Genomic DNA, 60,948 nt, shown 5'->3' with positions numbered 1-60,948 from the left:
TTGCCCGCTTCTCTGCCCGCTCCAGAAGTAGCGAAGCTCAGCGTAGGCGCAGCCATGGGGCTGTGGGGAGCGGCGGACCCACCTGGGGCTTTCCTCTCCCCTGCTCTTTCCCAGCCTCTGCCGAAGGAGGGGCGGTTGCTAGTCACGGGGCGGCCACTGCTCCTAACCCCCGTCCGTCCGTCCGTCCCCACCTTCAAAATAAAAGCAGCCGCGTCAAGCCCCTCCACCCCAGTCCTTCCTTCCAAGGAAAGGTGCTGTGTAAACACGCAGGCTGCAGCACTGACACGCCGCCCCCGCCCCCGCCCCCGCCCCCGCCCCGGGTGATGGTGTTCAGGAGCGCCTCCCGGGCCTTGGAGGAGGAAGGGGGCGAAACCCTCCTCCCAGCCGCGAGGAGGAGGGGGGCGGCGGCGGCGGCGGCGGCGGCGCGGGAGGGCGCAGGGCGCGCGCAGCCTCCACAAAGCGGAGGCGGAAACGGCGGCGGCGGCCCCGCGGGAGGCAGGAAGCGCTGCGATCTCTTTCGCTCCGCGGCCCCGGCGGGACGACTCGCAGGCGCGGCGGCTACGGCAACGCCCGGGCCCGGCTTGGGCCGTCCGCCAGGTGAGCGAGCGCCGCGACTGAGGCCAGGCCCCGCGCGAGCGAGCGAGTGAGCGAGTGAGTGGGGCTGGGGGCGCCTCCTCCTCCTCCTCCTCCTCGGGGGAGGCCCAGAGCGGTGGCTGCGGGAGCGAGGCGGCTGTTGAGCTCCTGGGCGGGAGCGGCACCTTCCCCTCAGACCGGGGAGAGGTCCGGGAACGCGGGCGAGGCCTCCTCCTCCTCCCTCCTCCGGCTTGGCGTAGGCAGCGCGGAAGCCGCGTCTCTCTGGGCTTCGCTGCCTTCGGAAGGCCGCGGAGGTGCGCTGGGCAGAACCGATGGGGGGGGGGAGGTGCCGGTCCAAGGCGGCGCCCTTCTCTTCCCCCCCCCCATCCTCCCTCCTTCCCTCCCCCCAAACGGGGGTCCAGGGCCTTCTTCAGTCTGATTTGGCGCTCTTTTGCTTCCCCTTTTGGTGCCCCGTTCAAGAGGGGGATGCGGTAAGTCTTTAGTAGCAAATACTCATGTTGCAACTGAAACACTGAGGGATGTATTATGGCAGAAAAGATTTTGTAGGTTGGTACCAACTTCTGAAGTACTGTCAGTGGCAGTTACGTTTATTTGTTGACTTTTGTATCGTGCGTTTTTCAAGGTAGCCTACAGTCTCTCCCTTCCCCCATCCCATCCCATTTGTATCCTTAGAACAATACTGTGAAGTAGGTTAAGCTTAGGGTTGTCTCCAAGGTTATCCAGAAAACTTCGTGGCTGAGTGGGGATTCGAACCTGGGTCTCCCCAATCCTGGCCTGATAGTCTAACCACTACACTAACTGGCCTTTGCGTACACACATATATAGATAGACGAGCCCAAAAGCCATGAAATCCCGGAGGTACAGAAGATATCTGACATTTCTTTGCAAAGCTCAGATGTGTACATAGAATGAGTAGAAATAGCAGAGACCTTCCGTATCAGTATTTCATGCCTTTTTGTTCTGTTGCCATGCTCCCCCACCCTTTATCTATGTATATTTGTATGTGCCTGCAATGAGGATGACACTTCATGAATTTGATGATGTCATCTCTGGCCCATGAAAGCTTCTGCCACAATAAATTTGTCAGGTTTCTAAATGCCTCAAGAGCTTGCTGACAAATCAACATCTAGGTTTACAACCGAATGGAAACTTCTTATAGACTTTTTGTAGGATCTAGAAAAAAATGATTTGTTTATTTGTGGATTCAACAAATAAGAAAACTTTAAGATATCAAAAAGAGTGAAATTTCTAATTTTTGTTTTGTTTTTTGGGATTAAAGAGTAAGAGAACATATTGTTACCTATTTTTTCTGTGGAGAAAATCGGAAGCTCGTTTTAAATGTATGTTTTGTTTTTGTGATGTTTCTTTACTTGTTTGTTTTTTGTTTCGAAATAACAATAAAAGAATATATAAAGACCTTACTGACAAATCAAAGTGGCCCTGAATGGTTCTTTCAGTCTTCTAAGTAAACTTATCCTGCGTGATAAGCATGGGGAAAGGCAGAAATAAGTCACACTAACAGCCCAATCCAACATGTTTGTTCAGGTGCAAGACTCACTGCGTTTAATGGAAAATACTCTCAGGTCAATGTGCATAAGATTGTAGCTTACGTTTTATGGGTCATACCTCTGAAGTTAAGATGGGAGTTCTACATTTTTTGAAGATGTGTGTGTTTGCATTTGCCAGAATTTATAATAATTCTTACTGAGTGTTTCTGAATTGACATCTCAAGGCTTCAGATTTTTTCGTGCTGATTCTTTTCTATAGCTGTTTTCTATCCATGAGAAGAGATAGGAGTTTGCAGTGCTCCGTGGACATGGTGTCTGTTCAGATGTGCATGGAGGGTGTGTGGGTAGGGAAACTACAGAGAGGGGAGGGGTAGCGGAACCACCATAAGTGGGCCTGCCAAACAATTGCGGAACTGTGCTGCACTTTGTAGTTGAGCTACCTGCCCTCCGTAGACTGATCACTTACCTCTACGCAGTTTAACTGCGCATCCCACCATCCTCCACACCCTGAATGGGCTTCCAGCAGCTGTTCTGTTGACGAAAATGAAAAAATGGCTGCCAAACATGGAGAAAGCCCACGGCAGCAAGAGTGTTGTCAGAAGTGGTGGTCATTCTTACCAACGGACTCTATGGTCTCCGCCACCTTCTCTCTCTCGCTGGAATGGCACAATCTACTTGTGGGGATCTTGTTAGATGACATAGGAACTACTGTTGAAGCCCCCTAGGCATCCTTCAAAGGTGGTTAGCAGGCATGGGTATTCTGCCCATTGTGGAAAGGGAAATCTCTTGCCACATTACATGCTAATCCACCGCGGATCGCGTTATTGAACGATCTGAGGTGGGTTAGTGTGTTGTCTGAACAGGCCCATGATGTAAATAGATGAAAGTTCATGCAGAATTTCCGAGAGTTGTGCTTTGTAACCCTTCCCCACCATGATTCGGCTGCTTGCCCCCAAACCCTCAGCAGGTGTGTTGAATGGCTTGGCTTTCCATTTTATTGTGTTTATTCATTAATCAGCCGTCACGTTTTCCACAGGTGTTCCATAGGGCCACTATGATTAAAAAACAAATCCACAAAATCACCTGTAATGAATAGTTTCACTCAATATTATTCATTCCCAAATAAGTAAGTTTAAATGTTTAGTATTTAGTAATTATATTTAGATGTGTAAAGTTTGCAGAATCTTAGTGTCTGAAGAGGTGCTCATTCTAGACCAGTTTCTAGAACCTTTGAACCTAATCTTATCTACTTGGCCTTCTACAGTCTGAAGGAAAATTATTTTCTTAAAAACATCAGAAGTAGGAAGTGAGCTAAAGAGATAGTAGGACTGTTAGGTGGAAAAGCTGTAAAATGACTACGAAAGGAAGATGGGGAAACTTCAGAGAAAGTTTTTTTGGGGGTTTTGCAAGTCTTCAGAAGATTTTGGAGGGTGATCCCAAGCAGTTTCTTGGAGTATAGCAACAGAACTGGCACGTGCAGAGGCAGTTAGTTAAAGGTTGTTGTTCATTTATTAGTTTATTAGTTTTATTATTTATTAGTTTATTTATTATTTATTAGTTTATTAGTTAAAGGTTATTGGCAGTGTACCTCCAAGTAGACAGTGCTGAGAAGCAAGGAAAGGCTATTTCCTTCATGGATTGCTTTTTACCTTTCAGATGTCCCTGGCTGTCTGCTGTTGGAAACAGAATACTGGGCCACAAAAACTTTGGTCTGATCTAACAAAGCAATTCTTTTTAGATCAGACCAAAGATTTTCAACTGATTTTTATATGCAGAAAAAATGGCGGAGATTTATTTTGTTATAAATTACTGTTTTATGGCATGGATGTGAGGTGTGGAAAGGCTTCTGGCTATATACAATAATGCTTTTAATGTGTATGATCCATCTTTCTGGAAGTAAGTCTTACTGATTTCAGGAAAAAGTAATTTCCAAGTAAGTATACTTCAGCTTTCATCTGAGACAGCAAAATAATTGTCTTCCCAATTCTATTTGTATACATGATACCATTGGCTACACCACAACTTATAATTGTATTCATTAAACAAAAATCCTACAGTTTACAAAACGTTAAGGCTCTACAGTTTTCAACCAAGCACCAAAAAGAGGGAAATTGGGAGTTAAGGCTCACAAGCCTTTAACGCCACATCCTCCCTAAGGAGGCAGGACGTGCCAGTGAAATTCTCATTCTCCCAAAGCAGATAAACCATGAGGACAGGATAAAGAATATAATATGCAGAGGTGACTGTGGAGCTGTGGAAAACTGATGACGAACAACTTAGAGCCACCTACTTTTTTTTTGTTTAGAGCAGCCCTTCCCCAACCTGGTACTCTCCAAAGGCGTTGGAGTACAACTCCCATCATTGCAAGTCAGTATGTCCCATGGTCAGGAATGCTGGGACTTGTAATCTCAAGTCCCATGCTGTCTTGCAATGATGGGAGTAGCAGTCCAACACCTTTGGAGGTTGGGGAAGGGCTGCTCTACCCCAAAAAAGAGGTAGGTGGCCCTAAGTTGTTTGTCATCAGTTTCCCACAACCCCACAGTCACCTCTGCATATCCTATTCTCCATCCTGTCCTCATGGTTTATCTGCTTTGGGAGAAGGAGAATTTCACTGGCACTTTCTGCCTCCTTAGGGAGGATGTGGTGTTGAGGCTGGTGAGCCTTAACTCCCAATTTCCCTGCTTTTTGTTGCTTGGTTGAAAATGGTAGAGCCTTAATATTGTTTTGTAAACCGTAGGTTTTTTGTTTAATGATACAATACAGTGGATCGCAATCTAGATTACATTGCACTGTGAACTATGTGCAAGTATCAAGATTAGACTGTCCCAGAGTAGGCATTTCACTTTTTTCACTTACATGAAAAAACATCTCCCTATTTATTGTGCTTTAATGACCCTCTTGAAATGTTGTCTATTTTTGTCCAAATTCTGAACATAAATGGCATCTCGGAGAGAACTGGGTAAAAGCCTCTAAGGCTGCAGGAAAGTGTAATCTGTGAACCATCCCCAAGATTGCAACTTGGCAGCCCCAGAGCTTTCAGGGAAAGGGAACTGCATACTCCCTGAATGTGTCTGACAAATTTTGAGGAAGCTGCCTGATCAGACCGAATTAAAGCCTAGACAGACTCCCTTGGATACTTTCCATAAGTCCTACCCCCACCCTGCCTCCTCACAGCTACCTGGAAACTAGTGAGTGGTAACCCGACTAGACTTAAAGCATGCTGCATTGCTGAGCCTTCTCTCTCATCCTAGTTTGAGATTGTTGTGGGGTTGTTTTTGTACTTTGCGAAGCAAGTGATGTTTCTTTTTACTAGTTCTAAGAAAGCCACCAAGACAGTGATTGCCACCCTGGGCTGCATTAACAGAAGCCTACTGGACAGAAGCCTACAGACCACAGAAAGTAATTAGTCCTGTTCAGGCATTCTGTATCTGAATAAGGTGAATTCATAAAAAAAGGGAGTGTTCCAGCCCTGCCCCTCTGCATTGTCACTTTTGTTGCCCTCTACTTGTGCAGGGTGAATGGCAAAAGAAGAGAGCCTCCTCTTAAGTGTTGAGTCTCTCCACACGAGCCAGAGCACTGAAATAATTTTGTTGTTGTTGTTGTTGTTGTTATTATTATTATTATAGCTTGGAGAGGAGAAGATTAAGGAGAGCCATGATAGTGGTCTTTAAAAATGGAAAAGGCTGTAATGCAGAAGGTGGAGCAGAGTTGGTCTCTGTTTCTCTGGAGGGCAGGACCAATGGGTGGAAATTGCAGGGAAGCGGATTTCGGCTAAATGTTAGGAGAAACCTGACAGAGGTGTTCAACAGTGGAATAGATTGCTTCAGGAAGTGGTGGTTTCTCTTTTGCTGGAGGTATTTAAGCAGAGGCTAGATGACCTGTCATGGATGATGTAGCTGCATTCTGCATTGCAGGGCTTGCAGTGAGCAGGGGATTGGACTAGATGTTCTCCAAGGTCCATTCCAATGCTGTTATTCTTGGATTGGAATCCAAACTTTATCCACACAACTAGAAATCTTGCACAGATTGTATTGCCTACCAAGCTACTTTACAGACATGGGAATAAGCAAGGTTGCTTCTCTAAATTTGTTGATGAGTAGAGATCCAATGAAGTTTGCCAGGCTTGGGCCTCAAAACAAGTTTGATCAGTGAGCATTAGCCCAAGAATTCTTCTTTAGTTCAGATTACATTCCAAACTGATGAAGACTTCCCAGCTTACCCTCAGCCAGTTCTGTAAAACTCCTGGGGATGGGAGAGAACAACTGACTTCTAAAGATCTTCTTGCTTGGACTGTGCCATGATTGTGAATGCTTCTAAGCTGAAACATTTGGCTGACTTTTGGGGCAAATATCTCACTTTATTTCTGAAGCAATCCAGCACGAACTGCAGGGGATTTGCCCATCTCTACAACAGTTGCATAGTTTGAGGGTGCTCATTGGTTTAGCATTATTGCTGAAGGCACAGGTGTGGCTAGGAGCGTCTTTTACCAGTTCCTCTGAGTAAGACAGTTACAGCCGTTTCCTGGATGGGGATAGCTTGACCACAGTGGTCCATGTAATTGAATTACTGCAATGAGTTATACAGGGGGCTGCTCTTATGTTGGTCCAGAAGCTTCAGTTGGAATAAAATATTGCAGCCAAGCTGGTAGCAGGAACAACTTACTGCCAGCATATTACATTTATATTGCAGGAACTGCACTGGCTGCCTATATGCTACCACACCAGGTTTAAGGTTGTACATGTTTAGGACCAACTGAGGACCAGGATGCTTAAGAAATTGCCTGATCTTCACATGGTTGTTCAGTTGTTGTTCAGCTGCTATTCAGCTGGAATACGGCCTTTAGTATCCTGATAGCTCCCCACTCCCAGAAACTCCCTGTCCCTACAGATTAGACAAGCAGCAACTCTGCTGGGTTTTTGCCACTAACTGAAAACATACTTTTTCCTAAAAGAATTCACAGGAAGGTTGTGTTGTCTTCTGTATATTGTAATAATGTGCAATATTTAATTATGATTTTTGTACATTCATTAGAATTCTTTAATATAGATGATTCATAAATATTGTTTATGTATACATATGAGAGAGAGAGAGAGACTGCTCTGTGGAAACAAAAATAGGAAAAGCTGCCCAAAGAGACATGGCACTTGGAAAGATAAACTGTTTTTCCCTCTTTGATTCCTGTTTTAATATGGTTGAGTCTCCATTATTTAGAGTTGGTGGGACATGGAGATATATGTTGGTAGCGTTCTCTACCTCTCGAAACACCCTCCCATTTCTGTAGCTGGGAGAAAATGCAGAAAGGGTATAATGTTTTCTTCTATGTGTTTGCAGGTTCATGTCTTTTAGATTAAGCTGTTCAACTAACGGCGTCATGAGCAGAAGCAAGCATGAAAATAACTTCTATAGCGTAGAGATTGGAGATTCTACCTTCACTGTACTCAAACGATACCAGAACTTAAAACCTATTGGTTCGGGTGCTCAGGGCATAGTATGGTAAGGCTTTCCTCCTTAAAAATAGCTCAGTTACGAAATTCCATTGTTTTAAAAAATGGGAATATAGACAAAACTGAAGTTGGAATGTGCCTTATATACGGCATGACTAGACTAGTATGTTTGGAAGTGAAGTTCTACCTTATACCTTTTCTTTGTATATATTAACCCATACTTGTAGGTTGAATTGCAAGGTAAAAAGGAAATGAAATTGTGAACTACCCAGATTTATTGCTATGAGGCGGTATATAAATGTAATTAATAATAATAATAATAATAATTGTAAATAAATACAATGTTGTATTAGAATTGGCTTTGCATAGGTCAGATGTCACCAGGAAGTTGGTGTACCAGGTACAGGATTGGGTGCACAGCAGTACCACCTGCAGTCCTGTCCATGAGAACAGGAGCAAATATCTGCCCTAAACCAATGAAATGCTGTCCCTTATAAAAGGTGAGGAATACATTTTTAAAAGGAGCATGAAGTGTTATGGTGCAAAGCGCAGAATACAGAATAGTTTGCATTGGTACAAGAATTCATGGTTCTTCCTTCAAGTATGGTCACATGACTGTGCTTGAGGATTATTCCTGAGTTGGGTTGGTAGTATTTCAGAAGTGGACTCTTCCCACTTACGTGACAGATGAAACAGAGGGCTAATCTAAAGTATGAGGGTTGGGCCAATTAGACATTATGCAGCACCTTATGCAGCCTTCCGATGACGAGTTCAGCTCAAAAGAAAACTGAAAAGCAGGCTGGGCTACTTAACCCTCCCTTCTGCCTTTTTCAACATGGGTGGGAAAGCAACGATGAGAGTGATTGTGAGTAGACAAACAACAGGAGGGAAAAGAGTGGAGCAACCCACTCCCAATTCCTTCATTATAACTAGCAGCCTCCGTCAGTTGCTTTTTAGTTAAGCAAATGAACTCATCAGGAGACTTAATTTTTTCTCCAGCAGAACAGATAGCTGGTCCAAAGACAGGGGAAAAAATCAGTAATGACAATTACTAAGTAATATAAAGCACCATGATGTTATTTATTTATTTATTTATTTAGAGTATTTTTATCCTGCACTTTAGCCAAAAAGGCTCCTGGAGCGGCTTACAGTTGATCAATAAAGAAGACAGTCCCTGTCGTCAGGCTTACATTCTAAAAAAGACATGACACACAAGGAAAAGGGGATGGGGAGGAAAGAGGGAGAAAATAAAAAGAAATTAAGGAGACTGTTCTGGCTGGTGGGAAGGCCGTGTTCCACCTTCTCATCTCCCAATGGAGGGGCAGACCAACAGTGCCTTCTTCTTCCCCACAGGGTCAAGATAACAGTCCGGGGTCGGGGGTGTCCAACTGAAGCAGGCTCTGATGGTCTCTGCCTGCTCCTGTCTTCAACAAGTAAAGGAAGAAAAAGGAATGAGATAAATACATTATCTCTCTGTAATGCTTACTCTACTGTAAAATAGGTTAGCAGTATTTTTGTAGCCAATCAGATGGCAGATGAGTTATCTAAAATGACCCAATGGTTTAACTTACAGCATAAATTCACACCCAGTGAGTTTATGACTGAGATGGGGACTGAGCACATAAATCATTCTAGCCAGTATACCAGTGATCAGTTGGAGGTTGGACCCAAGAATTTTTCTTTACTAAATTACTGTGAAGATGTTGGGTTTTATAGAGCTGTAGCCTATAGAAAAGATATTTTAACACTGTCTCAGAATCCGTAACCCCGGCCCTGCCTGCCTTCCCCCCCTTACTTTCTGTTTGACAATGACCACAGCTAGCATGGGCATAGGCCCCTCCTATGGGGCTGGGAAGGCAGTCTCCTGATCTTACTTCCAGGGGAGGATGGGCCTCTTGCCTCAACGGCAGTTAACTTCCTGCCTTCATTGTGGCCAGGCTTCTGTTTGCAAGAGCCCAGTGCTTTAAAAAAAAAAGGCTCTCCCAATGGTGACATTTCTCCTTTCTCCCTGGCACAAATCTAGAAGGAGAAGAGGGTCCATTACCTCATGATGCCATTTTCTTGGCCAATTGTTGCAGGTGGTTTAGTATGTTCCGGACCACCATCTCATAAACACCAGTCAACAGAACATCTCAGCTCCAGCACCTTCCTCTGCAGCCTTCTGCTATGGCAGGTTTCACAGGCTGCACCACAGAAAATATGGCCGCCCAGCCATTCCAGAGACATGATGCTAAAAGTGAGGATGTGGCAAGTACTGTTCCTTTGGGACAGAGAGGGAGGGCTTTCAGCCAGTGTGTTTCTATGTCTCCAAGCTGATCAGAGGGCATAAGGAATTTAAACTCTTTCCTTCCTCTATTCATTCTTTTACGGATAGAATAACCTCCCTTGTGGACTGTGGGAATGCTGTGGATGTCATATATCTTGACTTCAGCAAAGCTTTTGACAAAGTACCACATGACATTCTGATTAACAAACTAGCTAAAAGTGGGCTAGATGGAACAACTATTAGGTGGATTCACAGTTGGCTACAGAATCGGACTCAAAGAGTACTTATCAATGGAACCTTCTCAAACTGGGGAGAGGCAACGAGTGGGGTACTGCAGGGCTCAGTCCTGGGCCCAGTGCTCTTCAACATTTTTATTAATGATTTGGACGAGGAGGTGCAGGGAACGCTGATCAAATTTGCAGATGACACCAAATTGGGTGGGATAGCTAATACCCTGGAAGACAGAAACAAACTTCAAAGTGATCTTGATAGGCTGGAGTGCTGGGCGGAAAACAACAGAATGAAATTTAATAGGGATAAATGCCAAGTTCTACATTTAGGGAATAGAAACCAAATGCACAGTTACAAGATGGGGGACACTTGGCTCAGCAATACTACAAATGAGAAAGATCTTGGAATTGTAGATCACAAGCTGAATATGAGCCAACAGTGCGATATGGCTGCAAGAAAGGCAAATGCTATTTTGGGCTGCATTAATAGAAGTATAGCTTCCAAATCACGTGAGGTACTGGTTCCTCTCTATTCGGCCCTGGTTAGGCCTCATCTAGAGTATTGCGTCCAGTTCTGGGCTCCACAATTCAAGAAGGATGCAGACAAGCTGGAGCGTGTTCAGAAGAGGGCAACCAGGATGATCAGAGGTCTAGAAACAAAGCCCTATGAAGAGAGACTGAAGGAATTGGGCATGTTCAGCCTGGAGAAGAGAAGATTGAGGGGAGACATGATAGCACTCTTCAAATACTTAAAAGGTTGTCACACAGAGGAGGGCCAGGATCTCTTCTTGATCCTCCCAGAGTGCAGGACACGGAATAACGGGCTCAAGTTAAAGGAAGCCAGATTCCGGCTGGACATCAGGAAAAACTTCCTGACTGTTAGAGCAGTGCGACAATGGAATCAGCTACCTAGGGAGGTTGTGGGCTCTCCCACACTAGAGGCCTTCAAGAGGCAGCTGGACAACCATCTGTCAGGGATGCTTTAGGGTGGATTCCTGCATTGAGCAGGGGGTTGGACTCGATGGCCTTGTAGGCCCCTTCCAACTCTGCTGTTCTATGATTCTATGACTATCAAAAAATATTTACTTCTAGCAGATAACAGTTTTGCTTCAATAAAATATGGAACTCCTGAGATAAAATGAAGTGAATATAATAACGTAAGAAGAGCCATGCTGGATCAGACCAAGGTCTATTGAGTCCAGCATTGTGTTCACACAGTAGCCAACCAGCTGCCCGTGGGAAACCCACAAACAAGACGTGAGTGAAAAACGCCCACCAATCCATGTTCCCCAGCAACTGGTGCACATAGGCATACTGCTTCTGATACTGGAGATAGCATGTAGGCATCAGGACTAGTAGCCATTCATAGCCTTCCGCATGAAAAAGGCCTCTCTTTTACAGCTCATAAAGGAGCAGGTGCAGTTCTCTTCTTTCAGAGAAGCTGTGTGCTGACATTTTGTGATATTTTGTGATATATTGTGACATTTTCGCTTTTAATAAATATTCTGTGATGAGATGATTCTTGACTGACTGATTCTTGACTTACTGTGTGCTTGTAGCCTTTCTGACTCCAGTCTTTAGTTTTCTTGAAAATTGTTGCAAAAGTGTGGTTATAGCAGTTCACTTTTATTTACAGTGCAGCCTATGATGCTATCCTTGAAAGAAATGTTGCAATCAAGAAGCTAAGTCGGCCATTTCAGAACCAAACTCATGCGAAACGAGCGTACAGAGAGCTTGTTCTCATGAAATGTGTAAACCACAAAAATGTAAGTACATTTGTGCATCATTGAAAGGTCAACAGTAAGGGCCAAACTAAATATGATGGGAGCAGCTACATTTGTTCACATCTCTGCTCCATTGATGTATAAAGATTGGTGAGAGTCCAGTTTTTTATAACAAAAAGGGGGGGGGCATTGCCCCTTCGTATTTCACTTGGGCTCCTGTATGGGAAGTGAGCTGGGCTGCGAGAGAAAGTGCCTGAAACAGAACACGGCAAATAAGGGGAAGGATTCTGCTTTATCTCCTCAGCATGCACCTTTTGTGGTAAAAATAAGACATGCTTCCCACCCACCCCCATTTGAATAGTGTGGATATGTGAATGGACACACATGGTTTCCTTGTTAGGGCTTTGGCCCTAATTAGATCATGCAACACACATAGTATATAGACTAGTTCTTTCCTCACCCTATCTGGTAAACCTGGGGATCAAAATGGCGACCTGCATGCAAAGCATGAGCTCTATCACACTGACCTATGCACCCCCTCCCCAAATCTGGTGAACACAGGAAGCTGCCTTGTAATGAGTCAGACCCTTGGTTTGACCCTAGCCCAGTATTGTCAACACTGACTGGCAGCAGCTCTCAAGGGTTTCAGGCAGCATTCTTTCAAATTAAAACAATTAAAGATATGAGATAGAATATGAGTAAATATAGGATTACTGAAATTGAAAATGACTATCAACTTGTACAGAAGGAGTTGTAAGGCACCTATTAAAGGGGAAAGGGGCTCTACTGAAAGTCAGAGTTCAAATTCCTATGAACTTGTTTGCAAAGTTTCTTAGGATTCAGTCCCAAGGCTTATCATATTCAATTTCAGGACTGTTATGCAAAAAGTGTAGTATAAGCAGTATTGTTAGTACTAGTACTATTTTATAAAAGAACCCTTTTTCTAGATGCCCCAAGTGCTTTGCATATCCTAGTTAGTCTAGTCTGTTAGAGGTTAGAAAGCAAACCCTGTTAGAAAGGTTCATGTATGACAGCTGCGGAAAGGAAGCTGAGACTGTGGCTTGCTTAAGGCTGCCTGGCAAGTTTGTGAAGAAGCTAGATTTGAACTGGAAACCTCAGGTTACAGCTGTTACATTATACTAGTGGCCTTGTGATAGTCACATATGTTGTGAACTTTGTAGGTGACAATTTTCAGGGATATTTTAATACAAAGAAAGATCTGGGCATCATTCCTTTCAAATTGATTGAGCTTATGAATTGAAATGATGCAAATTTGATGAAATCAAATTTGATAGTTTTTTATTTGGGCATAGGTCACCTCAGGTTTCTAAAAAGGTGGTCTGCTTTGCTTTTAGAGGAGCAATTTTAAGGAGGAAAGTTTGTGATAAGTCGAACTGTCTTGACGAGTAAACCCTTACTGTTAGGTTTTATTATTATTATAAACTGACGTGTATTTTACTCTTGTTTTTGTGTGTGTTCTGTTTTATTTTAATGGCTTCTGCTACACAAATAAACTTTATTTTATTTATTTTTTAAGTCAGGCATCAGTGACACTCAAATCCCTAAACAACAAAGTCTTCTGGCACCTTAAAGACTAACACACTTATTTTGGCATAAGCTTTTATGGACTTTAATCTGCTTCATTAGATTTGTTGTTTATTTGTTCAGTCGTTTCCGACTCTTCGTGACTTCATGGACCAGCCCACGCCAGAGCTTTCGGTCGGCTGTCGCCACCCCCAGCTCCCCCAAGGTCAAGTCTGTCACCTCCAGAATATCATCCATCCATCTTGCCCTTGGTCAGCCCCTCTTCCTTTTGCCTTCCACTTTCCCTAGCATCAGCCTCTTCTCCAGGGTATCCTGTCTTCTCATTATGTGGCCAAAGTACTTCAGTTTTGCCTTTAATACCATTCCCTCAAGTGAACAGTCTGGCTTTATTTCCTGGAGTATGGACTGGTTTGATCTTCTTGCAGTCCAAGGCACTCTCAGAATTTTCCTCCAACACCACAGTTCAAAAGCATCTATCTTCCTTCGCTCAGCTTTCCTTATGGTCCAGCTCTCGCAGCCATAGATACATGAAGTATTATGGAGACTTTCAGGGTTTTTACACAGTACATATGGTGGGAGAGGAGGGGAGAATTGCAAACAGTGAAGCCAGAAGGAAATTCAGTGCGGAAAAGGACTGAGGGTAGTAATCACATTATTAACAGTGGTCATGTACACTGCAACTGTTGCTGGTAACAAATATACTGAGATTAGATGAGCCAATTATCACATGTAGTGTGATAAAAAAAGATCTGTAATCCTGATTCAAGCCTCTAGCTTCAGCACTTCCATAATAGGAAAAAAGGACTATCAATCAGTTCCTTTTTCAGAGTTCTAATTCCAATTATCATTGGGCGTGTGAAGAAAGATTTATAAAGAGAAAGAGAAAATGTTATGGCCGTGTTGAAATAGTTGCTTTGGAAGACAAATATAAGAAATCAGTACCCAACCATTCAAGCAAGCAAGAGAAAATCATTTACTGGAAACAAGGCACAGAAAGGTTTGCTTTACACCACATGTGGGCAATTCTCTCTCTGAAGTGGAAACAGTGATCAGGTTCATTGGTCAGGGGCCTCCCCCCCCCCCGGCGAGATCCTGATCAGGATTGCTCCGGGGGAGAGGTTTAACCTTGTCCCCACCCCAACAATTCTGATATTAGATGTATTTGTGTGTGTCTATGTCTGTCTGTCAGAGTGGCCCACCCACCACTGTCCCACTCATCACCAAACCCTCATACTCTTGCAGTCCATGAAAAGATTCCTTAGGGGCCAATGCACGCCCTGTCCCAAAAGGTTTGCCCACTCCTGCTTTACACTAAACAGCTTATGAGCAGTAGGCCAAGTCTAGTTAGGTTTCTTGTTGATTCATCAGATCAATGTAGAACGTTTGCAACATATTTTAAAACCTTTCACTAATCAGTCAATCCATCCTTGTCCTCTGTAAAAGATCATATAAATCAATTAGAAATCCCTAAATTAACAAAGAAGCAGAAACAGTGGCTGGGTAGTTTGATTGCTGAGATTAAGATAGAGCAGGTCATTAGTGGCCTTAGACTGGTCAAAACCCCTGGCATAGATGGCTTTACTGCTGAATTCTTACAAAAATGTTCAGCTGCCCTAATCCCTAAATAGTTACTTTTATTCAATAACGTAATGTTCCTCCCAACTTCCTAACTGTTAGAGCAGTACAACAATGGAATCAGTTACCTAGGGAGGTTGTGGGCTCTCCCACACTAGAGGCAGCTGGACAAGCATCTGTCAGGGATGGTTTAGGGTGGATTCCTGCATTGAGCAGGGGGTTGGACTCGATGGTCTTGTAGGCCCCTTCCAACTCTGCTATTCTATGATTAAGATTTGGCACTCCCTTGTACAGACTGATTAAGCAAGACTCCCAATATTTTTATTGCAATTACATCAAATACATTGAATGTTATAATCAGTGATTACGTCTCTTCTGATTAATCATGATTTATGCCAGGACAGAATTTCATGGATTAAATCAACAGGACAATTAATCTCACCCATGGTGCTAGAAGCACCCACTGGCAGTGCTGTTGGTGAATGCTTGGGAAGACGTTTGACTTAGAGGAATGGCAGTATCTGAGATGTGCTCTAGTAGAGATAGAATTTGGCTCAGGTTTTTCTAGACTAGTTGGTGTGAAATATGCTACACCCAGAGCTATGGTAACAGCCTACAATCAACATAATCCTATGGTTAGACTTCATAGAGGTGTCAAATGGGTGTCAAATATCCTTCACCCTGCTGTTTGACCTTTCTATTGTCTTGAGGAACAACCTTCAATTTAAAGTTTCAAAATATGAGTCACTAAATGTAAACTCCATCTTAAGTGAACAATATGCATATGTTACTGATCCAAGTACAGCCCTCCCAGCATTGATGACTGAATTTGATAGATTTAATCTTCAGTTTAAAAAAATAACTCCTAGTAGTTCAGCAATAATTAATCCACTGTTGATACCTGAGGTCAAATATAACCTGGCAGTGCTGAAAAAAAGAACACTTTCATGTACATCTTCCACAACTCCATCTTTCAGGTGTTCGTAAACTGCAGTGCCATATGTCTTCCTTGCCCCAGCTCTCAAAATTCAGTGGAAAAATACATATTATTCTAACTGCTGTTAGGGTCAATGCTACTCCATTTAGAAGGATTAGAAAACTGAAAAAATATACATATTAAGTGCTGAGGATTAAGTGAAAGATTGTTAAGTACATGTTGGTAAACTGTTGAAAGGAAACCTTTTAGGCATGAGGTGACAGAATTAAACATACTCAGGTGATGTTAGAATCTGGGTAGTCTTCACTTGACCCTGCAAAATGTGGTTATTTTTTAAAAAATGTACTCTCCATGTCTACAGATGCTCAAAATATTGACAAAACATTGTTTTTTCACTCTCTCGGCTCCTTTCTTACAAGAAATGGAAAAGAGCATAGAGTAGGGGTGGGTAGACTTTATGCATGCAGGATCTACTTTGTTTTATACTAGAACCCCAGGTCCACCAGCTGAAGCCAGGTACAAAATATTTTTTCCACTAGGCATACATAGAATTGCAAAACAAGATGCCTCTAAGCACATCCTTAGCGGAGGAATTGGTTTTCAGCACCAGAAATCGACTCCTATTTCCCAAACTTCCTTGATTTTAGCCATTCTGTCCTCTGTTTTTGGGATGGGTGACAGCAAAAGACCATTCTTTGTTTCTTACCCTTCACTTCTGTAGAATATTACCTTGAATTCCAACACTAATAATCCTTGGGATTTTTAGGTTACAGGTAGAATTCAGCAAATGCTTGATTCATACCCTTCAGTACCTTGCAACAAGAAGAGCAGCTAAAGTTTTTACCAGTATATTCAATTATTAGAACTACCTTTGATGCAGCTCCATATTAAAGTCCAGACTATCCAGATTCTAACACCACCTGAATGTATATTTAATTCTGCCACCTCATGCATAAAAGGTTTCCTTTCAACAGTTCACCAACGTGTACTTAACAGTCTTTCACTTGCTCTGCCTCCACATGCTCTTGTATGGGACCTGACTAGGAAGAGAGATTTGAAATTGAGCAATGGGAGCTTTGGGGCTCAGCATGTATTCATTTCATTTATTCAATTTATGAGTTGCCCTGTGACAAACCCCTGCCTCTGATATAAATCCTGACTACCCCATAGAGCATTTGGTTAGTTCCAAGCAGAAATGGCATGGGTAGGAACTTATGAGAAGAAGTGTTCCTTCAGATACTGTGACTTCAAGCTGGTTTGATGGGGCCTAAGTGAATCAGGACCCAGAATTAATGCATTGTCAAAGATAAAGGACTTCAGGGAAGTTCTAAACTGATTAAATTTTATTCTGTATTCCAGTTTGTTTTGCTTTTTGCAATTGCTGCCTGGTTTATTTAAAAGTAATCAGTATCAAATTGAGGGCTTTCATGACCTCCTTCTACCCCATAGATCATTGGCCTATTGAATGTCTTTACCCCACAGAAGTCACTGGAAGAATTTCAAGATGTGTAAGTATGATTTTTGCAAAGCATGTTTAGTTATTATGAGTGCACAATTAATCAAAGGTGCTGCTGTCATCTCATTTTACTTTCTGATCTCCCTCAAAGTTACATAGTGATGGAGCTCATGGATGCAAATCTCTGCCAAGTGATTCAAATGGAGCTTGACCATGAACGAATGTCCTATCTCCTCTATCAGATGTTGTGTGGTATAAAACATCTTCACTCAGCTGGAATTATACATAGGGTTAGTGAGATTATTGCAGTTGTTTTAACACTTTTGTTTGGGGGTGTTTTTCTTTCTACCCCTTGCATCAACCAGGTTGCTATTCACTTGAAGGAAAATCTGTACCATTGCCAAACTTTCCCACAAAGATTGTGCTAAATTAAAATTAGCATTTGCATAGCTTTTCAAAATTGATTTGAATTTAAACCATATGTTTGAGACTATTCTGAGAAAGAACTCAATCTGGACATAGTAAATTGACGACGGTATGAAATCAATAGATCATACATTTCTGCTCTCATCACAGCAGTGGTTTTGTAATCCTCGTTTTGTGCGATGGAACCTGTAGACCCCAGGTATTGTACCAGTAGCCCAACTGTTTCAAAAGCCTGCAAGTATAGGCCATTCTGACTGTTTGCTTTAATCATTCCTTCTGTTCCCATGAATATAGAATTTCTATGAAGTTGTTGGGTAGAGTCTCAGATGTTAAAGTCCATTATTGCTTCTGCAGTCTGAGCTCTGCCCCTTGTAATTATGCACTGTAATTAACATTAATTACCTACTATCTTACCTTATGCAAGTTCCTACTTTTCATTTGCATTGACTTCTGCAATGGGGCTACTATTGTACCTAGTTCGGAAACTTCAGTTATTTCAAAATATGGCAGCCAGGTTGGTCACTGGTACATCTAGGGGTGACCATATTACACCAACTTTAAAATCACTCCACTGGCAGCCAATTAGTTTCCGGGCGAAGTACAAAGTGTTACCTTTAAAGTCTCACATGCTTTGGGTCCAGGTTACCTGCGGGATCGTCTTCTCCTGTGCAATATGCCCTGCACATTCAGGTCCTCTGGGGAGAACTTACTTCACTCAGCCAAAACTAGGCTGACAACTGTTACCCAGAGGACCTTTTCTTCTGTTACCTGCAGACTGTGGAATGGCCTGCCGGAGGAGATTTGTCAACTTAAGACTCTCTCTGAGTTTAAGACAGCCATAAAGACTAATCTCTTCCAGCAGGTTTACCCAGATGAATTTTAAACCTAAGAATTTTAAGATGTCCTGATTGTTATTATAATATTGTATTGGTTTTATATGTTCTTTTAATTAATTTTATGTATTTGATTTATATTGTATTGTTGTACTAATGTTTATTTATTTATTCATTTAGAATATATATATACCGCTCCCCATTGAGAAATTTCGGAGCGGTGTACAAGGTAAAATGAAAATAAAAACAGAATAAAACAGTTAAAACAAAATTTAATCTAATGTTGTTCCCTGCCTCGATCCAAAGGGAGAGGCGGGTAAGAAATTATTATTAGTAATAATGCTGTGTAACCCAGTTCTGGCTGGTGTTAAAATGTTGGCATATTATTGGTTTTGTTTTTAGTTTTTTCTAATTTTGGCTGGGGTATGGAAGTGCACAGTGCCCTGTTTTATTTCATGGGCAGAACTAATTAATAAAGCCTTAAAAGTCCAATCCTTTTTCCAAGCAGTTTTACAACTAAGAATCCCGGTTTAAAGACTCTATTAATGTAATTTTTCTGCATCTTGTCTAATTCAGTGGTGAAAGCCTGTGTATCAGTAACAATCCTTACTCTAGGTTCTGGTGTTGTGACATCCCAGTATATGCCGCCTGGGAGCTAAAATGTAAAATTTTATTTATTTATTTTATTTATTTAAGGATTTTTATGCCGCCATTCAGCCAAAAAAGGCTCTCACGGCAGCTTACAAAAGTATTTCTTGACAGTCTCTGCCCACAGGCTTACAATCTAAAAGACATGACACAAAAGGAAAGGGGATTGGGAGGGAGGAGGAGGAGGAGGAGGGGGGAAAGGAAAGCAAATTCAGGCACTACAATCTTAGTTGGAAAGGTCAGCAGTTACAGTTGACAGCAGGAGGGAGGGGGCTCTCAGCTGGAGCTGGACCCAGGCACGGTGGAGAGGTGCCTGGCTGCTGCTTCCTCCCTCACTGGTGGCCTCTGCAGAGACAGTTGGTAGCAGGAGGGAGGGGGCTCTCAGCTGGAGCTGGACCCAGGCACGGTGGAGAGGTGCCTGGCTGCTGCTTCCTCCCTCACTGGTGGCCTCTGCAGAGACAGTTGGTAGCAGGAGGGAGGGGGCTCTCAGCTGGAGCTGGGCCCAGGCACGGTGGAGAGGTGCCTGGCTGCTGCTTCCTCCCTCACTGGTGGCCTCTGCAGAGACAGTTGGTAGCAGGAGGGAGGGGGCTCTCAGCTGGAGCTGGACCCAGGCACGGTGGAGAGGTGCCTGGCTGCTGCTTCCTCCTTCACTGGTGGCCTCTGCAGAGACAGTTGGTAGCAGGAGGGAGGGGGCTCTCAGCTGGAGCTGGACCCAGGCACGGTGGAGAGGTGCCTGGCTGCTGCTTCCTCCCTCACTGGTGGCCTCTGCAGAGACAGTTGGTAGCAGGAGGGAGGGGGCTCTCAGCTGGAGCTGGACCCAGGCACGGTGGAGAGGTGCCTGGCTGCTGCTTCCTCCCTCACTGGTGGCCTCTGCAGAGACAGTTGGTAGCAGGAGGGAGGGGGCTCTCAGCTGGAGCTGGACCCAGGCACGGTGGAGAGGTGCCTGGCTGCTGCTTCCTCCCTCACTGGTGGCCTCTGCAGAGACAGTTGGTAGCAGGAGGGAGGGGGCTCTCAGCTGGAGCTGGACCCAGGCACGGTAAATTCACTTTAAGTAAGTAAAAAAAATGCCTGTAAGAAATCTCATCACTCTGGTGCTTACAAGATTTTCTTTTTTCAAGAAGCAGAAAAAAAGAACATACAAATAGATAAAACACACACAAAACACTTAAAAAACATACAAAATTAAGATAGACTTCCGATTTTCTCCACAGAAAAACATATCTTCTCATATTCTATAACTGCAACCACATATCAAGTAACCATATAATTGCAACCATATAATATATAACTATATCTTCTCATATTCTAAAGTTGCAAAAATCAAATTTCCCCTTTTTTATCTAAAATTTTCTTCTTAATCACTGAATCCACAGATGTACAAGTCATTTTTTTCTACTCCCTGCAAAAAGTCTATAAGAAGTTTCCATTCAGTCAAAAACATAACTGTTGACTTTTCTCTAACTATTGATGCTCATTTTGCCATCCCCGCCAGTTCCACCATCTTCATCTTCATTAGCCATTCATCAATTGTGGGCAATATTGAACCTTTCCATTTTTGTGCATAGAATAGTCTATGCATAGAATATCATATATAAGAATAAAGTCCCATAGTTCCTTTTCATCTGCTCATCCGGCCGGACATCAAGATGGTGGCACAGTACGATGCACGTCTTAGTTGCTCTGCTCTGCTCTGCTTTGCTGATTTTATCTTTAAGTTAATACCTTGTTTGGATTCTGCCTTCCTTTCAGCTCTCTCATCTGCTTGTTGCCTTCCCTTTCATATTGGGCTTTTGTGCGAGAGTTGTTTTTGCTTGTTTGCCAAACAACCTAGGAGTGGCTGAGGGAATCCATGTTACGACCTTGAAGGCCGCGTTTAAGATACAGAAGACAAGTCGTTTGCCTCCCACTCCAGGATAAGCTATTGCTGTATTAATTACTTTGAAACAAGGCTAGAAAGAATGCAAGAAGTTTCAAGCCTGTAGCTAACAGCATACAGAGAGAGAGAGAGCGAGAGCTGACGACGAGAAAGACGCCGCCGAGGTCTGAGTGTAGTCTCCCTGCTAGGAGATTTTGCCATGTACCGTTTCAAGCTCTTAGAACCTGATTTTGTCCAAGGACTTGGGAGCCGGGAGGAGAGGAAAGTCTAAGAAGGAAAAGGAAAGAAGCTTCGAGGAAGGAAAACAAAAACGAAATTTTAACGAATTACAGCTGCTTTGATCTTTATTTTCAGAAAGCATACATCTCAACTCTCTGGGACTATAAGCAGAGTTGATTTGTACAAGTAGAGTCAATTTGTAACTTTTTAATTTTCTCATTTTTAGAGTCTGTTAGTCTGTATGTTGCTAGATTTGGGGGTGTGGGTGTAATTAAGTTGCTCGTTCTATTAGTCAGTGTATTTTAGTAATTTAATCTGATTTGTTATTTTATTATTGTCTGATTGACAAGGAACCGTTAACTTCAATGGGTCTGAGAAAGCGTGCTCGTAGTAACTCCAGTTCGAACTATCGAACTGGAGTTACTAAACAGCTTAGAATTTATGAGTTTTATAAATTAGATACTTACAAGCCTACTATCCCTACTTCTAACAGATTTAGTGTGTTGGAGGTGGAGAGTTTTGAGCCCCAACCTTTACGTGCTGGAAACAATGTCATAAATCAGAATAGTATAATAGAAAATATTAATATTAATTAATAAAATATTAATATTAATATTAAAATATTAATGATAATGCTGATGAAGCTAAGGGAAAGTCTGCTTCCTTTTGTAATGATAGGCTTCTTTTCGAACAGCATTATAACTTGGTGGCCCTAACAGTTGAAAATATATATAAGGAACTTAGAGATATCTCAAATAGAGTTGATAGTCTTGTAACAGTCATGAAGGGGCAAAATTCTGTTCCCTTATTTAAGTCACCTATTAAAAAGATAGATGATAGGATGGTACCTGATTACTCTTCTCAGTCATCTGCAGTCGTGAGTTCTCAGTTTGCTTCAATTCTTCTTCTGCAGCCTAACAGGATAGCTTTAACTGTATACCCTAACAGAAACCATATTATCCAATGGAACACCTTGTCTTCTATACAGACACATCTTAGTTATCTATTACAACTACCACTGAAGGAAATTGTTTTAGTGTCTATGGATAAGCTGTATGCCCCTCCACTAGTGCAAAAGCGTATTTTACTGTTTAGATCTGATAAAATACCAGTAATGATTATGAAGGAGAAGGCTCTTTTAGCTAGGTTTGATGTCATCTCTACCCGAGTTTTTTTAGATGCAGTAAGGCTACCTCTTCTACCCTTTTTGCGACTAGAAAATCCCCAGTCCTTAAGAGACTTCCCTGGCCCATCTTCTCTACCAGAAAAGGCTATTTTACATGCTTCTTCATCTAATGCCTCTAGGATTCCGGAAGAAGAGCAGTTAATTAGTTTTTACAAATGCCTACCTCTGAATGAAAAAAAGGCCATAATCAATAGATTAGATACATTAAGGTCAAGGTTACCATGAACCAATGTCCCAGGAGGATTTAATATCCTTTGTGACTCCTTCTAAAATCAGGAATGTTATCTCTGATCACGCACGCCAAACAACGACAAATTTGCTAGCTATGAGGAAACTGGAGCCACATGAAATGGAAGAACCCAAGATGGGGAAACAAGTCACATTTACTGCTGATGTGCATCAATTAAATGGCAGCCCTTTTCTGACAGAAAATCGATTAATAGCAGCGGAAGAAACTGTCACTGAAACACAGGTTCCAAACTATAATTGACTATTAATTCAACCTAAGACAGATTTTCTATGCCTTTCTTGGAACATAGGATGGAAAAATAAGCTAGAGGATGCTGATTTCCTATCCTATATTAATCAATTTCAAATTTTATTGTTCTAAGAAACTTGGTTAAATCAATATATTTGGCTGCCAGGTTATGTGTCATACTCAAGTTCTGCATCCCCTTCTCTAACAAAGGGTAGGTCTAGTGGTGGGCTTGCTATATTGATATCTATCTCCCTTTCAGTTTCTATTATCCATCTTAAAGGGCTGACCCCATTTGCTATGGCCATCTTTGTTAAAAATTCACAACAATCCTACATTATTGTTAACATTTATGTCCCCCCTAGGAGCTCACCTTATTTTGTTGAAGACTGTTGGTCCAAGTTTGAACATTATCTAGGTGGACTAGAACATGAATTTCCAACGGTCCCACTTGTAATTGTTGGCGACTTCAATGCGCGCATAGGCTCCTCAAATCAAGCTGTTGCTAGGGCCTCAGGCATTCCAACTGAATTGTGTGAAGCTACTGAACATCGGGAGTCCAAAGACAAAAAGATTAATGATTCCGGCCTTGTTCTCTTTGCTCTGGTCCTTAAATTAAGTTTAATGATAATCAATGGCTCACATCTGGACCAGTTAGATGGAGAATTTACTTTTATAAACAACGGTGGTGCGAGTATAGTGGACTATGTACTGATCTCCTATGCCTTCCAGTCACTGTGCTCTTTCTTCCTAGTTGATTCCATAGCTGGCAGTGACCATCAACCACTTAGATTCTCTCTTCGGGGACTAAATGAGGTTTCTTCCTCCGTCAGTTATCATTTAGATTCTGACCAAGTGAAATTGACATCAGATAAAAGGATTAAGTGGAGTCCTTTATTACAAGCAGATCTTCAGCAGAGGCTTTATTCATCTGAACTTCTGACCCTAAGATCTCCTCCAAGCGTCCTCTATTGAGCTAGTGATCCAGCTATTTGATAAAGTAATAAATTTTCTTAGACCTCTTTTTATTGAGGTAAAAAAGCATCTTCAGTCAAGAATCCATCAGACTAAAAAGGAAAATTCATGGTATGATAAGGATTGCAGGGCTCTAAAAAGGCAAATGGGGAGTATTATTAAAGACTATTGTACCAAAAACCTCCCTAAAATACCTTTGGAATTTTACAATTTACGTAGGAAATATAAAAATTTAATTAGAGAGAAAAAAATAGCTATTATAGGGATCAGTGGAGGGAACTCGGTCTAGCACTTTTCCAAAAAGATACATCTAAATTTTGGAATATAATAGCGAGGTTAGAAAAAAGGTCGCAACCTGTGATAGATGGTTCCATTGCTAAATTTGAGTGGGAAGATCACTTTAGGAGGCTATTTAATGATTCTGTCTTTTCTGGACTCCCTGTTGATGATTGTTTGGACTGTAATTGTGAATGTGATTGGGGTAACATCTCAGTCGAAAGAACCAAATCTTTAATTTTAACATTAAAAAATGGGAAAGCTCCGGGTGGAGATGGACTCCCACCTGATCTTTTTACTACCTTCCCCAACTGGTGGGCGCCGATTTTCGCATTGCTCTTTCCCCAAATTAATAATTCAGGTATCACACCGTCCAGTTGGTCGTCTGCCATAGTGGTCCCGATTTATAAGGTCTCGAGAAACAACCCATCCAATTACAGGCCAATAAGCCTTCTTGATGTACCAGGGAAGATTTATGCTCGATTTCTCCTTGATAAATTGGAGGATTGGGTTGAGGAACATGCTTTGTTGGCCCCGGAACAGACAGGCTTTCGCACCGGCAGATCCACCCTTGATAATTGTTTTATGCTGAAGCATGTTGTGGATAAGTACTTGGCCAGTATTGTAGAGTATGTTTATGTGGCGTACATTGATCTTAAAGCTGCCTTTGACTCTATCCCACAGGAATGCCTCTGGACCAAACTACAGTCTCTGGGTATTGACCAGAAACTTTTAATATGTATAAAGTCTCTTTATTCTAACACATCTTTGAAAATCAGATTAGATAGAGGACACCTAACAGACTCGATTCCAGTCACAAAAGGTGTGAGGCAGGGATGCTTGCTTACACCCTTCCTCTTTAACCTCTATGTAAATGATGTCGTTGAGTTTTTAAGAGGCGATAAGTATTTCCCAGTTAAAATCGGTAGTCAGACGTTTTCTATCCTTCTATACGCAGATGATGCTGTGTTGATCTCCTATACCCAAATTGGGCTTCGCAGATTGCAAGAACGAACTTCTCTCCATCAATTATGAAAAGACAAAAACCATGATATTTGGTAAATTAAAAAAAATCTGCAATTGGCAACTTGATGGGAATAAACTAGAGCAAGTCTCCTCTTATAAATATCTTGGTGTGGTGTTTCATTGGACGAGCAACTGGTCCTTTCAGGTTCAAGCAAGTACATTGCTTGCGGAAAGAACTTTGAACGGGCTTTTAAGATTTTACTGGACAAAAGGGGGAAATTTGTTTCAGCCCACAATGGAACTTTATAAGCTTAGGGTTTTGCCCATGTTGTTATATGGAGCCCCCTTGTGGGCGCTTACAAATTTAGATCAACTTGAAAAAGCGCAAAACAAATTTTTGCGCAGACTTTTGGCAGCGCCCAGCTCTACAAAGTTGGCACTCCTGTGTGCAGAAGCAGGAGTTATGCCAATTAGAGTGGAAGCTCTTAGATTAGCCCTGCTCTTTTGGTTAAAATCCATCTTCCAACAATTGTCAGAGATTCTTCTGATGACATTGGCAGAGGAGGGCTCAGACTCATGGATGCATAGAAAGCAAGGGGTTATAATAAATCTGGGATTTTCAGTGCCCTTTCTCTTATCTTAGGGCCATGATAAAGCTAAAACCCTGCTATTGCAAAGGTTAAAGGATATAGAGATGCAGTCTCAGTCAGAAGAGCTTAAGTCCTGTAAAACTAACCCTTTCTATAATTCTTTCACGCCATTTTATTTATCTCTACCAAGTTATCTGGTGGAAATACCCAACATTAAATTGAGGATAATCTTTACACAGGTAAGATTAAATGTTCTCCCTTTAGCAGTTCAGCTAGGATGATATAAGAGATTACCAATTAAAGATAGAGTATGTGGATGTAATGCAGTCTCTATCAAAGACTTAATTCATGTTTTGCTTGAATGTCCTATGTATAACTATCTTAGAAATATTTATATTTCTCCCTTGCTAAAATCGCTGAAGGTCTCCTCATCACATGTTAAAGTCTGTCATTTGTTATCAGATGCAAAAAATATTGTTTCTTTTAGAGTGTTGAAATTTTTAGCTAAGTCTATGCAGATACGTTCTTTATAATGCATGAAGGGTTTGGGTAGTGACCCCTTTTATGATGCTCAATTATTTTTATTGTAAACTGTTCTCTTTTATAACTTGTGTATAATGGCTAACTGCTTGTAACACAATAAACTGACTCTGACTCTGACTCTGCTCGTCCATTAAACCCTAGAGGAAATATTCTGGCTTCAGTTGTATATTTGTCTTTAATATCTTCTGAATTTAAGAATGAATTTGTGTCCAAAAGTTTTTCACTTTTTTACATGTCCACCATATATGATAAAATGTTCCTTCTTGTTCTTCACATTTCCAACAGGTTCCCGAGACCCCTTTATACATTTTAGCCTTCGAAGGAGACATATACCATCTATACATCATCTTATAAAAAAATTATTTTAGACTAGAACTTAACACAAACTTTAAACCTTTTAACCACATCTTGTTCCATTAGTATATTATGTCCAAATATTATGTCCAAAATTTTGGCTCCATTTTATCACTCAATCCTTTACTTGTTCATCCTCCATCTCAAATTTCAACAGAATTTTATACATTTTTCCAATAACATGTTCATCATTTGTACATAATTTCTTTTCAAATTCAGACTTTGTTTGTTCAAAACCGCACATTTTCTTATCTAATTTAAACCTTTCCACCATGTGTAAATATGAAAACCATTGGCATACAACTTTCATCAGCACTTCTCTTGATTTTAATTTATATTCACCTTGTGAAAATTCTAATGCATCACGATATGTTAACCAATTATACATACTTGATAATTCTCTTCTGTGGTGGGCTTCCTATGCTGATAGCCACAAAGGTCTTTTCTGACAAAACCTAAGTTTGTATTTATTCCATATCCTAAAAATAGCACGCCGTACATAGTGATTATTAAATTCTACGTTAACCTTAACTTTATTGTACCACAAGTACCCTTGCCACCCATATCTCCTTCCAGTTCCAATAGTCTTCTATTATTCAACAACATCCATTCCTTAGTCCATACCAAACAACAGGCAGAAAAATATAATTTTAAGTCTGGCAAGCCCAGACCTCCTCTTTCCTTTGCATCCTGTAATATTTTATATTTAACTCTTGGGGTTTTTTTTGCCTGCCATATAAATTTAGATATATCTTTCTGCCATTGCTTGAATGGTAACTGCGATGACACAATAGGTATTGTCTGGAACAAAAACAACATTCTTGATAAAACATTCATCTTAATTGTAGCAATTCTCCCCAGAAGTGACAGTTGAACCTTATCCCATCTTACTAAATCTTCTTTAATTGCATTCCACACCTTAACATAATTATTATGAAACAACATACAATTCATGTTTGTTAGAATAATTACCAATTATTTTACCTTCTTTTCTAACTTAAAACCTGTTTTTTCTATCAACTTCATTTGCTCTTGCGTTTTCATATTTTTTGTTAACATCTTTGTCTTCTGTTTATTCACCCTAAAACCTGCTACTGCACCAAATTCTTTCAATTTATTCATCAAAAATTCAATTCCCTTTTCCAAAGTAAGCACCAAGTCATCCGAAAAAGCTCTCAATTTATGACTTTTTAAATCTTTACTCCTCCAGTTCTTTCATCTTGCCTTATATCTCTGTTCAATACTTCCAACACTTGACAAAGGACAACCCTGTCTTGTTCCTCTTTGTATTTCACACGATTTTGACAAATCTCTGTTAATAATTATTTGAGCATTTTGTGAAGTATAAATTGATTTGATCCATTTTATAAAATTTTCTCCAAAGCTCATTTCCTCCAAGATCTTAAATAAGAAATTCCAATTAAGATTGTCAAAGGCCTTCTCTGCATCAAGGAAAATCAGCGCAGCTTGCTTTTCTGGATGGTTTTCGAAATACTCCAAGATGTTTAATACAGTTCTAACGTCTTTCAGCTGTCTTTTTAGTAAAAAGAATATTTGTCTTTCCAGGAGAGTTCTTTAACTCTTCTTGTTTTTTAAAAATCTCTTTCAGAATGTTTTGTGATTTTTCTTCTCTTTTTCTCGTTAGTTGGTTATTTTGTTGTATGAAATGGCCTCTGATAAAGGCTTTACTTGCATCCCAAATCATTTTCACATCTGTACCCTTACGATTGTTCAATTTTGTAGCAAAGCTTCATTTAATCTCCACGTAAAGGTGTTTGCTTTTATTTTGTAGACCATAAGTATAGGGTTGTGATCTGAAAAAGACTTAGGTAAAATCTCTATTTTATTCACCCTTGTAACAAATTCTCTAGTTGCCCAAATCATATCTATTCCTGAAAAAAAATTATGTCTCTGAGGAAAAAAAAGTATATTCCTTTCGCCATTTTTCTGCCTCCATATATCCATCAATCCCAAATTCTCCATCAAATCAAAAAAACATTTTGGAAGTTTCCCCTGTTGGCTTTTGATATTTTTTCCCGAGGTTCTGTCTGTTTGAGGGAAAATCACTCCATTCTAATCTCCCATCAAATACCAACTGTCATAAGATAACTCTGTTATAGTGTCCATCAGCTTTTTACAAAATTCTGCTTTAAACTCATTACGAGCGTAAACTCCTAACATCATAGTTGTAGCTCCATTTAAGTTGATTTTTACTCCTACAAATCGGCCTTGCTCATTAGACAGTACTAATTCCGGATTCAAATGTGGTTTAATATACAAGACAACTCCATTTTTCTTTTCCATATTTGCTGAAATAAATTCTTCACCCAGATTCTTATTAATCAAATGTTTTATCTTTTTTCCTAATATGAGTCTCTTGTAAACAGATAATGTCTTGTTTTAGTTTTCTCAAATAGTGAAATATTTTTCCACTTTGGGGGAGCATTCACTCCATTGATATTCCATGTTAAATATTCCTAGAATTTGTATTATCTAAGGGGAGTGGGAAAGCACCTCTAGAAGTAGCAATGAGATTTTGGAAACAGGAATAAGATCCCGTAGTGGGGGGTGCACTTCAAAAAAAGAAAAGAAAAAAAAAGATATTCCATGTTAAATACTTGTAATCCATATTCAAATTGGTCTTAAAAAAATTAAATTAAATTAAATGTGGCTCAGTCCATACTTGTGGCACCTGAGGCGCCAAAAGTGTCTTCTTTTCCCAGTTACATCTTGTACAAATCCTTGTTAAATTTTCCCACGAAGTCTCTCGCTTTTTGAACTGAATTCAACTAAAATCTCTGGTCTTTGAAAGTAAAAATCACTCCTTCTGGGACGTCCCGTCGAAAAACAATCTTTTTCTGTTTTAAAATTGCCGTTAAAAATGCGTAATCCTTTCTCTTACGTGGTATTCTATCGTGAATCCCCTTAAATATAATTATCTCCTTGTCCTCCATCTTCATTTTGGTGGCATAAAATTGCTGAAGAACCTGGTGTCTTGTCTTCTTTCTAACAAAATGTACCACTCTTGGGACACCCTTTGTTCTGGCATATGTAGAGTTAATTCTATAAACCCTGTCAATTTCAGTCTCTAAATATTCCTTTTCACAGTCCAGAAATATTGCCAAGTTTTTGATAAGTTCTTCTCTGATGTCTCCTCCTCCTTTTGATTCTGGAATAGATATGAATCTTATATGATTTTCTAAAGAGAATATTTTTTTCAGATTCACCTGAATGGGTTGGTTTGTACAACATGGCTGGGCCCTTTAGTCCATTGTGGTGTGTGTGGGGGCGACCATTTTGACCCTGTCATATGAACCTGGCAACTGTAGGTTATTTGAGGGTTAAACCCTCAAATAACCCATGGTGGCTGGGTTTGCACAAAATGGTGCAAACCCCAATTGCCCCAATCAGGCGGTTGCATATTCAAAATGGTAGCTGCATGTGCCCAGCACATGCTATAGCTCATTATGTGTTATTTAACTCGAGGTAACAGGGGCCGTGTCATGTGAACCGGGTCAATTTTTGATCTATAAGTATTGAGCAAGTTGTATACAGTTTCCAGTGTGCTGCTTGATTTTATATTGGGGATTTTCATGCTTGCCTTAAAATGATACGTCTCTTCCTTTCTCCCTCCCCCACCCCCCACTGTCCAATTTGTTTTAAGGATTTGAAACCTAGCAATATAGTAGTAAAATCTGACTGCACTCTGAAGATTCTTGACTTTGGGCTGGCTAGAACAGCAGGAACCAGCTTTATGATGACACCTTACGTAGTCACTCGTTACTACAGAGCACCAGAAGTCATCCTGGGAATGGGATACAAAGAAAATGGTCAGCAACTTAAATTTTTGTTCCTTAACATAATGTGCTTTATGTTACATTTATGCAATTTTACATTTTACATTTTCCTAAGCTGCTAAAGCTTTTTTAAAAAAATAACACCATCCTAAGTGTGGAGAATATTTAATTCCAGTATGTTGTGTTGAAAGCCAGTTAGGAAACATTATTATACATTGAGAAGGCATTGCAGTTTTTTTGCTTAGATAAAATCTGCTTATATAAAATACGCTCTTAGGGCACTGTTTTTTTCTACCTGTAAAAATAATATTTTTCTCATATGTTAAATCTGCCTTGATCTCATGCTTAAACAGTGGACAAAATTAACATCAGTTACTGTTATACAAATATAAATGGACATAGAAATCAGTCCTTGGGTTGTGATGTGGGCTGTGGAGAACTGGATATTGGTCACACCCCAAGATTGTGGGCAAGTGCTGTCCAGAGAGCTCACTTATGTAGATCCTCAGAGAGAGCAGGGCACACACATGATCAGAAGCCAATCCTCCCTGCTGTGTTCCTGAGAGAAAGGGGTAAGTTCACAGAGAGGGGAGAATTGGGCAAGGTGTGGCTGTAATGAACAGATGTTGCTGCTGTCCTCTCCCTCTGGGAGGCTGTACTTGCTTATTCTCATTGTCTTCCTAGGCGACACGGCTGCATGAGCAGTTGCTGGGGAACATGGGTGGGAGGGTGCTGTTGCACCATGTCCTGCTTGTTCATCCCTGGCCGATGGCTGGTTGGCCACTGTGTGAACAGGGTGCTGGACTAGACGGACCCTTGGTCTGATCCAGCATCAGGGCACTTCTGATGTTCTTAAGCAAGGCTGAAACTGTGTTTTCTTCTTACAGAAGCAGACACCACTTCTAGTTACTGCTCCTCCTCCTCCCTATGTGCAGTGTAATAGCAGGTTTGGGATCACTGGACCCAATCCCCAGTGCTGCACTACCCAGAGCACAGATGGGTGAGAGGATGAGCCTCTGCTTTTGGGCATTGCTAGGCCCAGTCCTTCCTGCTCCACTAGGCCAGTGAGAGAGGGCAAGCAAGCAGACAGAAGCAGCTGCGCACATTCTCTTTCTCTAGACGATCCCAGCAGTTCCATCCATGGGGTCCAGTCCTCCCATGTCGCTGCTCAGAGAAAGTGAGTGCTGATCTGTTTCCTCTCCCCACTTGTTCCTTCGTGGTATTGTGGGGAGGATTGGGAGTGAGGAGATGAGGAAAATGGATGTGTATGTCAAAGGTACGTTACCACAGTTCCTCTTTAACTTGGAACTGATGCTTCTATGTAAGCAGCATTTCCTTATCCAGGCCCTTGCATGGATCTCTCAGACTGCCTCCTAAACACTTAGTAAGTCCCATTGAATGCATTGGGTCTTACTATTGAGTGTATATGCATAGGTTTGCACTCACGGTCTATGCTCTGTAAAGAAAAGAGCATAGATAGCAGTAATGCACAACACACCGCATATGAAAAATAGATGTAACTTACAGTGAGGAAAAGTAGATCAGAGGATAACAAAGCCATTTTACGAATCAACAATAGAAGACAATAGAGCGGAACAGTGGGTAAAAGTGACTGACATTGAATGGGAGAAGACAGGTTTGCTCATTCCTATTTGGATTCTCTTGGTGAATCCAATATGGCTATTGCCTGAGCGCCGAAGAAGTGTACCTTCTTGTACAAGGTCAATTAATTCAGAACAAGACTTGAATACATTATTTCATTGGTCATTAGATAAAAAAGCTGTTTATGCATGTTACTTCATGTTTACCCTCACCAGTTTACCTTCTAGGAAATAGGTATTTTGTGCCTGGCTGCACTCAACATAGCAGTCATATTGGACAAGCTCCTCCCCACCATGACAGTTACTTTGTGAAAGTGCCCATAATACTCTCAAAATTCCAAATATGCCCACTGGCCCAAAAAAGTTGGGGACCCTTGCTACATGGAAACTGCAGCCTCGGGCTGTATTCAAAGTCCCTTTGCTTACGCAGAAAATGACCACTTTGAAGCTACAGGTATAGGAGAAGGAGGGCATTTCATTAAAAAAACCCAACAACCTCTCTACAAGTCGTAAACTAGTAGAAAGAGGTCTAGGCAAGAACCTTTCTCTGTGAAGGGCTAGAATTTTGTTTTCCTTGCAAGAAGCTTTTAACCTGAATGAACATTTAAGAATAGCTCCCCCACCCTGCTCTTTGAAGTGGGACAATCCATTGTACACCTCTTTCTGCTGCACATGTAGACCACAGCTCAAACTTCTAACACAAATGGGAATGACCGGGCATCTGCTTTGCAAATAATATTTATATTTTAGTGAAATATTTACCATATACCACAAGATTCATAGGAAAGGTAGTACACTGATTTTAATAAAACTTTCATGTCCAGAAATAATTGTTGAAGAAATGGGATTTTTTTGTTCTAACGTGGAAAACCAGTTTATCTTTTTAATAGTGGCTTGTCTTCTGGATTAGTTAGACAAAATAAATGGCTAGAGAAAGATTCAATTATTTAATGTGAAACAAACCAGGGACACACAAGTGGCACTCTCATTTATATTCTGTTATTCGTTTGGAGGGAGAGTGCCATTCACAGGAAATGTATCACAATAGAATTCTCTAGTCCAATTTAATAATATGTTACCAATTATATAAAGGTTATATAAAGTCAACCACCGTTGACTTTAGAGAGAGAGATGCAGGTTAAATTTTGGAACATAAGAAGTTGGCTTATATTGATTCAGATCATTGTTCCCTGTAGCTCAGTATTGTTGATACTGACTGACAGCAGTTCTCCAGAGTCTCAGGCAGGAATGTTTCCCTCCCTGCCTGAAGATGCCAGGGAATAAACCTGGGGCTTTCCGCATGAGCCACAGCTCCTCTGAAATGTAAATGTGCTCCAAGCGAAGCATTTATTGCAATAATAAATTACTATTATCCAGTTCTCAAAACCTTCAAAAACCTTAATTTTTGTGAGCCGCCTAGAGAGCTTCAGGGTGGTATAAAAATGTAATAAACAAATAAATAAAAATTCTCAAATCAGCCTTTAAGATTTTAGTTGTTAAAGATTTATATACCACCCTTTAACAAAGCTTTCAGGGTGGTTAAGATAAAATTCAAAATTCAAAATAATAATATCTTTATTTGTTTATTATCTGCCTCTCCCTCTGGATCGAGGCGGGGAACAACACTAAATAAAATATAGTACATAAAATTAGTTAAAAGAGCATATAAAACCAATACAATATTAAAACAACAATCTCAGCATCTTAAAATTCTTAGGTTTAAAATTCATCTGGGTAGGCCTGCTGGAAGAGATTAGTCTTATGGCTGTCTTAAACTCATAGAGAGCATTAAGGTGACGAACCTCCTCCGGCAGGCCATTCTATAGTCTGGGGGTGGCAGAAGAAAAGGTCCTAACACCAAAGGAAAGCAAAGTGGCTACGAGGTAGACTTCCTAGGGAAGGGAATTTGAAAAATGGGGCACCACCACCAAAGAGAAGGCTCTCTCTTTTAGTTGTCTTGCACCTTACCTTAGATGGTGGGAGGCACTTGGAGGAGAACCTGCAAAGATACCCTCAATACTCAGGCAGGTTAGTATGGGAGCAGACATTCCTTCAAGCTGTATAGGGCTTTGGACCCAAGCTGTATAGGGCTTTGAAGGCAGGCACCAACACTTTCAGTTGCGCTCATAAACAGACCAGAAGCCAGTGAAGTTCTTTAAATCCTGGAAAGATATGTTCCCACTGCCTTGATGGCTACGTTTTGATTTAACTGCAATTTCCAAACATCTTTCAAAGCCAGACTCATATACAACAATTTACAGTAGCACGGGTAATTGTGGCCATGCTTTGTCTAAGAGAGGTCCAGCTTAATTTGATGAGAGGCACTCCTTACCACAAAGGCTTTCTTGGTCTCCAGTGACAAGGCTGGATCTAGAACTTTCACCAGCCTGCAGTCTTGATCTTCAACCCATCCGGAAAAGGATGAACACCATCTCTTTGAATAGACAAGATGGCCTCCCCAGAGAACTTGAGTCTTGTTGGGATTAAGTTTAAATTTATTCATCCTATTCCACCCCATTATTGATTCTCATTACTAATTTAAGATGCTGTGGGTGGGTATCCTGTCATTTCAACCCTTGTTAAGTAATTCAGTTACTGCTCATAATTTCTTTATGAGCCCAGTAATACAAAGGTAATCTTTAAAGCATTAGAGTTTTGGTCTATCAGGGACATCCCTGGTGTGAGCCCCATTGAAATGCATGGGAAGTAAACAAGAACAATTATCACGTGGAACATTGTGTTTTAATCCAGAAGATGTTCTTGGCAGATGGAGCCGTGTATGTGTTCCAGAAATACATTTGCAGCTTGATCCCATGATTGCTTCTTCCTTTTGTTGGTGCTTTATCTGCAGTTAGTAAGATGCAGTCATGTCCTATCTGCTGCTTCTTTAATTTTCAGTGACGGTTTTGCTTTGCTTCTTCTTTTTGTGCTACAAACATAGTGGATTTATGGTCTGTTGGGTGCATTATGGGAGAAATGGTTTGCCACAAAATCCTCTTTCCAGGAAGGGACTGTATCCTTGTGCTGCTGCAGCAGAATTTTTGATAACTAATATCTTGTGGTGGCTCTCTTCTCCCCCTTCCCCCTTCCCTTCCCAATTTTCTCTCTTGGAAAATGCATTTTTTTTTCTTAAACGGGTAATACTTAATTCCTTCTGATAAGTATAACAAAATTGTTAGCAGAAGAAATTTGGTTATATTGAGGCTGCACCTAGCAGTAGGAAATAGTCTCTGCTGGTTTGGTAGTGAGCACATTTTCACCCTTCCATTCATTTTCATCCTGCGCTGCTCTTTGTTATCACTGGGTTTTTCCCTTTAAAGTCCTTTTTTTTTTTTTTTTTTTTGCTTTTTTTCAAGTCAGTTAATGTCATTGCATTTTGTTTTCAGTTGACATTTGGTCAGTGGGGTGCATCATGGGAGAAATGATCAAAGGTGGTGTATTATTTCCTGGTACAGACCGTATCCTTACTGTGGGCGTAGAATTGAACTTTGAAAAGTCAAATGTATTCTGGCATTTTCCTTTTCAACATCAAATAATGCTGTCGCCAATTACTGAGGCTTTAAAATTATATTGTTTCCAAAATTGTTTACTCCCAGTTAGGCGCATGAACTACTTTTTGGCTTTGTAAACAACTGTTAATTCCTTAAAGAACATTACAGGGATTGTGTTTGATTAAGTGTTCAACCAGCCAGGAGCATCCTGGATGTTTGTGTTGTTGTGTAAGTTTGTCTTGAACAGGAGGTGTTGCTGGTGGAGTTCGTACAGTGAGATCCATTGGATATACAAGCCCTATTCAGGCGTTACAAATCCTCTGAGAGTAAACTCGCATGGAGGGGGGAGCATCCTTGCTCTTCATCCTTGGTCATTGCTTTTTCCACCCTCTACATGTGACTTCGCGAAGAAGAGCCTCCTCTATCAGTGTTTTCCATTTGTTTTGGAACACTGATTTTCCATTATTCCAGAACACATGGAAAACCTGCACAGATAGCAGAGGCTCTCCTGTTCACAAAGACACCGTCCATGTGAAGATGGTGATGAAAGTGAAGATGGAAGGACTAGGGCACCCACCCTCAAATGTTTAGTGTACACAGTTTTAGAACAGCTGCAGAAAGCTATCTTGAATGTCTATTTGTCACTAACCTTATTTGTATTGCTTAAATGATTCAAGTTTTCTTTAGTTTTCTGTTCTAACAGAACTAGTTATCTCACATTCCATCAATCTTGAGTTGTGTCTGGATACCTTCATTAGTAGTGCTCATAATTAGGATGGGGCATTAGGGGTACCTGCTCTTGATACAAGCTGGTGTGAACTGGATATCACCTGGGCAAAGATGGCTCCCTGCCCAAGACTTCTCCATGGATAGATGTTTGCTTCTCTGTTTTCTTCTCCCTCACTCTTCAGCATCCTGATTAGCAATCATTTTACTACTGTAATGCATATTTATTTAGTGGTGCAGTTATGTCACCTCTGAATGTCACTATTGCACGGCAAGTCTTCCCTGACTGCTGAAGAACTTTGGGCCAGTTGGCTGCTGATTTGGTTTGGCAGCATCAAATAAATTGCACCAGCTTGCAAGCTAGAGCAAGAGATTTCTAATCTTGACAATATATGGATAGAAGGGTGAATTGTTCTGATGTGACAAAGACACTGCATTTTGTCTGTTCAGACAGTTTTATTGTGACTCTTTACACTGCAATTCCTAGAGTAAGGGAGCGAACGCAAACAGGAGAAGAACGCAGACAGACCTAAATATACAGAGAGAGAGAGAGAGAGAGAGAGAGAGAGAGAGAGAGGTGTTTAATCCATAATATTAGATACATTGTGCTGTGTCCAGAAGATGTGTGTTAAATGGTTTGCTTGTGGAATTGAAATAATATGCCTTTAGTCATACTTTGTATGCCCTATGCTGTGGACTTGATAGGAGTAATAGGACAACTCAATTTGGTTGATATATATGAACTTGCTGGAAAGTGTGTCTGAAAGTGCTGCTGGAGACTTTTTACATCGATGCTCCTCTGCCAGCCTTCACCAGGAATTCTGTGAACCAGGAGCTTCTGACACTGTCTGCCTGATAAAGCCTAGAACAGTGGTCTTTAACTGGTCCAGATCTGAGACCCATCTGGACTCCCAACCTGCAACATGGCACCCACTTTCACAATTGCCCAACATGGTGACAACAGCTTTACCACAAGCCATCTACACTGATCTCACGATACCCCATTGAAGACCATTGGTGTAGAATATGTTCCAAGTTAGATAAGAGTTTCGAAGGGACATGCTATGCAGAATGTAATATATGAGCGTTACAAGCTGAACAAATTTGTATTTGGAACGAGGTAACTGTCAACTTCAGTGACACCTCTAGTTAAGGTACTCTTGTGATTTACTAAAGTGGCACAGACAGGTTGGTGAAAGCACAAATTCTCTCTTGCCCACCATTTTTTTCCTATTTTGACTTGACTAGAATGAGAAAATTTGTGGATTATTGATATTTTTGGACATTTTTTCTATTTTTAAACAGCGTTTATTTTCTTGATCAGGAAAGTGGGAAGACTTAGGGCTGAAGAAAGGTTTTTTATATATATAGGATGTCCAGCCCTCCAGGGCCTCGACGGATGCGCCAGGCGGAATTTTGCCCCATCGTGCCTGCAGGGCAAAAGGAGCACAGGTCCAGGCAGAACGCCCTTTGTCCTTCCCCTGCTGCATTAATGATGGGTGGCTGCCATGTACACAGAGTGGGAAAATATACAATTTCCCCAGCCAGTAACCCCCTCCACTGATGGAGGCCTTAAAGTCCCTATTAACAGGGCCTTTAAGGTCCCCATCGGCGTTGTGGGGGGTGGAGGAGGAAGAGGAGAGCTTTCCCCCTCTACTCTAATGGTGACGGCCGTTAGAGTGGAAGGGAAAAGCCTTTCTTCTCCTCCTCCTTACACCAATCGGGGCCTTAAAGGGCCTCTTACCACTTGTGTTAAGAGGCCCTTCAGCTGCTGATTGGTGGGGAAGGGGGGAGGCAGGAAAGTGCACTTTTCGTGCCTTCAGAAAGTGTGCAGATTTCCCAGGCCAGGCCATTTGGCTGCGGGAATGTGTGCACTTTCCAGAGACCCCAAAAGCGTGTTTTCCCGTGCCTCTCCGCCACCTGCACCAGTTGAGGCCTTTCAGGCCCCAATTGACGCATGGGGGGAGAGAGGGAAAGCACACGTTCTGGGGCTTCCCCTGGCAGGCTAATGGTGTGCCGGGGAAATTGTGCACATTCCAGAGGCCCCAGAAAATGTGCATCAGCAAGGGCTGGCCAAGCAGAGCTCAGAACTTGCGGGGCAGGCGCCCTGCGAGTTCTTCATTGCCTAGTTCCTATAGCCAAAATCCCATCACTTAAAAAGTAGCCTCACATGTAAGCCAGCCTCTCTAATTTTTAAGAATTCCCAAGGCTCTCCCAAAATAAGGAGAAGGGGAAGCCTCTAGCCCTTTTTCCTCTATCACAGCCTTCCCCAGCCTTATGCCCTCCAAATTTTTGTACTGCAACCCCCAGCATTCTTGTCCATTTGCCACACTGGCTGGTACTGACAGGAGTTGAAATCCAACACATCTGGAGGGAACCAGGTTTGGGAAGGCTGTTCTGTTCCAATGTTTACCCATTATATTATGTCTCCTTTATGTCTAATTGTCCTTGGAGGATTGGAGGGAGAGGAACAGAGATAATTAGCTCCGAAGGAGAATTAAGAGTAGCAGAAATACATTGTGAAGTGAGAAGATGGCCAGGATCAAGGACTCTGCAGCCCCCTCCCGCTTTCTGTGCTTGTTTCCAAGCGCCTAGCCTGGTTCAGAGGTTGGAGTGGAATGGAATTCCACTTTGCAGGTCAGTCTGATAAGTGCAGAGCCCAAAGGAAAATTTTACCCATCTCCCCATTTAGAGGCATGGTTGTAATAATCTCAGAGACCCCATCTACGCATAAGTATTTTTTTAGCATCTCTCGCTTAACCAACATCAAAAGAGCTCTGCTACACAGATGAAGGGCCCTACTAGTACAGTGTCCTTTATCCAGCACTGCCAGAATAAATACTTGGTGTCATTTTGCAGTTGTCCTTCTCCAAATGAGTTTATGGCAAAATGGAAACCACACCACAGAGCAAACTAGTATTTGTCTTTCACAAACTGTCACATAAGAATGTTCTTTCCCCACCCCCATTAAACAAATAATAAAACTTGCATTTGAGTGCCTATTTCTAAAGTAATTAGAATATAGCAGTACAAAATCTTTCAGATTTTGAATGAGAAGAACAGAACACCCCATATAGCTACTTGGTTTGTACCTATTAAATGTGGTGTGGATACAATGAAGAAAATACACATTACTGCTATTGATTTGGGATTCATTTCCCACTAATAACTACTGGACCTTTAGCTTCAAATCAAAATTATCTTGTCCATCTTCCTCTAGTCTCCATGTAATGCCGCAAGCAGAAATACCTTCACATTCATATGGCTACGGAGGAATATTCGCCCCCGTAATAGAGATTTGTATAAATAAGGGTGGTTTGTTTGGCAAATACATCTTCCCTTTTTCTTGGTATAGTGTGTAGATGCATGCATTTGGCTAGTCCGCTGTTCTTTACAGTATTGCAAGCCTTTAGTACTGTAAAGCTTTGAAATGCATGAGATACTTACATGGCCATTCCTCTAAACATCTCCTGTGTGCCAGACATGATTCTTCTCAGCCCTAGTTCAGATGATCTGCCATTAAAAAGCAATACAGTTAAAGAGGAGAGCAGTTATGAGGTGCTGCAGTTATGCATCATTGTTCTTCTAATGAGTTATTGTTGGCCATAACTGTCCCATTCATTGGTGTGGTTTTAATATAGCCTTTGTCCTGAACACTAGATCTGCCATTTTTCTTAGCTCCTTGTTCTCAGATATTGATCAGTGGAATAAAGTTATTGAGCAACTAGGAACACCATGTCCTGAATTCATGAAAAAGCTGCAACCAACAGTGAGGACGTATGTAGAGAACAGGCCTAAATATGCTGGCTATAGTTTTGAGAAGCTCTTCCCAGATGTCCTCTTTCCTGTTGACTCTGAGCATAACAAACTGAAGGGTAAGATTTCATTGAATTTTCTCTGATAAATTTAGAAACATGGAAGACAAAACATTTGCATGAACTCCTACAGGTAAAATTTTATTCCTTGGAAGCATTCTTTTTCTCAGCAAGAAATTGTTGTGTTCAGTTCTCTCCTTTTAATACACATGAATGTCCTCTAACAACTTGTTGCTTAATGCTAGAGACCTGTAGGAATCTTCATGTTTCAAATATAAGCCTTTTTCTACAGACAGCTGGTTTAGCACATTCTACCCTAACCTAATGTGCTCTAGATGTACAGGACTACAACTGTCATCTCCAGCTAACATGGCTAATGGCCATGTTGATTGGGGATGATGGGAATTGTAGTCAAATACATCTGGTGGGCACTTGTTGGGGAAGACTGGTCTGGGGTGTGGCCAAAGAAGCCTCTCTCTCATCCCTGGGAGATCGTCCCTTAAACTGATGTAGAATATTCGAACCATCATTCAGTGCCTGGAAAACAAGGGGGAGCTCTCAGTAATCAAGGGCAAAATATCATCTTTCTGCTTTTGAACGTGTTTGCAAATATATATATTTAAAAAAATCACGCTGCCACAAATATCATGCCTAGGACTTCTACTATGCTTTGGTGACTGGATTTCCCCTTGTTCCCATCATCAATGCCAAAGATCATTTTGGCCCTTGAGATGCAGTCATCTTTTGGCCGCGTTGCACCCAGTAGATCCTGCAAAGCTGGAGCAATTAAAGGGAGCTGCAGCACTCTTAGACCCTGGAAATTAGAACTCACATGTTGTAAACGTGAGAAATTATTGCAGAGGTGAAATAAGAAACCCATCTATGGTCATGGAGAGCCAGTGATATTTTCCATTTCTCTTTATTAGACAGATGTGCCACAATCTAATGCAGGACTAAGCATTCGTGAAGGCCGTTTATTTTAATGGGCTTAATGCATGCTTAAGTTTATGTTAGATTGTGGCCATAATGTGTTTTTTCTTTTAATTTCACCCTATTGATCCAGTTTATATCCTCTTGGGCTGACAAAAAAAACAACCCCTGTTATCCTCCTTGTAACCTGCATCTTTAGTTACATACACTCTTACACTTCTATTTAATATTTATTAATTAATTTTTTAAAAATTCGATACCATTCCTTCTTTGCTAAAGACAGTCCCAAAACAGTGTACAATTCTATTATGAAAACAGTATAAGTATAAAAATTACATGCATAAAAACATAAAACCAAGTAGAAAACAAATCAATCTTAAATCAATTTTGAAATGCCTGGAGAAACGAGAACGTTTTAATTTGGTGCTGAAAAGAATACAGTTGGCACTAAGACTGTGACCCCCAAATGTCATGGCCTTGTCCCTAACCTTGTGCTACACAGCTGTAATGTAGTGTAAGGTCAGGGACAATTCCCTACACCTCACTCTGGTTTCAGGCCTAGAACTGTGGACTGGGGTCGTGGATTCTGCCAAGGAATGTAAGAATAAGCCCCCTGCCTCCTCTCTAGCTCAGAATAAGAGGGAGGGTAGCTCAGATCTTGAGAGGAGAGGCAGAGGCTGGTTTTGGCTCTGCACTTGAATCTGGCAAGTACAGAGCCAAAACAAATCCCAAACTTCCTCCCAACTTTGAGGAGAGGGTGGGGATTCTTCCCCATCTCCAGAGTTGAGAGAAGGTCTTATGCTCATCTCACCAGAGGCTGGCTGTCGTCACCCCACCCCACTCACACCCACCCCATGGCAAGAGTGGCTGTCTACATTAATATTACGCCCGTAATTAATAAGAAACAATAGGTTTTCCTGTACCCCCAAATCTATATAAACTGTTTGTTCCCTTTTATTTTGTTTATGGCTTCCTCCTCCCTTTCCTACCCAAATTTACACCCTATATTAAATGTTGTTGTTGCAGCCAGTCAGGCAAGAGATTTGTTATCCAAAATGCTGGTGATCGATGCATCAAAAAGAATCTCAGTAGATGAAGCCCTACAACACCCATACATCAATGTCTGGTACGACCCTTCAGAAGCAGAAGCAGTAAGTTATATACGTGGATTTTGTGCCAGTGAGGGTGCTCTTGTGGCTCACAGCTGCTGGTGGTGGTGCTGTGGTGGTGCTGAGGGATGATTACAAAAAGCTTCACTACAATCAGAATGGACTCACTTTTTGTGATGGGGGTATTGCAAAAGGGCTCATACATTTTGATTCTTGGAAAGGTCCTTAGCCTTTCTTTGTCCTTAGTGATGTCATCATATAGCTAAATCTGATTGCTGCATAGTATTGTGCCATTATTATGGCTAAGACCACTTGAAAATGAATGAAAGGGGGGAAATGGCTGCAAAAGCATTAGATGACGAAAGAGTGTAACCATGCAAAAAAAAAAGTAGCATTATGGTCTGGAGGACATCTGACTCAGCACAAGTTTTTTCTCTGCCATTTTCTGACTCTTGCAAAATATTGTTTGTTTATTTGTTATATTTATATCCCTCCTTTTCTTCTGAAGAAGCTGAGGTGGTGTACATGATATCCCTCCTCTCCATTTATTCTCACAAGAACTCCGTGAGGTAGGTTAGATTGAGAAAGACTGCCCAAAGTGAGCCAAGTGGGGATTAGGACCAAGGTCTTCCCAGTCCAACACTCTAACCGCTAAACCATATTGACCCCCAAAATATCTGCAGGGTGCAGTTTCCAAGTTTATGCTTGAGCTTTCAAATGTTTTGAAGAAACATTGCTTCTTTTTAATGCAATTTTCACTCTGCTCTTGAATATTTCTTGCTTTCAGTTCTTGTATCATATGCATCATAGAGCAGACTGGCACACTGATGCTAAACATTTAGTCTTCTTCATGGTCTCTGTGACTCGCACGTATGAACTGTAGTTCTTTGAGTGGTCATCTGTAAACTCACACATATGGGTCCTGCGCAGAGCAACCCTTAAGAACTTCCTATTATTATTATTATTATTATTATTATTATTATTATTATTATTATTATTTATTTATATAGCACCATCAATGTACATGGTGCTGTACAGAGTAAAACAGTAAATAGCAAGACCCTGCCGCATAGGCTTACAATCTAATAATCCTAGCGCTGAGCAAGAGCCCCATCCACCCTCTTCTCTGCACACTCTGAGCATGGCTCCTGCATCCTGCTCAGTTCCTTTTTTCTTTTTCTTTTTTTATCTGCCGTAGTGGTAGCAAAATTTAGAACTTTCTCTCTGATCATGTTTTTTTGCCTACAACTACAGTTCTCCCCTTTAGAGACTGCTGAGCAATTTTTTTCTTCTTCTGTCTTCGAACTTCATCAGACGTCCACCTTTCTTCTGTTTGTCTCTTCTATTCTTCTTCAGGGGCATATGGCCTCCTAGGCCATCTTCAAGAATTGTACCTGCTGTGGCGGGAAAATACCATCAGTCGACAGCCACTCCCTGTGCCTTCTTTGCCTGGGCGAGGGGCGTCAGGTTGCTTCCTGTGCACACAGCCAGGCCTTCATAACACAGGCCAGACGAAACTCCTTTCTGTTCCCTCCGGAGGGAGCAGGCCCTAAAGACTGCAGTTTCCGCAGTACAGAACCGGCTGCTTCATAGTGCCTTGTGATCCATCAGTGCCAAACCTCTGCCAACAATCTCCCAATTGAGCGCTCCAGGTGCAACCATCCTTGCTCTCGTACGTTCCAGCCCTGCATGTGGCATTGGTGTTTGTCCTAACACCAGTAAAACAGTTCTATCCTTAACCACTTATAATTTTTTTTGTGTGTGAATATCAACAAAATAGAACAAAAAAACAATTGTGAAAAGAGAAAATAAATAAATTACATATACAGGAATATCTGTGTTTTTCATTAGATATAACATTAATTTAAAAAAGGGGGAGATAAAATCATAGAATAGTAGAATTGGAAGGGGCCTATAAAGCCATCGAGTCCAACCCCCTGCTCAATGCAGGAATCCACCTTAAAGCATACTTGAAAGGTGGTTGTCCAGCTGCCTTTTGAAGTCCTCTAGTGTGGGAGAGCCCACACCCTCCCTAGGTAACTGGTTCTATTGTCGTCCTGCTCTAAAAGGAATTGTTGCCTGATGTCCAGCTGGAATCTGGCTTCTTGTAACTTGAGCCCATTGTTCCGTCTACTGCACTCTGGGATGATCGAGAAGAGATCCTGGCCCTCCTCTGTGTGACAACCTTTTAAGTATTTGAAGAGTGCTATCATGTCTCCTCTCAATCTTTTCTTCTCTAGGCTAAACATGCCCAATTGTTTCACTCTCTTTTCATCTGGCTTTGTTTCCAGACCCCTGATCATCCTGGTTGCCCTCCTCTGAACACGTTCCAGCTTGTCTGCGTCCTTCTTAAAGTGTGGTGCCCAGAACTGGACACAATACTCAAAATGAGGCCTAACCAGTGCCGAATAGAGGGGAACCAATACCTCGTGCAATTTGGAAGCATACTTCTATTAATGCAGCCCAAGATAGCATTTGCGTTTTTTGCAGCCACATCACACTGTTGGCTCATAATCAGCTTGTGCTCTACAACAATTCCAAGATCCTTCTCATTTGTAGTATGGCTGAGCCAAATATCCCCTATCTTATAACTGTGCATTTGGTTTCTTTTTCTTGGGTGTAGAACTTGGCATTTATCCCTATTAAATTTCATTCTGTTGTTTTCAGCCCAGCACTTCAGCCTATCAAGATCACTTTGAAGTTTGTTTCTGTCTTCCAGGGTATTAGCTATCCCACCCAATTTTGTGTCATCTCCAAATTTGATAAGCATTCCCTGTAGCTGCTCATCCAAATCATTAATAAAAACATTGAAGAGCACTGGGCCCAGGACCATTCATTACCTCCCCACAACTTGATGTTGTGCAGACTTTATACTGTTAGTTTTACCCTACCCTGTGCCTGCTTGCATTCTCTTCCCCTCCTTATCGTTTTACTATGATTTTATTAGATTGTAAGCCTATGCGACAGAGTCTTGCTATTTACTGTTTTACTCTGTACAGCACCATGTACATTGATGGTGCTATATAAATAAATAAATAATAATAATAATACCATTGATAAGCACTCTTTGAGTCCGATTCTGTAGCCAACTGTGAATCCACCTAATAGTTGTTCTATCTAGCCCATTTTTAGCTAGTTTGTTAATCAGAATATCATGGGGCACTTTGTCAGAAGCTTTGCTGAAGTCAAGATATATTACATCCACAGCATTCCCATAGTCCACAAGGGAAGTACCCGATCAAAAAATGAGATCAGATTAGTTTGACAGGATTTGTTCTTGACAAATCCATGTTGGCTTTTAGTAATTACTGCATTGTTTTCAAGGCACTTACAGGTTGACTTCTTTATAATCTGCTCCAAAATTTTCCCAGGGATGGATGTCAGACTGACTGGTCTGTAGTTCCCCGGTGCCTCCTTTTTGCCCTTTTTGAAGATAGAGACAAGGTTAGCCCTCCTCCAGTCGTCTGGCATCTCACCCGTCTTCCATGATTTTGCAAAGATAATAGACAGTGGTTCTGAGAGTTCTTCTGCTAGTTCCTTCATTACTCTAGGATGCAGTTCATCGGGCCCTGGAGATTTGAACTCACTCAAAGAAATTAGGTGTTCCTTGACCATTTGTTTATCAATCTCAAACTGCAGTCCTGCCCCCTCAACTTGTGCTTCACTTTTTCCAGGGGAAGGGGGGGCATAGACCTGCTTTTGGGAGAAGACTAAAGTAGGAATTGAGCACTTGTGCCTTTTCTTTGTCGTCTGTTATCAATTTGCCATCCTCATTAAGCAATTGAACCACTATTTGTTTCCTCTGTCTTTTACTATTCACATATCTGAAGAAAGCCTTTTTATTGCTTTAACATCCCTCGCTAATCTCAGCTGATTCACAGCTTTAGCCTTCCTGATGCCATTTCGGCACTACTGTGCTACCTGTCTGTACTCTTCTTTTGTAGCCCGGCCTTCTTTCCACTTCCTATATGTATCCTCTTTTGTGTTCAGATCATCTCTAACCTTTTTGTTGTGCCACATTGGTTTTTTCTTTTGTCTTCTCTCTTTTTTCCTTGTTGGAATTGTTTGTAATTGAGCCTTTAAAATTTCCTTTTTAAAAAACTCCCACCCATCTTGGACCCCTTTTCTCATTAGGGAAATGAAATGAGGAAGTGAGCAGGATCCACGCTTAGACCGTGTGTGAAGGAGAGTGGGGGTGGGGTGGGGTGGGGTGGGGGGCTCTCACCTGAAGCTCTATTCAGCTGTAGAAGGTTCCAAAGGACTGCCCTGCGCAGGCTCATTTCATGGATGAACATAAAAGGAGGAGATGGTCTCAGAATGTTTGATCAAAAGCCTGGTCCATATCAGCCCCTTTATTATTAAGGCCTTCTTAAAAGTGACGTAACAACGTCTGTCGAGACTTTTACAACAGATTGTCTTGTGCTGTAAATACTGGTGACTGGACAATAAAAACTTCTATGGCATCCTGAGACCATTCTCTCCCTTTGTGTTCACTTGGATGCTCCGCCTCCTTGCACCTGAGTTCACAGATGCCCACTCAAAGAACTACATTTTCAGGTAAGGAACCTGCCCTTCTAGTGAGTTTTAGACACCAGCTGTTGAGATATCATGACAATTTTTTTAATTCAATAATTTTATTGTTTTCTACAAAGAACAAAGTACATGGGGGGAAATGGGTAGGGAAAGGTATCATGACAAAATCTAAGAAAATTAAAAATGGAATGCTAGACTTGTATTCCTGGAAAACAAAGCATTGTTGAGTAACTTGCACTGCAATCCTATACACTCTTACTTGTGAATAGGTCCCATTGAACTCAGTGGGTCTTACTTCTGAGAAAGCATGCATAGGATTGTGGTGTTACAGACACAAGTCTCATTATGGTCATTCTTATGGAAAAGTTCCATTGAACTGCCTTGCGGCTGAGCTTCTGATCAGTGTTAGGCCCTTGTCTTTTGGCACAAGAGCCATCCCATGATACAGGAGGCAAAGGTTGCCTCTCAGAAGTCTCCATAGAAAAAGCATCCTAGATGGTGAAACATTCCTTAAGATTTTCAAGGGTGGTGACTAAAGCAAAAGAACTAATGAACTGAGTAATCACTACTAATGCCCAGGAATGCTAATACCTGCCTACTCTCAAACTGAATGTATGAATATATATTTAGAGTGATTCCTGCTATCTTCTGTTGAGTTCTGATTTTTTCATTTTGCTACCAGCCTCCTCCAAAGATACCAGACAAGCAGTTAGATGAAAGAGAGCACACAATAGAAGAATGGAAAGGTAAAATTTTCAGTTTTTCATCTGAGCCTAGCCAGAGCTACTGGTAAAGCTTTTGCTGTGTTGGAGTCATTATTTTAAGATGCTGAGGTGTGATGTGACTGGGAAATGCATTTGTCCCCCAAAATCATGTTGGAAATATCTGACAACTACAACAATTTCCTGAATTAGTTTGTCAAGTCTCTTCTCTAAAGAATTTCTCTCAGTTTCTCCTCCAATTATTATTATTATTATTATTATTATTATTATTATTATTATTATTATTATTATTATTATTTATATAGCACCATCAATGTACATGGTGCTGTACAGAGTAAAACAATAAATGGCAAGACCCTGCCGCTTAGGCTTACATTCTAATAAAATCATAATAAAACAATAAGGAGGGGAAGAGAATGCACCAAACAGGCACAGGGTAGAGTAAAACTAACAGTATAAAAGTCAGAACAAAATCAAGTTCTAAAAGCTTTAGGAAAAAGAAAAGTTTTTAGCTGAGCTTTAAAAGCTGCGATTGAACTTGTAGTTCTCAAATGTTCTGGAAGAGCGTTCCAGGCATAAGGGGCAGCAGAAGAAAATGGACGAAGCCGAGCACAGAACTTTGTGCAGACTTACATGTACAGAAGAAGAGTTGTCTATGGGAAGCCAGGACAATTAATACAGGAATACTTAATACAGAATATTGAATGAGTTTTTTGTGTTTATAGCCACGGTAGTAAAAAAAAAAAAAGGATCCATTATTTCTTGTGAATGGAGTATGGAATCAGAAACTGAGGGAAGCACACGCGCAGCCTTCACCCTTAAGAGGGAGGGAGGGAGGAAAGGGAAGCATTCTGTGCATGCCAAGAAATAGGTGGTTAAATAGTAAATTTGTAAATTTATTGTAAATTTATTTTAGAAAATTACAAATTTAAAAGTAAGTGGTGGCATGATTGTTATATTAGTGTTACACAAATATGCTTGGACCAAGTGCAACATAGTGTTCAGATTTGTATACTCTTGGTAGAAAGAGGACGGAGGCTTCTTGGGTTTCTCTCATTTTACTGAACTGCAGTTAAGAGTGAACGCTGCCACTCACGCAGAAACAATGTCACACCCCTCAAACATGGAGGGGTTGTTTTTATACATTTATGTTACCAACACCATCAGCTTACATTCATTGGTCCATGTGATTTACCATGTGGTTAGTAATGTTGATATGTGCTTATTAGTGCAGTCAAACATTTATTGAGATAGTAAACACGCATGTGCAAAGGCAGCTTATGGGTTAAGTTGGTGAGGTTAGTATTTAAACTTTATTGGTCCATTTGATCACTTACGTATGCTTCTTTGTCTTCAGCCCGTGGGAACTCCTCCCAAACATCACACCATGTACTAATTTGTAGCTCTTCTTCGTGTGTGTGTGCGTGCGTGTAACTCTTACATCCCCGTATGTGGAACCTCCCTCTGGGAGGACTTTCTGGGTGGTGTCATTGGTTAGTAGCTTTGATTTCCTGTAACAGTGGAAATCTGTATAACATTAGTACTAGTGAAAAAGCCCGTCATACGAGTGGTGTATTTATTTTGTTAGGACTTCTTTGAGTACAATGTTTTTGGTATACACTTTCCTAAGATTTGAACCAATTATAACTGGTGAGGAGGTTAGCCTTCTATCAGATTTACACTCATGAGACAAATTAGTTACTGAGAGTGGTTTTTGGCCCGTCTGCTAGGCCTGAAGGTCCTGGCAGTTACTTTTCTGGAACTTCCCTAGAAGGCTGCAGTTCCGAGGAACGTCGCTAGATGGCGCCAGAGGGCAAAAACTATAACTGGCTTGGAGGAGCCCTTTGGCATTTTGTATATAGGACTAGAAACTTCCTCTGTGATTACAGGGAAAGAGAAGCAACAAAAATTGAAGATTAAAAGAATTGCAGTTGCCAAAGCTGGTACTACTGATACAAATTCAGCTAGCAAGTTAACAGCTTGAACTTTTGACGCTGTTATAACTCCTTCTTCCTTTCTTCCTGCTTACTACTTCCTGTTTAAAGCTAAACTAAAAAACTAAAATAAAATATAATTGTTAATTCTCCCTTTTACCTCCTCCTGCACATTATTTGAATTATAAAAGCTAAAGTAAAGTATTACTAAGTTCTTCTAGGCATGGGAATAACATAGGTAGAACATAGGAAGTAGGGGCTGTGCAGGATTCAGATTCGGAAAGGGGAATCCCTGATGAAAATGAGAGCAAGTGAGGGGAGGAGGTGTTAGATGCCTGCCTTTCGTCAGAATTCCATAAAATTATGACGTCCCATGAAAAATGGATTGTGTTCTGATGCAGTTTATATAAAGTGGGTTGTGTTTAAGTGCGACTCAATTCTAAGAGCGATGTGTAGGTTAGTTAACTTTTCCTTTCTATTCTCTAAATGCCACATCACCACTCACTCTAAAGCAAAGAATTAGTCCATCACTCACCAAGTGACCCCGCTTCAGTCACAGGCTCAGCCCATTATTGCCGTGGGAAAGACAATGCTGTCCACTGGTTGGCTTCAACGCATGTTGGGAGTTGTATGGCCTTTTTCTCTCTTCACACTAGAGCAGTGCAGGAAATGGCCGCCATGCTTCAGAATTCCAAGTCAGAATCTTGCACAGCTGTAATAGGAAGCTGCCTTATAGGAGTCAGTCAATTCGTCCATCTAGCCCAATATTATCAACACTGACTGGCAGCAGCTGTCGAGAGTTTCAGGAAGGTTGTTTCCTTGCTGTACCTGGAGAAGCCGGAGATAACCCAAACTCAGAAAATATTATATTTTAATTAATATAATATTTTAATTATTAACTTCTGTAATAATTCTAAGTTCCAAAGTCCTTAGGGTCTAAAGAGATCCATAGTTACCCAAATCTGTGCATCTGATGGCCCAGAGAAGATCAGAGGCAAAGGAGCAAAGTGCTGCAACCCTTGCTACCTAAGCTTGCTACCTAAGTATACACTTGTTCTGGTCAAAGGTGGGGGGGCCCAGTGAGATGAGACAACCATCTTCTAATCAGGATCGGTCCCTGGGTGGTTAGACCACCTGTTCACGAGTAAGAAACAAGGTGTCTTATTTATCAACTCCAATAACAGGACATTCTATGCTCACATAGTTTGGGAATATTTTAGGCATTGTATAAAAGTGTTAATCAGAGACCTAGTCACGTTATCTTGATCATGTCTCTCTTACATCCTCCTGGAGCTCACTGCCATCTTTGGATATATTTGTTCATATCTGCCTGAACACCTCTTCCCAATTGTCACTTGAGCTCAGGGCTACGGTTTCCCCCGCCCAACTAGTGTTGAGCAAAGACATTCTCTTACCAGCAGGAGATGTCAAAACAGTGCTTTTTCTCCTCTCCATGGGCATCTGAGCATGTTCAGTTCTTCCATTTGTCTCGCTCACATAGTCTGCCAGCACACTGTGGCCTTGAACCAGCTCTGTCCATTTATAAAGTCAGCTGCATTTTTCCCTTCTTCCAAGCCAGTCCTGCTTAGAAGTATTATAGTTAACCATCTTAGTATAGAACCAAAACTTAGGTCTCTTCCTCAAAACCCTCATTTTTATTACTAATCACATATTGCAGAGCTCATTAGAAAGATTCAAGTAAAAATTATTTTGAAAGCTTTGCCCTGTTTTGCATCTTAACTTCAAAGGCCTCTGCCCCAAAGCAGTTTATTTACATCTTTATACTGCCCAATAGCCAAGGCTCTCTGGGCAGTTCACAAGCCCATCAAACACCTCCTGAGTAAATTCAGCTTGTTCAGTGTTGCTCAGTTTTATAAGTGTATCAGAGTGGTGGTTTTAAACATGCTAATTGTTTGACTTGTCTAATGTGTTCCATTCTTAGCTGGATGCTTAATCAACAGAATTCTAGAACATGTGACTTTATACATTTGAGACTGCTTCTCTAGCTTGTTTGAAATACTGTATAGGTAACACTATACTTGATGATTTTCAGAATTGATTTATAAGGAAGTTATGGATCTGGAGGAGAGAACCAAGAATGGAGTTATACGTGGTCAGCCATCACCTTTAGGTTGGTTGCAATAAAAGTGATGTTGCTTTGATGAATGCAAATTATGAAAAATGACAGACAGATATAGATTGGACAAAGTTCATACATGCAGTGATGCCACTTAATTTTTACCTACTCTCATTCATGTATATTATTATTATTATTATTATTATTATTATTATTATTATTATTTATTTGTATCCTGCCTTTTGCCCAATACTGGGCCTCAAGGCAGCCTTACAAAATTTTAAACATATACATTTTAAAACCTATGAATAGAAAAATATAAAAGTTTAAAATATATTCCAATATTAAAACGTTAAAACATTTAAAATACATAACAATTTTAAAAGACCTTAGCCAAAGGCCTGCCGGAACAAAAAAGTTTTTGCCTTCCTCTGAAAGCACATCAAGGAGGGAGCCACCCTAGCTTCCCCGGGAAGAGAGTTCCAAAGCACTGGATCAGCCACCGAGAAGGCCCTCTCCCATGTTCCCACCAAGATGAAGATGGTGGGACTGAAAGAAGGGCTTCCCCAGAAGTTCTCAAAGCACAGGCAGGCTCATAAGGGAGAATACAGTCTTTCAGATAACCTGGACCCAAGCTGTATAGCTGATTATATGATTGCCATTATAATGGGAGCCCTGTTAGGAGTCACAGGGAATCACAGGAATGATTTGTTCATATCTTTATTTGTTGGTTGGTTTGAAGTATTTTTATGCTGCAGCTCGGTCAAAAAGGCTGAGGAACAGGAAAGAGGACTGTCTTGTTTAATTGATTAAACAAACCCTGACTGCAGACTCAAAAACTAAAAAGACAAGGCAAAAGGAATGGCCAACACAATCCTTTCAGCAGGATTGCTCTCCCTCTCATCTTCCTCAACTCAGCTTGCTGGAATTAAAGATAGCTATTCCTGGAAAATCCAGCCCTTTTGGGGCCTGACAGACTCCCATGGCACCTCCAACTTGACTTGTGAGTCGAACTGGGGGTTTGTTCCTAAAATCCACGAAGTTTTTCAGAGTTTTTTGTGTTATGGACATAAAAAGCAGATTGTGCAAATTACCCAAATTTTGTTTGTCATTTGTGCAAATTATCCCAATTGCAGCTGTAATTAGTGCAAATTATGGTAAGAGTTCATGTTATATTTATGCCAATTGCGACTGTAAATTGCACAAATTGTGGTTGTAATTTGCACGCATTGCTTTACACACACAAAGTGTCTTTGCCACCACCACAGCAACCCTAAGTCTGGGGAGCTGTGCTGCCTAAAACCTGGTGACCTTCACCCCTAGACAGATTGCTCTGACATCCCTGCTGGTGACAGTTGACGTAAGAGGAGCTTGCATGAGGGAGGGCTGGTGGTATGGTCCTGCTGCCCTTCTCATTTATTTATTTATTTATTTATTTATTTATTAATAATACTTGCATACTACTACTACTACTACTATATTCATTTGTTACCTGCCTCTCCGTCAGGATCAAGGCAGAGTACGACACAAATACAAATGCCATAAAATACATATAATTGATTAAAACTTTTAAAACGGCTTAATATGATAAAATCTCTTAAGAATGCAATTCTATCAAATCTGCCTTGGGCACTCATGGATCTAATGAGTACTCATGGATCCATTTTCGCCCATCGCCTGTCTTCGGGGAGGGGGAGGGAAGGGGATTGGGACACCCACCCACCCCCGTACACCCACTAGCAAGCCCACTTTTACCTTTTCTGTGAGCTCGTATTTGCAAGCTCATAGCAGTTCTCTCTGCACCGGCTGCGAGGGTGAGGGGTAGAGAGAACAGTTTTCTGGCTCTGATGTTCCCTAGATGTTGTCTAGGGGACATAGGGTTGCTCCCTAAATGCTTTATATATAAATATTAAAAATCACGTTTAGAATACCCCATTAAAACAATTGCAATAACAATAGAAAGCAATACAAAAAACAGTAAGATAGAGCAGCTTAGGATTAATTGCAATTAATTACAAGCTCCATACCACTTTTTCTGCCTTCCACACTGCAATGGGGGAGGGTGTTCCAAGGCTGGACACTGCCACCAAGAGGGCCTGACTTTGAGATACTTTGTTGGGACATTCTGTTGTTGTGGAATGACGAGCAGGGCCTCTCTGAAGGCCTGACAGATCAGCTAGGAGAAAACAATCTGAAAGGTAGCTTAGTCTGACTAAAGTTGTTTAGGACTTTATGTCAGCAACATAACTTTGAACATCGCTTGGTAATAGGCAGCCATTGTAGTCCTTTTAACACAGATGCAGTGTGAATAGGACGGGAGATCCCACTGAGCACCCCAGCTGCTGCATTCTGTACTAGCTACAGTTCCAAAGGTCAGTTCCACACAAGTGTTGTGAAGTTGCCAGTGCATAGACTACAGTGGCTGACTCATCATATGAACAGGCTTAACCAGACTGTTATTAATGGCTAGCTGGAGGTAAGAAAGGAACTGCAAGCGGTGAAGGAGGCAAGTCTCTCTGTAACTGAATTGGTGTTCTGTTTCTCATAGCACAGGTGCAGCAATGATCAATGGCTCTCGCCATCCATCTTCATCTTCATCTGTCAATGACATGTCTTCAATGTCCACCGATCCAACGCTGGCTTCCGATACAGACAGCAGTCTAGAAACATCGACAGGCCCCCTGGGTTGTTGTAGATGACTACTTCATGTACTGAGGAGAGGAAAGGGCTTCTCTTAGTTACAAAAATTAATGGTATTAATTTGCAGTGCTTTGAAAAGTAACTGGGATACATTTCAGAGTGCTAATTTTAAATTGCAATTTGTTTTAATATCAAGCCGCAATGATTTCCTGTAATTTAGTGTACAGTATTAAACTTAATTTTTATCATGGGTTTTAAAATCTGCATATGTTTTACTATTGTGTTGCTGATGTTATTTTTTTACTTGCATTTGTAAGATAAGTTTTATTAAATGTAGCATTGCTGTTCAGTTTGTTACCTTACAGCTTTATTTAAGGCTTTCTTGCCTTTCTAAATTGTTCTATTAGGGTATCTGTATGTGTCTGAAGACCCTTTTTCAGTCCATAAAGCTTAATGTTTTATTTTTAGTCATGTGGCTGCAGATGCTCTAATTTTAAGCTAAAATACAGCGAGTGGGAAAGCAGGTCTCAACAAAGAAGATTCTTGTAGTGTGTAAAGGAATATTATGTAAGCTCTGGCAATGTTGCACCAGAAGCAAAGCATTGTTCTGCCCAAGGAAAGTGTCACACTGTACGAGTTTGGTTTCTGATCACACAAAACAAGGTGACAACACATGATTCAACAGAGTTGTAATACAAATAAACACATTGCTTTCAATTCACACTAGCCTGTCTCTTCACCCTCATCCAGAGTTCTGTTAACAGTGCAAATTCACGCCCTCCCACATTGACCATGGTTCTGTGGAGTTTATTTCTCCATGCATTCTTCTGTATTCAGACTGGTACAGCTCTTCGTCATAAGAGCTCTTTATTCCCTCAGGCATTTGCCCCACCCACAGGCTCCTATAGCTTCCACTTCTTTAAGTGATGGTTGTATTGCGTGGACTGCTGCACGGGAGACCATCTAGCTGGGTCAGCAGCGTTCATCTTTTGCCTCACCACAGCATTGGAATGGCAGAGCAGGAATTCCAAACACTGACAGCGTTTCATTCTGAAGCCAAGAAGAATTGATTTGTTTTCAGCATTGAGATCCTAATTTTCTATTCTTAAAAAGAAAAGAGTAATAATAATGAACTATGTAGAAATGTTAAATATAATGTAAAATGGTGCTGCTCCTCACTGAAGTATGTTAACTGTTTATCAGTATACATTATTGAATTATATTTTTGTGCAGCTGACTTGCGTTCTGTGTGAGTAAAACAATCATTGAGAATTTGTCCTTAGAAAATGCAATGTTTTTGTGAATTTAAGGCTGAACTGACTACCTTGTGTAGATAGAAGTATTTTGTGTATTGAACATAATTGTGAAAAAATGTACAGTACTGTCTACAGAACTAATATTAAACAATAACACAAACATCTTGTTGGACACAATCACAAAGCTGAGAGAATTGATGTTTAAGTTCCTAAGCAATGTCTGAAATTATTCTGTGTTTTATCCATCTAGTATAGTGGTGACTGTGGTGGTGTTAGAGAGTAACCCTTTCAAAATTCACTTTGGTGGATATTTTGAATGGCTGTAAAAAAAAAACACCACACCTACAAATATCTTAAAGCACAATATAAGAGAACAGGATCAGGTTGTTTGATCCAGAAAAGGCAAAATGATGGTCAGTATATCTTTTCGGGGGGTGGGGTAGAATAGATTCTAGTGCTGTATAATGCCAGATTCTGATGTTGCACAGCGAATTGTTTCTAACCCCTCTCTGCCAGCCATTACTATGGGCATGGGAAGAAGGGCGGTTCCGCATGTATTGCCGAGGAAGGTCAGAAAGCACCAGACCCCTCTTCTCAACACAGTATTGTAACAATGCCTATGGATACTTGGTAGCTACCTCCCTTTTCTTCCAATACTAGGTTCAAGCAATATGGATAATTTTAGGGAGCTGAAAGTGGTCTGGTAGAGCATACTCATTCCCCCCCCCCAACTTTCTGAGGTTAGTTTTTTGCAGACAATGTTTTATACGGCTGAGAAGATAAAATACTACAAGCAATTAATGTGTAAACCACAGGCAATGAGAAAATGATTGTGCCACCTTAAACTCTGAGAAATGATCATCACACTTTAAGGATATGTGTGTCAACTTGCACCCTCCCTTTTTGGTAGTTCACAAAAGCCTCAATTTATGGTTAAACATTTTTAATTGTTTTGGTATGCTTAGTTCCTAACTGCTATCGCCTGGCAAGGGATAAAAATGGCATCTTGGCATGGCCTCTACAGCTGAACTGGACTTAGATGCCAGAGCCAGCCGTTGTGGAAACATGGATTCAGATTAGGGTTGAAGGAACCCCCTAACATTTAAGAACAAACCTTAGCAACAGCCACCACACTTAATATACAACTTGCATGTAACTCTTGCTGCAGGTTAAGTCCTGCCCTTATCTGTACAGCACCATGTACATCGATGGTGCTATATAAATAAATAATAATAATAATAATAATAATTCCATGTTTCCAGATAGGTGCCTATATCTGCAGTCATCACTGATGTAGTGGGATCATCCAGAGAACTGGGAAAGAGAATGAACATCACCCCCCTGCTTTGTGTCCACTGGAATGTTAAGAACTCCAGCAGAACCGGGGCAGGGGGGGGGATGGAGAGAGAATGGGTCATACGACATAAGGTGAATCTCACCCTGGAAATGGATAACACTTGGTTTCCCATAGAGCTGGATATATTTTTCCAAGCAGCCTAAAACAGCAGGAACATCAAGAGCACGGAGGAAGAAACTGAACATCTCACTTTCCTGCCTTTTTGCTAATTAGCAACTTTGATACAGTGAGTGATGGGGGTGAGAGGTAGAGATCATACGCAGGCACTGGGAGAGCAAGGAAAGAGATGGTGCCAACTAGCCCCACTTCTATTGTGTGCAGGATGCTGTGTTATTTGCATCTGAAAGGAGAAGGACTACCCAGGAGGAGTGGGGCGCTTTGGTTAATTGGAAGCCTGTGTGTCATCTGGGACAGTGTAAGGACTGGTTGTTGGTAAGAACCCACCCAAGCCTGGGTTAGTTTTGGAAACACCCAGACAGTGTAGATGGCCCCTTTTCTGTCCTTAAAGGAGAATATTTCCCAATAACTCTACACTTAGCACTTTTTGTATTGGTACTTGTATGAAATCTTGAGGGACTGGCTGCTAATTATTTGTGTGCCTGACTGCTCTGGAATGTCTTGACATCTAGCTCTGGCTTACACACTTAACAACTATATTGCATTTTATATTTGACTGCTGTTCTTTTTAAAAATCTGATTACTCCAGGAGTTTTTAGCTACGCATTTTAACACCCTATTATATCTATTATACTACCATGTTAATTTATTTGTATTTCTGTTGCTGCTGAGTTCTGGTGTCTTTTACTATGTTGGGTAAATGAATTGTGACTTTTATTTAATGCTACTGTTGTAGTGTTCTAGTGCAATTGTTAGGAATTGAGTTCATCAAAATTGTTTTAGAACTTCATCCTTTTTATAATGAGCAATTGTTTTATCAGTTGTGAAACAACTTTTGAGTGCAGCAATTGCAGAAAAGTATATAAATAAACTTCCGTTGTAAGAGAGCCAAAAAATGACAATTCTTTGGTGTCCAAAACTGTTAAAAGAAAACTCAGACATGAGAATAGCTGAAACCTTGCAGTAGTATCAACCAAACAGATGTCAGACAGTGAGTGTAAAATGAATGCAGGAACACATAATAAAAGTAAAATAGAATTTTATTTAATGAATTGAGAATTTACATGGCTTTAAATGGTAAAAAGTAAAAAGCAAGTTTTTCACATTCCCAATTCATGATGATTCCAGCTAAGTTGGTTCCCAATTTCTTGGCTGTAGGTTAATAATCCTGTGTTCAGCACATCCTAAAGTAAAAAAGTCAGCATATGTCCAACTCGGCACTCTAGCCAAAGAAGCATCTCTCTGCCATTTAAAAAGATAGTCTGACTATTCAATTTCCTGGCTCCACTTTTAAATAGGTAAGAACAAACTGATGTGATTCTGTGACTCCTAGCTGAGCAGGGCAGACGAGAGGAAACTGCTCCAGCTGGTCTAGAAGGTACGTAAGGAAGTGAGCTCCCAGAGAGAACGAACGAACGAACAGGGAGATCAAACGAGTTTGGCAGGGCAGTTGTAGTGGAAGAGGAGACCAAGGCAAAGGGGAGAGAGTGGATGCTAAAAAGAGAGATCAACTCTGGTGCTTGATAAACGTGTTAAGAGTTTTTAACACGTTTATCAAGCACCAGAGTTGATCTCTCTTTTTAGCATCCACGCTTATTGGTGCATTTCCCCCCCTACATCGGCATAAAGGGGAGAGAAGCCTTGAGTAAATCCAGGAAACTGACTATTCAAAGTCGCCATGTGCTCCTGAGAGCTGCTGCTGGGCCTGAAGGGGCGTGGCCTGATTGCTCTCAGCAGCTGAGTGGGCGGGGAGTCTCATTCTGTTTCCCGACTCCTAGCTGAGCAGAGCAAGCTGCCCCACCTGTGCCAGAAGGTATACAAGAAAGAGAACTCCCAGAAGGACAGCGATCCGAGTGAGCAAACAAGTTCAGCAGGGGCGTTCCCTAACAAAAAAATATTTTCTTGTAACACACTCATATAGTAGGGGACTTTGGGTGTGTGGCCAGGATGGCTGAAATCACAGCTCCATCCAGGGGTGCTGAAATAAACCTTTATAAACTTCTGCAAGCAAATTAAAAAATATGTAAGCAATGCTAATTTGTACTAAAAAAACAACAGGAGAATGTTGGAGGCTCTGATGTGAGTTAAAATAGATCCTCCTCTAATCACCATCGCTTGAGACAACGCTTGGCGAGAAGAAGTAAACAATACTGACGAGTGCAGTGGGAGATTCTTGATATTATTATTATTATTATTTATTTATTTATTTATATAGCGCCATCAATGTACATGGTGCTGTACAGAGTAAAACGGGACGGTGTAAAAGCCGGAACGGAACGGAACAGGCCGGAACAGCCCCATTATATTAAAAAACCATACCAAAAACAGTGGCATGTGTTAGCAACACTTGAGAACAATATTTTAAGACTAAAACCATACCAATATTATATCACTATTAACCCCAGAACTCCCAAAATGACGTCCGGAACAGAATGGGATGGCCGGAACGGCCACTAGGGAACGAGCGATATCAACCAAACTCACCAGACATGCATAACTAAATGGCAGGGATGCAATAGGCCACAAAAGTTGCCCCGAAACCACATTCAGATACCCGTTCCGGGGGAAAACGCGTATTGTGCAAAATGGGCCGTAACGGCACCTTCCCAATGCGATAAGTGAACCAAACTCACCAGATGCACATGACAAGGTGGGACAAATATAGAAAGCTCCAAAAGTTGCCCCGAAACCACGTTCAGATACCCGTTCCGGGCAAAAACGTGTATTGCGCAAAATGGGCCATAACGGCACCTTCCCAATGCGATAAGTGAACCAAACTCACCAGATGCACATGACAAGGTGGGACAAATATAGAAAGCTCCAAAAGTTGCCCCGAAACCACGTTCAGATACCCGTTCCGGGGGAAAACGCGTATTGTGCAAAATGGGCCGTAACGGCACCTTCCCAATGCGATAAGTGAACCAAACTCACCAGATGCACATGACAAGGTGGGACAAATATAGAAAGCTGCAAAAGTTGCCCCGAAACCACGTTCAGATACCCGTTCCGGGCAAAAACGTGTATTGCACAAAATGGGCCATAACGGCACCTTCCCAATGAGGTAAGTCAACCAAACTCACCAGATGCACATGACAAGGTGGGACAAATATAGAAAGCTCCAAAAGTTGCCCCTAAAACCACGTTCAGATACCCGTTCCGGGCAAAAACGCGTATTGTGCGAAATGGGCCGTAACGGCAGCTTCCCAATGAGGTAAGTCAACCAAACTCACCAGATGCACATAACTAGGGGGGACAAATATAGAAAGCTCCAAAAGTTGCCCCGAAACCACGTTCAGATACCCGTTCCGGGCAAAAACGCATACTGAGCAAAACCGGCCGTAACGGCAGCTTCCCAAAGAGATAAGTGAACCAAACTCACCAGATGCACATAACTAGGTGGGACAAATATAGAAAGCTCCAAAAGTTGCCCTGAAAGCACATTCAGATACCTGTTCCGGGCAAAAACGCGTATTGCGCAAAACGGGCCGTAAAAGCAGCTTCCCAATGAGGAAAGTCAACCAAACTCACCAGATGCACATAACTAGGGGGGACAAATATAGAAAGCTCCAAAAGTTGCCCTGAAAGCACGTTCAGATACCTGTTCCGGGCAAAAACGCATATTGCGCAAAATGGGCCGTAACGGCAGCTTCTCAATGAGGTAAGTCAACCAAACTCACCAGATGCGCATTACTAGGTGGGACAGATGTAAAAAGCTCCAAAAGTTGCCCCGAAACCACGTTCAGATACCCGTTCTGGGCAAAAGTCTGTATTGCCCAAAACGAGCCGTAACGGCAGCTTCCCAATAAGGTAAGTCAACCAAACTCACCAGAAGCACATTACTAGATGGGACAGATATAATAACCTCTGAAATTTCCATGATAGTCAGGTTCTGTTACCCATTCTGGGCCATAGTTCATATTCCCAAAATTAGCTGGCAAAGAAAATTATGGGTGAGGAAAATGAGGCACTATCTATTGTCGGGAAATTGCTTCGAAAGGCAACTTCTATGTGTGTGAATGCAATCAAATAAACTACTTTCATTGTACTAACTGGAACATTTAATAAACTTTCTCAGAATCCAGAGTGAAGTTGTGCAAAGATGGTTTCCTACAGAAGCCCATAGTTGTCATGTGGTTTGGTAGTATGCTTAAAATATCTGTCTATGATGGCATTGTTGGGGTTGGGCTGTCTCATTCC

General features: G+C 41.2%; 1 protein-coding gene across 3 annotated transcripts; it reads left to right on the top strand.

Moving 5' to 3' along the window:
- Positions 1-515: 515 nt before the first annotated feature.
- MAPK8 (mitogen-activated protein kinase 8) lies at positions 516-55,439 on the top strand. 3 transcript variants are annotated; one of them, XM_063125885.1, is made up of 12 exons: positions 516-597; positions 7,434-7,595; positions 11,679-11,808; positions 17,273-17,331; positions 17,431-17,569; positions 30,311-30,476; positions 35,431-35,502; positions 39,954-40,136; positions 42,033-42,157; positions 47,331-47,394; positions 51,358-51,435; positions 53,935-55,439. In XM_063125885.1, exons 2-12 carry the CDS (start codon positions 7,438-7,440, stop codon positions 54,078-54,080), a joined length of 1,320 nt encoding a protein of 439 aa, XP_062981955.1. In that variant the 5' UTR covers positions 516-597; positions 7,434-7,437; the 3' UTR covers positions 54,081-55,439. The 3 variants fall into 3 exon arrangements, with proteins under 3 accessions (XP_062981955.1, XP_062981953.1, XP_062981954.1); XM_063125883.1 differs by lacking the exon at positions 35,431-35,502 and adding an exon at positions 34,986-35,057 and having other exon boundaries at positions 520-597; XM_063125884.1 differs by having other exon boundaries at positions 526-597; positions 53,930-54,029.
- The last annotated feature ends 5,509 nt before the right edge of the window (positions 55,440-60,948 follow it).

The sequence above is a fragment of the Elgaria multicarinata genome, chromosome 5 (genome assembly GCF_023053635.1).
Source record: "Elgaria multicarinata webbii isolate HBS135686 ecotype San Diego chromosome 5, rElgMul1.1.pri, whole genome shotgun sequence".
In the NCBI taxonomy this organism is placed as follows: domain Eukaryota; kingdom Metazoa; phylum Chordata; class Lepidosauria; order Squamata; family Anguidae; genus Elgaria; species Elgaria multicarinata.
The sequence above is the reverse complement of the archived record's forward strand: the minus strand, read 5'-3'. Positions and strand labels throughout refer to the sequence as shown.

Bases quoted from the DNA above. Each gene is read 5' to 3' on its own strand.
- MAPK8 (XM_063125885.1), top strand. From the start codon at position 7,438: ATGTCTTTTAGATTAAGCTGTTCAACTAACGGCGTCATGAGCAGAAGC. The intron at 30,477-35,430 runs GTCAGCAACTTA...TTTTGTTTTCAG, and splicing joins AATGGGATACAAAGAAAATG to TTGACATTTGGTCAGTGGGG. The intron at 47,395-51,357 runs GTAAAATTTTCA...GATGATTTTCAG, and splicing joins CACAATAGAAGAATGGAAAG to AATTGATTTATAAGGAAGTT.